At 45.8% G+C, this 71,723-nt stretch overlaps 1 protein-coding gene across 3 annotated transcripts; it reads right to left on the bottom strand.

The window, feature by feature from the left end:
* Positions 1-42,480: 42,480 nt before the first annotated feature.
* Positions 42,481-57,150, bottom strand: Irf4 (interferon regulatory factor 4). Of its 3 annotated transcripts, none has more exons than XM_055619080.1 (9): positions 57,110-57,150; positions 55,659-55,904; positions 54,486-54,672; positions 53,556-53,644; positions 52,732-52,876; positions 51,343-51,450; positions 48,780-49,133; positions 45,229-45,341; positions 42,481-43,293 (listed from the first exon to the last, which is right to left on the bottom strand). In XM_055619080.1, exons 2-9 carry the CDS (start codon positions 55,872-55,874, stop codon positions 43,153-43,155), a joined length of 1,353 nt encoding a protein of 450 aa, XP_055475055.1. In that variant the 5' UTR covers positions 55,875-55,904; positions 57,110-57,150; the 3' UTR covers positions 42,481-43,152. The 3 variants fall into 3 exon arrangements, with proteins under 3 accessions (XP_055475055.1, XP_055475056.1, XP_055475057.1); XM_055619081.1 differs by having other exon boundaries at positions 52,732-52,873; XM_055619082.1 differs by lacking the exon at positions 51,343-51,450.
* Between the last annotated feature and the right edge of the window lie 14,573 nt (positions 57,151-71,723).

The raw sequence follows: 71,723 nt of genomic DNA, 5'->3' as shown, positions 1-71,723 counted from the left end.
AAAACCAAGGGAGAACAGGCTCCCAAGGGATGGGTTACAGTAGTAAGAGGCTGTCAGCAAAGTCAAAGAGCACAGATACCAAAAGAGTGAGTCTTGAGAAATGGCTAAGCCTGGAATTTAGAAAAACCATAAATAAAGGAACCAGGATGTGGCTCAGTTGGTAGAGCTTGGCAGCACGCAGGAAGTCCTGGGTTCCATGTACAACTCTGAATAAACTAGGCATTGCAGTGCGTGCCTACAGTCCAGAACTCAGAGGTGGGGCAAGCATGATCAGAAATTTAAGGTCCTCTATTTTCAACATAGTGACTTCAAGGCCACTCTGGACTACGTAAGATCCTGTCTAACAAAACAAAAAGGTGAACCACAGAAACATACTGTGTGGACTCGTCTCTTAACTCGAATAGGTAATCTTAGGACAGCTGCTGTGTCCGTGAGGAGCAGAGAGTGCCCTTCCTCCACCACTCCCTCACTGCTCCCTTGGGCTCCCTACTCCCCCCCCCCCCAACACACATACATCCTGCCTTGGAGGCTTTTTCCTCAGTTCTCTCTTCCGGGTTATGTGATCATGTCTGATTGCCCCCTAGTTCTGTTCACTACATGATGCTCACGTCTGCTGGATCTCTGCAGACATGACAGGTACAGAGGTCCAGTGGCAGGGGATTGTTTTCTGTACTGCTGTGTTCTCTACACTTGAGCTGCCCCGAAGACCTCCATGTACTGCAGCCAAGGTTCCCTGCCTTCTCTGCATGCCCAACTCCCCAGCCAGGACAGAAGGTCCTCACACTACAGCCAGTATTGAGTAACCCTTTGGGGAATAGTTGTACAGTGTTATTGATGAAATCATGTTGGCAGGTGTGTCTGTTTTTTTGTAATTTTAGTGAAATAAATAAGTCAGATCCTTCCTTCCACCCCACCCCCAACCCTTAGCTCCACAAAGTAAGCCAATTTGTTCATTTATTTATTTATTTTGCCTGTCCTTAATCTTTTGGTAATGACCTCTGTCGTTTCCTAACAGCTTTAGGCCACTTTTTCTTTAATACTTCAGTTTGAGTCACTGTGGCCTTCCTACAGTTGGAGAGAAGGATTTAGCTCTCTCCTCTCCTTGTGCCTTCCCTTCGCTTCCGCCAGTGTGTTTTGCTGTGCTTAGGTTGCTATTCACTGAATACGTTATTAAGCCTGTGGCTGTGCTGCTCAGGCCTGGACTGTAAAAGAATGGTGCTTTTCTGGCGTGCCTTTTGTATTTTCTGTGTATCCTGTGTTGTTTCCACTTTCTCAGAAATTACCTCCATCCCAGATACTCAAATATCTTTGTGGAAGTTCTTGACAACTTGGCAAGCAGTTCCCCCCACGTATACTGAGCTGGGCAGGCCTCACAGCCAGGACCTCCTATCATCACCCTGAATTCACCCTCACTCTTCTGTGCTGGGTCAGCCACTTTATGTCATTTTGGTTTGTTTCCTCACTTGGTAGAATCTGGGCCTCTGGTAACTCCTGCAGAAGGAATACATTGGAAGTAAAATTTTTGAGGTATTCATATCTGAAGGAAATCTGTATCGGTCCTTTGCGTGGAAGTAGAATTCTAGACTGAAAATCATTTGCTCTCAGCAGTAAGAAGTCTCTCTGCCCAACTGTCCTCCAGGATGTGCTCCCTCTCCATACTTGCAGAATCTCTCCTTTGCCTTGTTTCTGAAATTTGTGATGCTGTTCTTGGTTGGTACCCCTTTGTTCCTACTAGGGAGTAGAATGTTGCAAATTCTGGGAAATTCTCTTGAATTGTTTCTCTAAGTCTTCAACAGCCTTGGATAGTTGGTTAATTGGTTAGTTGCTTTCTTTTATTCTTGGGATTTGGATCGCCTACCTGAATCCTTTCGTTTTAAAAATATTTTCCTTCTTGTTTTCTGTGTTTATTCTACTTTCTGAGAGTTTTTTTTTTTTTTAAACTTATACTCTTTGTCCTCCAGTCATCCTCTCAGGACCTACTTATTTATTTTTCTGGAAATTTTCATAATATTCTGTTGAAGAATGTTTTGTTTCTGTTTTCATCATCAGTACATGCTGTGGATACATGATGGTATTTACGAGTAGGGTTCTCTAAAGCTGATCGAGGTTGTACTACCATATAATAGGCAGGACCAGTCAACTGTCCTGTCATACTGTCAGTCATACTGGCATAAGCCTTCAGTAGGGAGTTCTGAGTTTTATCATATTTGGGCCATTTCTCTGGGGCTGCTTAGATTTTAAGGGAAAGATTAGAGTCCCATGTGAGGAAACTTCTGGAAGTTAAGTGGGGAGGAAATCTCTGAGGTCATTATTTACAGGCAGTAGCCTGCTCTGTGTGACGTTCATAAGCTCTCTGCATCTTCTTTCCAGAAAATAAGCAAACAAAACCATGACCTTGGGTACAGAAGGTCAAGATGTTTGCCCAGCTGTGTGGGCAAGAGGAAGACCCATGATACCAGGCAATTTAGTCAGTACCTTTGGACTTATCACTGGGTTTAGACCTTAGCTTTATCCTCCCTTCTGGATTCCATACCAGGAGTTTTGCAGTGGGAGTTCCAAGTTTGTATACCTTACCTGAAGTCCTGCCAGTGTGCAACCCGGCATCTAGATGCTGAATCAGCACAGTTATGTACAACATAACCAATGGAAGTGCCCTATCCCCACACCTGTCCTGTTATTTGCCTTTGGTAACACTGAGGCTCATGAAGCTCCACTCTGTATGTAGCTAAAAGTTCAGGTTAAATTTGATTATGACAACAGTGTCCCTGTGTACCCTGCTTGGCTTTGTCCAGAGATGTAAAAGAATATTAATAAAAGGAGGCCATGGGCCGTCTGGTTCTGTGAATTCATTCTCTATCCCTAGTCACCAACAGTATTACCAAATCAGGGTAAGCATGCAGGAAATATTTTTTATTTCTTTTAGGAAATATTCTTTTGAACATTAGTTAAAAACAAGGATTAGAACTCACCAATGACATAGTCTACTCAACAATACAGAAAACTTAAGGCAGAGAAACATCCTGGTGGCCACTCAGTGCAGTCAGCATTGCTGGAAATGAAAGCACATGGTGATGTTTCTTCAAGAAGGAGATACAGGGAAAATTAAAAAGGATGTGAAAGACAGGCCAGAAAGATACTACACAATAGTAGCTACTTCCAAGATCCATTACTTGGTGGCATTGTGCAGACACAGCTTGGATTTTAAATATTACAAACCAAGAAATGGTTCACTAATAATCAAGACATGTTAAATGCTACCTAAGGAGCTGGAGAGATGGCTCAGCAGTTGAGTGCACTGGCTGCTCTTCCAGAGGACCAGGGTTCAATTCCCAGCACCCACATTGCAACCCACAACTGACTATGACTCCAGTCCCAGGGGATCTGATACCCTTTTCTGGCCTCCATGAGCACTGCATGCATGTGGTACATAGACAAACATTCAGGCAAATGGTCATATACACATAAAAATAAATAAAATCTGTAAGCAGCGTTGATAGTAAGGAATTGTTACTGTTTTAGATGAGTGATGATGTGTGATGATGAGTTTTAAGTCATTGCTAAAAATAAGTAAGTTAATTAAAAAAAAAAAAAAAAAAAAAAAAAAAACAGAGTAGAGCCCAGAGATAGACCTTCACAAATACTGTCATGATCTCAGTCGATGGAGCAAAGGTGAATACGGTGAGGAAGCCTTTGAAACAATAAATACAGAGCTCTCAGTCCTCACAAAAGTGGATTCAAAATGGATTGTACATCTAAATTTAACATATAAACTAGAAAATTCCTGGAAAATAACAGAAAAATGAGATGACCTTGGGGTCATAAGTTTTTAGGGACAGTAGGTACTCAAAATTGCCCAAACTTAGCTGGGTGCAGTGGCTCATGCCTATAATCTCAATAGTTGGGAGAGGCAGAGGCCGATTGATCTCCATGAGTTTGAAGTCAGCCTGGTCTACAAAATGAGTCCAGGATAGCCAAGCCTACACAGACAAACCCTGACTCAATAAACCAAATGAAAAAGGCCCAACTTGCAAGCAACCTGCACTACCTCTTGTGGATAGCTGCATAAATAAATGCTTCATCCAGACAGTGGAAGAGCACTCATGAGTACATCAAGCTTTAAAGAGACAAGGCACAACCCCAAAATGGCTTATATTGACAAGCCAGTGTGAGCAGGCCCTGTAGGGTGTGAGTCTAACCACTGACATTTGAGAAAAGAAAGACTCTGAAGCTCTGGTGTTCTCCAGGATTAGAGGGGAGGGAGAAGTGAATTGAGAGAACACAGAGGTTTTTAAGGCAGTGGAGCTATCTCGTGAGCTCACACAGTGATGGATATCATCCTTGGACATTTCTCAAAAACCTGTGGGAAGCACAGTACCTAGTCAGTACCCTATGCTGCAGAGTGGATGATAATGAGGTGTCAGTAGAGGGTCATTGTAGCAAATGTGCCATATGGCAGATAATATTGCTTGGGAGGAGCTTAGGGTCTGAGAGGCCAGTGTGTGTGGGAACTGTGTATTTTCCACTCTTTTGATGGGCACTGAAAACAAAACAAAGTCCTGGAAGAGATATATAGTAAGGAGGCCTCTGTGTCCCTTGGCTCCACCCTGACAGATTCAACCGATCACACTCTGGAAGTATTCGCAAAGGAACCTCTAAGAGGTCTCAAAAGCAAACCTTGAATTTGATGTGGGCCCAGAGCCCCCTGCTAAGTGCACACTAAAGGGGAGGGTGTCAGTTCTCCGGGGTCCTCTTGCTGCTTCTGCTGCCCATCTCCCCACAGCTCTCCTGTGAACTTCATCCAAACCTGCTCTTCCTGATGCTATGATGGTCGCTTCTGGGCATGACATCTCAGACCGTTTTCTTGTCATCGTCTCCTAAGAAATACAGGTGGTAACTAATTATGTGGCTATCCCTATGTATGTCTTTATCGTTGAAATGTCTGGAGTTTGCTTCAAAAACGTAGGTGGGTGAAGACGGAGAGTAGACTGAAGATAAGGGAGGAGTGAGCAGAGCATGGAAGGTGAGGGTGAGGAGGGAGCAGAGCCAATCACCGCACAGTCTTGAGTCGCAGGTTACAATGCTTCACTCTGGGTAACTCAGATCACACTTTTAGACTCTTCTAAAGTATAATCAGTCAAACAAGGGCAGGTAACTAGTTTCAAGTCCTTTTTTAACTGGAAGAGATGGCTGGAGAGATGCTGGGTATTGGACGTCAGCAAGAGGCAAAGGTTTGTGGAGTTCTGTTTAGGTCTCAAGCAGGTGTGGGCCATCAGCTTCTGCCGGTTGATCTTTGTTGTCAGCTTGGCAGGATTTGGCATCACCTTGGAAATGCCTCTGGACATACCTGTGAGGATGTTTCTAGAAAGGTTTGATGGAGGAGGAAGGACCCACTGTGAATGTGGGTGGTCCCATCCTACAGTCTGAGATCCCAGACTGAATAAAGACCCACTTTAAAGGTGGGTGCTACCATCCTATAGGCTGAGATCCCAGAGTCAACAAAAGAAGAGAAAAGGAGAAAGCCGCTTCAACACCAGCCTTTGTCTGTCTCTCTGTTTCCTGACACAAGGTGGCCAGCCTCTTCATCTAACCACTGTTGTACCTTCCTGACATAATGGACTATGTCTCTTCTTAAACTGGAGCCGAAGTAAAACCTTCTTCCCTGAAGTCACTTCTTACCAGGTATTTGGTCACAGGAACAAGAAAAGTGACTAATGCAGGGCTGTTCTTAAAGGGCGAGTGTTCACTGATCACCTTATGAGAACTCGTGTCTGTGGTCTTGGGTTAGCAGATGAAACATTTGTTCCCTCCACATTAATGTCAGTAACCTGTATCAGAAAAGATAGATCTCCTCATAAGATATAGTTTTGAATAGAGAAAAGTTACCTCCCTTCAGTTATGACTGCTAGGAGTGTTAGTGTATTCATTCATTCATTCATTCATTCATTCATTCATTCAACAATCCTGAGGACAAACCCAGGCTCTCATATATCCTAAGCAAGTGCTCCATCACTGAGTTTCATCACCAAGCCAGGATTAGCATTTTAATGAATATTACCAGAGTCAGAGCAAAATTAGCAGTTCAGAAAGAACTGGATTGTCATTCTCTTTACTGAATAAAATCCCTTATTCTTGATACTCTGTGAGGGTTGACAGTCATAAACTCTGACTGTAGTACATAAAAAAACAAAACAAAACAAAAACTACACATAGGCACAGAAATGAATAGAGCACCCACACTGGCAGTAACCCAGATATGCAGAGCAGTTTCCTGCTTGCATGGCTTTAGCCTGCAACCACTACAAGGAACCCAGTTCTGAAGGTGCCAGGAGCACGGGGGCTGGCTGGGGGGAGGGAGGGATTGCTCTTTCTGTTCACAGGGCTTAGAAAACTGAATGCAGAAAACAGCCACTCCTGTAGTGAAGTGGGAAATGGTTTTCAGAAAAGAGAAAAGATCCCCCAAAGTGCACTGAAGTCTCAGGACACCTGAAAGGATGCCTCCGCGCTGCAGACTCAGAACAGATTAGCTGAAGACAAGTGCTGTAACTGAGATTAAAAAGAAGCACCCAAGAGAAGGCATGTTGGTCCCAGTCTATACAAGGAAGCCAAAAGAAAGGAGGAGCCAGGTCAGCCATCACTTGCCATTCAGAGTGTCGGAGGATGAACTCCGAAGTCACCTGACAGATGCACAACAAAGGAAAAACTTTGAGTGTGTTTTCTTTTTCTTTTTTTTTTTAAGATAAAAAAAAATAAAAATTTAATAAAAAAAAATCTCTGTAGGCTGAGCCAGGCATTCTATACTCAGATTAAATTGACATATGACATCAGTGCACACTGGTGAAATGAGGCATCATTTTGTTTCCCTTGATCTCATCAGAAACTGTTCCTATATCAAATTTATAGGGCTTATTTTAATTCTTTGTTTTCTTTTTATTATTAGTTACATTTTATTAACTCTGTATCCCAGCTATATCCCACTCCCCCATTCCCTCCCAATCCCACCCTCCCTCCCTCATCTCCTCCCTGCCCCTTTCCAAGTCCACTGCTTGGGGAGGACCTCCTCCCCTTTCATCTGACCCTGTTTTATCAGGTATCTTCAGAACTGGCTGTAAAGTCCTCCTCTGTGGCCTAGCAGGACTGCTCCTCCCTTAGGGGGTAGGGAAGTCAAAGAGCCTGCCATTGAGTTCCTGTCAGAAATAGTCCCTGTTCCCCTTACTATGGGAAACAAATTGGTTACTGAGCTACCATGGGCTACATCCAAGCAGAGGTTCTAGGTTATATCCATACATGGTCCTTGGTGGAGTATCAGTCTCAGAAAAGATCCTGTGCCCAGATATATTTGGTCCTTGTGGAGCTCCTATCCTCTCCAGGTCATACTAACTCCCCCTTCTTTCATATGATTCCCTGCACTCTGCCGAAGATTTGGTTATGAGTCTTAGCATCTGCTTTGATACACTGCTAGGTAGAGTCTTTCAGAGGCCCTCTGTGGTAGGCTCCTGTCCTGTTACTTGTTTTCTCCTATGTCCAATGCACATCCCTTTTGTCTTTCTAAGTGAGGATTGATCATCTTACCCTGGGTCCTCTTTCTTGTTTATCTTCTTTAGATGTGTAGATTTCATTATGTTTATCATATCTTATAGGTCTATATAAGTGAGTATATACCATGTGTGTCTTTCTCCTTCTGGGATACCTCACTCAGAATGATCTTTTCTAGATCCCACCATTTGCCTGTAAATTCATGATTTCCTCATTTTTGATTGCTGAGGGGCAGGGAGGAGATGAGGGAGGAAGGGTGGGATTGGGAGGGAATGAGGGAGTGGGATACAGTTGGAATACAGAGTTAATAAAATGTAACTGATAAAAAATTTTTTAAAAATCTTAAAAAAAGAAACTGAAGTCAACAATGCACCCTGACACTAAAATGATCCAGATGTTGTAGCTAGCAGGGAATTTTTATTTTTTTTTATTTTTGAGATTATAATTACATCATTTCCCTCTTCTATTTCCCCCTTCAGACCCTCCCATTTATCCCTCCTTGCTCTCTTTCTCTCTTTTAAATTTGTGGCCTCTTTTTTGATCAGTTGTTGTTACATGCATACACACACATATATATAAACACATAAATACAACCTGCTTAGTTAGCCTGTATAATGTTACTTGTGTGAATGGTTTTAGGGCTGGCCATATGGATAACCAACTGGTGTTTAGCAGAGGGTGTTAATTCACACTTTAACTGTCCACAGTGAAGTAAAGTAAAACATTCTAGCCGTCAGTGAGTAGAAAACCTCAGCAGAAGGATCATGTAAAGTTTGGAAGTGAAAAACAGTTTATGAAATAAAACAGTTTTGTGCGGAGTTAAGTAGCTGTGGAACCCCTATCCTCTGGGCAGAATGTGGCTGCTGTTCCTCCTGGAACTGTCAGTAAGTGGAATTACTCAAAGGAGGGCTGCACCCAACTGTGCCCATTCACTTTGCCAAGGGAGGGAGCTCAAGGGTACACTCCTCACTCAGGATATATAGAGAGCTCATTGGTTTTTCTTCCCTGGGAGAGCCATCCTGTATTCCTGTAAATAACCCTCGTCAAACTCACTGTTTCACTCTGCTAGACTTGAGTACAATTCTTTCTTTGGTCTGTGGTTAGTCATCTATCTGAGGTAAACAGATATTTATTCATCTTCCTAGGAAAAGTTCATCACAAAACTTGGCACTCGCATGTGAGACATGACCAAACCAACCCTGAGTCTGGGAGGGGCACGACATGCAGCAGAAGCTATCTGCAGCGGAGCCTCTGCAGGGGCCATCCCAATGTGGCCATTTCCAGTGTGCTGTGGAACAGGCAGGCTCTCTTGCTGCAGTGACAGTTGCACTGTGCCTGCTGTGGGTGAAAACACAAGCAGCCAAGCCCACCTTCGCTCCGTGTCTGACGCCGGAGTGTCTACGCTGGGAACCCTAGTGTGCCCGATTGCCTCTATGTGGGGTGGGGGAGCGAGACATCTTGGTGAATGGGTCAGACCACTCCAGTTACAAACAGGCTGGAGAATCTATCACAGTTCCTTAAAGTGACACTTGTAGGTTGTGAGCAGGCTGTGACGTCAGTCCTGTGACCCTTACCCTTACTATGGACAATAAAATGTGCAACTGAGGCTCATCTGCCTTCCCCAAAAGAACTTTCCTTCAAAAGGGGGGGGGGGGATTAGGATGAGAAAAATGACAGGCAGGTGCTACCTTGGGTTTTAGCTGCTGAACTGACAGGAAAAATGAAAAGCAAAAAGAATGAGCTGCGTGGTGGCCTGCCCCTTTCCCATGGCCGGGATAGGGAAAGCGTGTGAGGGAAACAGTGCTAATTAGATCAGTGCTAAATAGGCTCTCCTAGGAGCCAAACACTTGGAATTCCCCCAGAAGAACTGGCAGTGGAGAGGCAGAGTGGGACGGAAGTGACAGAAGACATCCCTGGTGTTTGAACTTCAGTACAGAGGAAGAGAAATCCATAGCACACCAGGCAGAGGTGGGGGGGGCTCAATAATGGCCCAGATAGCTGATAAAGGGGGGGATAGACCCCTCACTATGTAGACCAACGAGGCTGCCATGGAGCTCTAGAGATGCTGCTGCCGCCATCTCTAAAATTCTGGGATTAAAGTCCTTTGCCAGCAAACCTGGCATGGAATACTTTTAAGCAAGAAATGAGTGATATAGGACCAGGACCAGATGGGATCAGTATCAGTGTTGTAGGAGCAAGGAAACCAAGTCACGTAACTACCCATCCCTCATGACGACAAAGCCTACATGTTTGAGGCCATGAGAGGGAAATCCTTAGCAGATGTGCTGGCCCATCAGAGCTCTTTAGGCCACTTTGTTATTGCCAGCTGAGACCCCATGAATATCCAGGACATTTGTGAGAGGAGAGTTGACATGGCGCAAAAAGACCTTTGAAAGCAAAATTACTTAGGAGTAAGCTACCACACAGAGAAATAATTTTCTAAGAAAACAAAATTGCTTGATATGACCTTCACATATAATTTTAAAGTTTCTGGAATTTGCAATTAATATTCATATTAGTGGATTTTTTTAACAAAGTCTCCTCAGGTTTGGTGAGTTAAATTGGCTTAAAAAATCATCCTCATCCTTATCATCATCATCATCATCATTATAATCTAATTGAAAGGAAATGTGAGCAACAGTTAGCAAGCCACCTAGTAAGTCTTGAGAAAATAGAGGACTCTCCCTCCCACCATGGTGACAGCACTCTTGAGAGCAATAACAGAAAGGAAGCTGACACCTGCGTGCCTGGCGACTTCTGAACACACTTCTGATTAGCACAGGACCCCAAAGAGAAACCTCTCAAAACTTACAAAAATCAAGACCAGGCCTGGAAAGATGGCTCAGTAGTTAAGAGTGCTGGCTGCGCTTCCAGAAGATCTAGGTTCGAGCCTCAGCACCCATATGGTGGCTCACTACCATCTGTAACTCCAGTTCTAGGAATCTGATGCCACCTTCTCGCCTCCCTGGGCAACAGGCACAAAGATCGTATAGACACATATGCATATCATATGATGTGGGCATCAAACATAAAACTTTTTTTAAAAAATTAAAAGAATGCTTACAAAGAAAGTAAAGGGGAGGGAAATAAAGACAACAGTGAAAGCAAAAGATTAAGCAGTGATGGTCAAATTTTAAAAAATTATATATTATATATTATATGTTATATGTTATACATTATACGTTATACATTATACATTATTATATGTTATATGTTATATATTATATATATATATGAGATTAGGGATTAAATTTGGCAAGATTGGCCAAAGGGGAGAAAGAAGAGGTTGGGACCAAATGTCTGGAATGAGGAAAGAAATGACACAGGAAGCTCTTCTTAAACCTGACATTTCCAAGTAAAACAGACCTTCATCAGAGCAGGTTGCAAACCTGGACCAGACCAGCATGGCAGGAAGTACAGACACCACTTAGCCACTCTCTCTTCACCACCCATCTGCTAGCCCTCTTGCTTCCTAACAGAACAAGAAACTCAGCTGCTCTACCAGGGAGCCCCCCTCCCCCAACCCTCACCCCACTGCAGGTAGCCACCTAGAGTTTAGCAGGTTCTCACTGAAAGAGGGTTTCTTTTGAGTGAGAAGCTGCCATGTGAAATTTTTTTTTAAGTTTATTATCCTGTGTACCAAGTCACAACATGAAATTCTATTATGCTTGAGCTGATGGGTAAGCTATTATCAAGGTGACGTTTTGAATAACAAATGGCTCTTGAAAATGTAGGCTCCTCGCCCTAGCCTTAGAAAAACAGGGCAATGTATAAGAATACTGCCTATTCTCCCTCCTGGCATGCAGATGATGGCTTCCCCAGATGCAGGGAGCCAAACTTACATCCTCACTAACCCTCCTCATGGTGTAGCTACTCCATAGGCACAGGGTGATAAGGAAATTGGGCCAGGGATGTGGGGAGAAGCTGGTTATTTCTCCTGCTTTACTTTTCAGGGGAAGGGGAGCAATCCAGAAGTATGGGCTAAGAACATGGACACCAAGCTTTGGAGTCATCCAGTAGACACAATCAAGTCTTGCTTACTTGGCGAAGCCCTAGCTTCTGACGTGTGCACAGCAGAGAGCTTCAGTGGCTACACTTCCCAGCTTCTGTAGCATGTCACCTTAGGGTGTCCCTTGCTACCTGGCTGATATGAAACCCTTCCTATCTGTCATGCATTGTTCTGAGATGACACATATGAGCATTTACACTCATGTCTTTCCAGGTCTACAGAGCTGTCCTCATTTTACACATGGAGACTAAAGTACGCTGAGGTCAAATAACCTGCCCAAGGCCCTAAGGACAGTAGGGGACAAAGCCAGCATATTTGAGGAGGCTTGCTGTACTGCCCAGTCACCTTGTGGCCACCTGCTCTGCCTTGAAGTGGCCTTAGGCAGCAAAGCTTGCTGAACAGGAAGCTGTTTCTCAAGGTGCCGAAGGGCCAGCACGGAGCATGTTTCTTGGCCTTGACAGAGTCCTGGTCAGAGTGAGAGGCAGCCCCAGCTGGTGGGTGGATCTGCCTCCAGAGGTTTGGAGACAAATTACATCTGCTCTACTCATAAGGAGTTCAGAAAGCTCTGAAAAGACAGAGACATGCGGCCACCATGTTCCACACCACGCAGCCCTCCTAGGAAACAAAGGGATCTGTTCTTGGTCCACGGATCGGTTGCCATTGGCAAGCCCATTATTCCAAAAGAAGGAAGCAGTTTAACCAGTAAGTGAGGCTGTTGGAAACTCTGAAGCATTTTCCTCAGCTTGCTGAACTTACTATTGGGGTTTGAAGAAGTTGCAGAGACTACTAAGAGGTGTTGGGGGAAACCATGGAGAGTGACTGTGATTGGACTAGAGAGAAGGACTGGGACAGGATGACAGACAGCCCAGGCTGAAGGGGCAGATTGCAGAGGTAAGGGACAGTCTCATGTCAACTTGATGTAAGCTAAAGTCATCTGAGAGGAGCGAACCTCAATTAAGAAAATACCTCCAGAAGACCAGGCTGTAGGCAGACCTCGACGGTATTTTCTTAATTAGTGATCGTTAGGGAAGGGCCCAGTCCACTGTGGGAGGTGCCATCCCTGGACTGGTGCACCTAACTATGTTCTATTTGGACCCTGCTTGAGCTCCTTTCCTGACTCCCTTCGATGATAGACGATTAAACCCTCTCCTCTCCAATTAGCTTTGGTCATGTTATTTCATCAGAGCAATAGAAACCCTTTCTTAAGACAGCAGGAGACAGCATCAGTGCAGAGGCAGGGAACACACTGCATCACAGTCCACCATCCAGGAATGGGCTCAAACGGGCATGGAGCAGATTTTTAAGGGAAAATCTGGCACGCCAACCTCTTCACCAGAGGCCCCTTCGGTCTCAGCCATGCAGCCCCTGGTAGTCACAGGAGATCCTATGTGCAACTGAGGATGCCAGCGGGATGTCTTATGTAACAAGCGAATTACTCAGCTGTGCAAGTCCCACCTGATGCATGATACCATCACCGTTTACAGCCCAGAGCCGCTCCTGGCCAACAGGTCTGCACAGGTGTCCCTATATTTACCATAGCTGCTGGCTGGGACAGCACCTCACAGGTGTAGCACATGGCCCTTTCTCAAGAACCTCCAGGTACCAAATTTTATCAGAGTATTTTTAACATCTGCATTTTTGGAGCAGAGAAAACAGGCCAAGAGAGTTCAGTGAATCACCTGTAATCACCAGTCCATTTGAGAAGAGGATGAGGGAAAAACCGAGACTCACGGAATTCTACTGTTAACTTTCATGGCGTGTTCGAGGGTGTGTGTGCGTGGTTGTGCATGTACGTGCATGCAGGGCTACGTGTGCATGCGTGTGAGCTTGTGCGTGTCTACCTGCCAGAGTACAGACTAGAGCCTGGAGGACAGCCTTAGGTATGAGTCTTTGCCTTCTGCCTTATTTGAGACAGTTTGTTGTTGTTGTTCTCTGCTGTGTATACCATTCAAGCTTTGCCCACAGTTAACAGGAATTCTCCTGGTCCTGTCTCCCATTGTGTAGTAGAGGTACTGAGATTACAGATGCACCGTCTCACCCAGCTTTTACCTGGCTCTGGGGATCTGAACTCATGTCCTCTTGTGCAGCAAGCATTCTGCTCACTGAGTCATTATGTGCTATTTGCAAATGATTCTACCATTATTCTGATGGGTTCCACATCCCTAACTCTGCCTACCCCCAAGGAGAGCAGACCACAATTGCTTTATTTCAAGGGACCTCAGTGTCCTTTCATCTGAAGAAAATGTCATAAATACTTTGATTACTCCCCAAAAGTGTTTATTTATTAAATAAAAAGACAGTACTTTTGATAACTTGCCTCATAATAAAACTCTAGTAATTCTGAATAGTTTAAAAGCATGAAGACACTCACTTGAAAAAACAGACAAAATAAACATAAGCAAACAAAATAAAACCATGGAGTATTAAGTCACTAAACATAAAAAAAAAAGTCCTAAGGAAAAAAGAACATTTCGTCAAACTCTGTCAGCATCTCTGAGTATGAGACCTCAGGGAAAAGTGAAAAAGAATTGAAATTTCATATTCCCAAACTGGGGGTTCCCTGTACCTTCCTTGACTTCAGCAGAATTTCTGCTTCTCAGGCTGGTAGGCTGTGGGTGGCCTGGGCATAATGTCTGTGGTCCTCAAGTGCACTCGCCCCAACAGAAGGACAGCAGAAGGTGGCTGTCTTGTTTCTGTCTCACCTGGGAGTTTTACCACAGAAGCTGGTACTCTGGAGATGTGGTTGAAAATGGTTAGCAGAATAACACTGGCAGCTTAGATGTCCAAGCAGGCTTTCCTTCCTCAGCTCTGATCCTGGAGAAGCCACTCTCAGCAGCGACCCCTAGTTCTGTCTCCGGGCCTGGGGAAGATGGACCAGGTCATTACCAAAGCCCTTCATCTCTCTAGGAGTCACCTACGGTGAGTCACACTCAGATTCTGGACACCCTTTAGTCATTTTGTGAAGAGCTCTGTAAACTGTAGACTATCCCACAACCATTATCTCCCTCTCTATCAGGTCTCTCCCCACAACAACCCACAACAGAATTGTTTTGCTAACACTTTCACCCTCAGACGGCCATCAAGACACAGAACAGAGGTGACAGTGCATGCTTCCCACTTGACTCTGTTCCTTCCTCCATGCCCATCCCCTCCATCCACTCAGCTGCACCTGCAGCTCCAAGACGTAACAAGTGCATTGGGATTTGGGGACAATAAAATCAGGTGTCCTTCTTGTGGCTTCCCTGGAACTTGGCTCCCTGCAAGTGGCATAATTGCCTTCGTTAAGTGTCACACAGGTCTGAATACAAATTCCGTATCTTAGTAACACTAACTCCAGTTTGCATGATTCCACAACGCTTGTGGGAAAAAAATGTTAACGATAAAGCAAATCAAAAATGTGTGTGGCCATCCCCTGTGATGTTCACAATTTTGTTTGTCTGAGGTTGCTTCGGAATAAATTCTAGAAAGAATTCAGGGCCATTTAAACATGTTAAAAGTTAACGTGATGCTTAAGCATTTCGACCCCTAAAGAGCATTAGAGCACAGGTCTTGCCAGCACGAGGGGAGGTTTGGGAAAATGCCTAGAGATAAGCAGGTGATCACATGGTTTCCAGTGAGCTTGAAAAGCAGGCATCCCTTTGCCCATCAGCAACCCAGTGTCCTCTAGAGCTGTGGTTCTCAACCTTTGGGGGTTTACATACCAGATGTCCTACATATCAGATATTTACACTGTGATTCACAACAGTAGCAAAATTACAGCTATGAAGAGCCAAGGAAATTATTTCACGGTGGGGGTCACCATAACACGAGGAACCGTGTTAAAGGGTCACGGTATTGGGAAGGTTGAGAACCACTGCTCTAGAGGCAGCGACTGTGTGCGACATGAGATTAACCTCCTCTCTCCTAGTGACAAGTGTCTCCACTACAGAAGAGAATGCCATGTTTCAGAATGTCAAGCTCTTCAAACTAGGTCTCATTTCTCCCTTTGTCGTTTTCCTTTTCCTTCAAGACCTCCATTAGCCGAAGGTGCCTCTCAGTGCTCTCCAGTGTTTGCACCAGCTCCTCTCTCTCCTCAGCCTCTCCTGCCAGCCAGGATACATAGCACATGAGAGACTAGTATGGCCTATCATATGAGATCCTATCTCAAAGAAGGAGACGAATTACATAGCCCAAACTGCTACAACTGGATTTACAGTTAATATTCCTTTCACAGTGAAACTTCTAGGCCTAGATGTCTTCCTTCACAAATTTTAAATATTTAAAGAAAAAAAAAATCAATCATGTTGAAATATAAATCCCAAAGGTCTGTGTGCTAGAAGGCTGTTCCCCAAGGAGGTTGTGAACTCTTAAATGGTAGGGCTTATGGTTAGGTCATTAGGGATGTATCCTTGAAATAGACTATTGCATTCTTAGCCTGTCTCTGACTCTGTACCCACTTCCACCTTGTGTCAGGCTCTTATAGGTATTCACGACAGTGGGAACCAACTTATCACAGGATAAGCCCTGCAAAGGGAGCCACAGAAAACCTTTCTTCTCTATGAGTTGATGGTTTTTCTCCAGTATTTATTAATGTGATGCAACACTATCAGATCTCTTTCAGAACATAGCACACTTCATTCTCTCCAGTTCTAAGTTCTCTGGTTCTAAGATCAAAGACATTACAAGAAAGAAAAGAAAGCTACTGGCCCATGTGGTGTTCACAGTCTCACCTAATGAGAGGCAAGGGTTTGGGTCTCCAGTGGCCAGTGACCCCAAGTTTCCAATGCACCGCCATGTTCTGCTTGCTCGCTCTTGTTTTAAAATGGCCTTCTTGAGACGCCAAAGTAGTTGCTGCAAGTAGTGTCTACGCACAAAGCCAGGAGAAAGAAGGGCATAGCCGTGCGGTGTCTCTGCTCTTAGGAGGGTGGAGTCCCCTCCAGGACCCACTCCATCTGCCAGTAAGTGTCACATCTGTATTTGGTGAGAATTCAGTCACTGCAGGGGCCTTCCCTAAGTTGCATGGCTTCTTGGAAGGGAAACAGAATTGGGTCTTTCTAGTGGTAAAGAAGTGGCAGGTGGCACTTGGCCCATCACGAGCCCCCCAGGCTGTTAGCTAGCCTATGGTCCTGCTTACTCCCTCACAGTAACAGATGTTCTCTGTACGGCATCATCCCCCTAGGCAGGCAAACCTCACCACGTCCCCGAAAAAAAGCATCCTCCCCTGTGGAGGCATCCCAGCTCTTGCTGAATCTCTCAGTTCTCCTCTGTAAATTCACTCCTTGAGTCACCCAAACTCATCATTCTGACATCTCATCTCACTGACTTTCATCTGTCATCCCCAAACTGCAGTTGCCAAGGTCACCAGCTCGGGGTCCTGGCAGCATTCCATGAAGTATGGCCCTCACCGGCTTCCTGGTCACTTCTCTCAACCTGTGCTTCTCCTCGTCACTCCTGTACTGGCTTCTCCTCTTCTCCCAGGCCCTGTTCTTTACAGACCTCCAAACTCTATTGCCCTTGCCCATGGAAGGTTTGCGGATGACCTCAGGCAGCCATGCCGAGGCTCCAGGTGGTATTTACAGTGCTGCTCCTTTGGCAAGCCTCTGGCCATCTGGTGAACAGTCACACGTCTCCACGCTCAGGAACTTTCTTGATCCTCCCCTTTGTCTTGCACACACATCTAACCTTGTCACCGATACCACAATCCCCTCTCTTAAGTCAGGGTCAGCCGGAGCTTTCCCACGCCTCTCATCCCTTCCTCATTGGCACTTTGATAGCCTCTCACTGCTCCCTTTCCTACCATAGCCTCCTGAGCAGTCAGGGCACCCTCCACAGTGGAAGTTTGGCACTTCAGCCACCTTTGGCACCCTAGCAAAGCTGCTGTCCAGCCAGCGCTGGCCTTTGCCTCTCCCGCCTTCCTGGGCTACATCTGCAGCAGCTCTGTGATTTCCCGGCCCTCACTGGAACCACTTTGACCACACCCCTTCCTGTACTTCTGGATTGTTGCTCCCATTATGCACTTATGGACACTCAGGAAATAAGACTGGTTCCTTTTGGGCACGAGGACCCAATATGGGGATCCCAATTTCCTCGGCTATAAAATGAGGATTCAGTTCAATAGGTTCTAGGCTGAGTTGCAGCAGACAGTCTCTAGGAAAATGCTGTTCTGCCGGAACAAACCCTGGACTGCACAACTCTGACAGCTGCAAGACTGCTCATTACCATGAAGGTTCACATACAAGATCCCTCATAGACAGCTCTGTGCCCCAGAGGACTCTCTGGCTTGGAGATGATGTTCTGTCCTCACATGGTTCCCCCACACACACCTCAGTGTGTGCCTGTGTTCTTTTGTGTCGTGTGTGTGTGTGTGTGTGTCCAGTTTTAGATAAGACCCCTTCTTGGCCCGGGACTCAATGATTAGGCTAGACTGGCTGGCCATCTAAAATTCAGTGTCGGATAGCTAGACAGTGCATCAGCCCCCTGCCTGTCCCACCGCCCTTGGGTTTTCCCAGTGCCTCCAGCCTGCCTCAACCTGCCTTCTTCCACTGAGGTCTTCTTGATTTCTTGTAAAAGACAAGATTAGAGTAACCCTGCCTTTATTCCTACCTTGTTTCATAAACAAGACAGGGAAATGCCAACGACACGCAGGCCGTTCCTCAAACCACCTTGTTTTTGAGCTCGGCGATGGAAACACACCACTTCCTTCCACTGAGTCAGGCCGGCCGCGCCTCTTTTTCGCAGAGCTGCGGCAGCTGCCTGTGCCAGCTAAACAGGATCGAGTACTGCATCACTGTTTCCACCAAGAAAGTTGACTTTCCCGGTGGAACTCAGTCACTGAGGCTGCGGCTTGCGTTTCTGTTGTTGTTTAGTTTGGGTTTTTTTTTCAATTGCATAAGTCATTCACAAAGTAGGTTAAAGAGGTGAGGACAGTGTGCTGGCTGCTGTCCCCAACCTGAGGCAGCCCAGGACGGCTTATCACACCCACACTTAGGAGGCCACTGGGTCCAGCTACTTCAATCCGAGGTGGGGAGCTGAGAGCTCAAGGAAATGATGGATGGCAGAGCCAAGGAGCAGGGAAACTGCCTGAAGGATACACCCAGCATCTTGTCATCAGCAATCCCCTTGCCTACCATCCTCTGTATACTGAATTCTGTCTGCACTAGAACTGTTTGGGTGCTTTGGAGAGGATAGGCTCCCAAGCAAGGCTCCCCTCAGTGCCTTTCACCATCTCCCCACTCCATGTGAAGGGTGACATCTACTTGGGATTCCTCTTCAGAAGCTTCTCTGCCTTGAGCCCTACCTTCCTGCCAATACATGCTTTCCCAGCTCTCCCTCAGTCCCCTGTAAGGGATCCAGGCAAGCAAGGCAAGCCCCAATTGTGTTGGAGGGTTCTGGAAGCCCTACCCCAGAAACTCAGGAAGTCACAAGAATTAGAATCTGGGGCGGGAGGCTGAGACAGGTTCAAGATATTTCCATGAGAAAAGGCAGAAGCACTGAACCTGGCGATCTCTCAGACCCCACCAAAACCCAGCACATAAACTATATAGCTAAGCTGCATTGGAAAGAATGATACCACCCAGAGCTGTGATCCCTCCACCCAGCCACCCGTCCCTACCTTCAGCCACAGGCTCAATCTCTGTACTGGAATTTGCAGAAGGCCTAAAGAAATCCCTGAATCCCACTTGACCAGCCTTTTCAGCAACTGAATGCCCTGAAGACCACCCCCAGCTTGGGTGTGAATGCCACCAAGCACCCACTGCCTTGGTGTTCTAAAGTACTATGGACCTGGGGCCAGGGACCTGGAGAATTAAGGCAACTGTCACAGATCTCCCTATGGCTCCTCACCAGTCCCCCACGTTTGGGCTTCTGATCCCCACAACCCACTACCTTCCATGTTTTCTGACCTGAATCTAACAGTGCCATATTTTATTACTGGCTTGGTCCGTCTGTGTTTCCAGGGCCCTGTGGGTCTGGGACAGCTTCTGGAGTCTCTCCAGTCAGCAGAGGCCACCCCTGAGCATGAGGCAGAGCCCTTCTAGCCTTCCACGTGTGTGTGTGTGTGTGTGTGTGTGTGTGTGTGTGTGTGTGTTTCTGATCTTCTACTGTTAAAACAGCAGAGCCAAAGTGGCCAGAGAGCAAGCCAGCTCAGTTGTGGTGAGCCCATTTTCAGGGCTTTTAATGAACATTGCTACTTCAGTCTCTGAAAAATCAGAGGAAGAAGAAAACCAAACCAAAACACAATTGTAGTCATATGAAAAGGAAAATCGAGTAGCCCGAGTTGGGTTTCTGAGCCCGTGGATGGGTGGCTGCTTTTCCACTGTCTGCTACTCAGCAACCCTCGCCCTCTCTAGAACCATCTCTTGTTTCCTCCTCACGAGTTGTGGTTTACTCTTTGATTTCAAACTCATTCAACTTCCATTCAGCAAAATCTCAATGAGCACATTACCAAATCCATTAACCAACTGTTTCCTGGCAGTCTGCCTTGTTGTGGAACTCAGTCATTCTTAAATGATCATGTACTGCACCTCACCCAAGGCTAGAGCCATAGCAGAGGAATGAAGGGCCAAACCCTTGTGGACAATGAACCTCTCTCTTAGTCTCATGAAGAATTTCTGTGAGACACAAAAAATGACGTTTAGGAATTCCACAAACTTGGTGAGCAGTGTTGAAATAGCAGCTGTAATTGTTGTTGTTGTTGTTATTGTTATTATTATTATCAGTAGTAGTAGTAGTGTTGCTATTATTAATTGCTTGGAAAATGGAAGGCAAATAGTAAAAATACTGTTAAGGGCCCTGCAACACCTCTAAATGGAGCGTGTATATAAGGGAAAGTCCCAGCAAAGAGAGACAGAGCAATTGTATATTCCAATGGTCCGAGAGGCCGGCAGTGAGGAAAGGGTTCATTGGCTTACACATTCCAGTCATAGTACATCAGTGGAGGAAGTCAGAGCAGGAATCTGGAGGCAGGAGCTGAAGCTGAGTTCAGAGAAAGACTGCTTCCTGGCTGGTCCTCCATGGCTTGCTCAGCTTCCTTTTTATACAACCCATGACCACCAGTTCAGAGGTGGCATCACCCACCGTGGGCAGGTCCCTCCCACATCAATCAGCAATCAAGAAAGCTGTCTCCACAGACTTTGCGTACAGGCCAGTCTAAGGGAAGCATTGTCTCAGTTACAGTTCCTTCTTCCCAAATAACTGTAGCTTGTGTCAGGTTGACAAAAACTGGTGAACTGGATGTCGTTTGAGGGCATTCGTGATTGAAGGCATGGTTTCCAGGGTGGAGCCATTTGTAAACAGTAGAACTTTTAGGAATTGGGACCCAGTGTGAGGTTCCTACAACAGGGGCACGTGCCCCTGAAGGGATTGTGGTATCTCTGCAACTCCCTGACTTCCTGTGGGAGAGAGAAGCTTCTCCTCCTCATGCTCAAGTGCCTCCAACCTGACATGACTGTAGCAGGCGTTCTTTGCCAGCCCTGAGCCCATGCAGGTGCCACATCCCCACACCTCCAAGACTAAGCTAAATCAAACTTCCCTGGGTATTTTATTGCAGTTCTGAAAGCTGACTAATGCTTTGAGCTGCCTAACAGAGCTGACATAAAATGTCAGCGGCCAGAGAATTAGGAAACAAAGAGCAGCCCTTGGTAACACTGCCTCACTGCCACACAGTCATGGAAGATTTTATTTCACGAGCAAACAGCAAAACTGCGTTTGTACGGTGATTGCAGCCAACACATGAAAGCGCACAGGCGTTGGAAGGGAATAAAGTCGCCACCAAGGTGGGACGAGAAGGAGCCATACTGAAGGGGGGGGATTGCTGAGGAGCCCCTCCAAAGGCGTGGTGCCAAGGAGCATCCGAAGCAGGCAGGGAGGGAGATGAGCTTCTAGCTTTTCACGCTTTCCTTCCTCCATTGTACTTTGTGATGTCCCAGCACTATGGGGGCGGGGTGCCCACGTGAAACCAATTCATCCTCCTGGACGTTGGGGCTTAGTTGCAACTACACTGTGAAGTGCATTTGCTCCACCATGACTCCACCACCACCACCATCCCCACCCTGGCGTTTTCTTCATGGTCACTGAAGTCAAATATGTCACTCAAAGACAAATATGGTTGTCACAGAGGCTTAGAAGCCACGGAGGTTACTCTGCAGCTGAACGCTGTGAGAGAAATTAGGGAGGCCCGATCATGACACATGAAATCCATGACCCTGATTTGCTCGTAGTGGGAGCTACAACTGTGACTAAACGGTTCTTTGATCCGCGCTGGGTTCACCTGTGATGGTGGCCATTCATAGTTGTTTTTATTGTGAGTGTGTTTCTGGTGAGTTGTGAAAACAGTCAGGGTCACTGTGTTGCTTGGGAGACTAGACAAGGGCCACACCCAAACCCAGGATCATCTCAGAGTGGGGATTAGTTTTTAGCCCCACTCCCCTGGAGCCCAGGACTGTCCCCCTCACACTGGTGAAGTTGTGGCTCTGGCACAAGGGTAGGACACATGGTGTGTCCCTGAGCCTGGGTGCTGACAGCACAGAAAGTAACTCTGAGTTTTTGAAGCACATGCAGAGCAGGGGCACTATTTCTAAAGCCAGGCTAGCAAAGTGGGACTAGGAGGCTTGATGGCGGAAGCAGCATCCCACCCTGGGGGGATGGGACTCCACCGCTGTACCACCTCCCTCCGTGCTGTAGCCTCATGGTGGGAAGGAAGTGCCTCTCTGGACCTGGCACACCAGGAGAGAGCTGTGATAACCTGTCACAGTGAATCACTAAAGGGAAAATCAGAAACAGCTGTTCTTGCCAGCCCAGCACATGTCCTAGGCCTGGGCCATGCCCAGGAGTGGGGGCCAGGCGCATGTGGCACGTCTCCTCAGTTCTGAGCCGGCATCCTGGCTGCTGCCACACAAGCTGTAGCTCATCAGCCAGCCCATCCAGGGGGTCTGGTCCAGAACTTCCCTGTGGACCATGGGAGAGACCTTGTTTCTTGAGACTGGAGGCACAGGAGGGTTTCAGGAAGAGGCAGAATATGGGTGGAGAGGCTCTCGGTTGGTGCCAGGTGAACCAGGACAGCTGTCCTCCACACCCCTATGCGAGGGCCCTCTGGTGTCACACCATGATGTGGACAGAGTTCCTACTCAGAACTTCACGTGGCGCCCACCTGCCACATGAAGGGGGGTGCTGTAACATCCCTGACAGCTTGCAGACACCTCTGCCTGCCAAATCGCACCATCGAGTACTAAGCAGAGAGCATAACAGTGTTGGAGGGGGCGGCTTGAGGTGTGGGAGGGGTAGGCTGGGTCAGCTGAGTGGGTTTGGGGAAGAGGAAAGAGGCAGGGACAGAACTGTGAGCTGGTAGTAGGCTGGCTCCTCCAGCATACAATAAATGCATGTGCCCTTGGCAAGGGGAAGGAGACACTGGCCTACTGGGCACCCACTCTTAACATATTCGCACGAGGTGACACATGTCATTTCCTCTCACATTCTATCTGTCATAGGAGGTAACAGGGGAGCTATACTTTCCATGATGTCTATGACCAGCTGAGACTCTCCAGAAAGGGAAATGAAGCTATAGATAGCCTTTTGGGTGGCCCGCAGCTTCCTGGATTCTCTAGGCAGTGGTAGGCTGGGCTGGGATGCTGGAATCAGTGTAATGCTGGACGGGGTGGGATGGGATGGGATGTTGGAATCCAGTGTGATAGCAGACAGGATGAGGTGGGGTAGGGTAGGGTGGGATGGGATGGTATGGGATGTTGGAATTAAATAGGAAAGCATAGGAAGAGAAGGGATGAGCTAGGATGTACCTGGAAGGAATGGGAAAGAAAGGTGCAGTTGTGTGAGGATGGTGTTAGAACTCGAATCTGAAACGGCCTCCAAACCACACAGGCTAGTGTTTCATATGTTTGCTCCCCTGCTGGTAGTATTATTTGGGAAGGCTGTGGAAACTGCAGGAAGTGATATCTGGCTAGATCAAGTAGGTTGCTGAGCTTGGCTTCTCACGCCTAGATCCAGACCGTGGTTCTGTCCTTCTCTTTGTTTCCCGGTCTACTGTGAAGTGAGAGGCATTTACTTCATGCTTCCACCACCATCATTTCACTACACTTTCTCCACCTTGATGAACTCAGAACCAAAAAAAAGCCCCTTTTCTCCCGAGTTGTTCCTGTTAAGTATTGTGGTCACAGCCACACGTGGTGACTAATGCATCTGGGAGAAGATGGGATGAGATAAGAAAAGATGAGACAGGAAGGCAAGGTGCTGTGGTTTGGCTGTCTCCCAAAGGCCCACAGGTCCCAAGGCATGGGCACTGGGGTGTCATTGTTGGGGAATAATGGGACCTTAGCAGGTGAGACCTTGGAAAAGATTCAGAGTGGTAAAGGATTTGCCCGTGAGGACTGTAGGACCAGTCACTTTCCCTCTCTTTTTATTGGTTGATAAAGAGGATTTGATCTCCCATACCCTCATGGTGTACTGCCTTCCCCAGGACCAAAGCAATGCAATCAATCAATCATGAGCTAAAGCTTCCAAAACTGTGGGCTGAAATAAACATTTTTGCTTTAAAATGTAATTGTCTTAGTTATTCATTATAGTGAAAGAAACCTGAGGTGAGGTGGGATGGGATGGGTTGGAATACATGCTTCTCAGGCTCTGGTAGCCTCAAGATCCCAGCCTAGGAGTGACATGCCAGACCAGAACATTCCTCTCCAAGGCCATGGTGAGATGCCTGACGCTCAGCCTCCACTGCTAGAAGATGAATGATACCTGGCCGGAGTTTGGGGCAAAAACTGTTTGACAGGAAGATGTGCCAAGAAGCAGAAATCTCAGCAGACAGAGCAGAACCCCCAAGTAGGGAAGTGTAGTCCCAAATGTGCCCACATTACAGAGCCTGCTGTGGTTTGCATCCTAGGATTCTGTCTGTGAACCACAAGTCAGGGATGGAAACTGATATGCACATGAGATGATGTGAGAAAAAGTTTTCTGGTTGACTGGAAAGTGCTGGACAGACGTCAGCTGCATCGCTGCTGCCTCAGCCACAGGATCACAGGTCACAGAAGGATGGTTATCACAAAGCCACTGACCACTGCCATCTCTCCATGTGGCTGCAGTAAAAAAATCTTGCCCAACTGTTGTCAACAAACTGACTTCTGAGAACAGTTTCTGCAACACTCTTCTTGGGCTCCGCAGCTTCCAAGGCCCAGTCTGGCAGGAGTAACCTAGCTAGCTACACCTTGTCAGCCTATCAACAGGGCTCTCCTGGGAAATTTTCATTTCATCCTGTTTTCTAATATTTTCTAATATTTCTAATATTATAAGATTCTCTCTGGGGCCATTGCATGGGTGTGATGCAAATGCATAGAAAAAAATTTATTATCAGTGCAAAAGGATTGGTAAAATGTGTTTGGTGCTTTTGAGCAGGGACTGTGAACAGGGAAGTCATTTTTTTTCCTGCTCAATTCAGATAAACCTAAACAGAGGAAAAGGATAGCTATTAGGACAACGTAACTGCTTAGTGCATTTCTCTTAAGAAGGAGACTGAGATCCATGTGCTTTAAAATGGGTTTGCTGCTTGGCATGACATCTAGCATGGGTTTCCATACAATCCCAGGGAAGGGAGGATTAGCAGACAGGATTTCTGGCCATAAGTAGAGAATGAGTGGATTAGTGTTTCGGGTGGGGCTCAGAGAACTCGACCAGTGGTTCCAAAGGATCTGCTTTCTGCTGACAATTGTAAAGACTGTGAAATATAAGGTGTGTGGGCTCAGCACTGTACAGATAAGAAATGGCTAATAATGTCAGAATTGTTTTCACAAGAAGAAAATGAATAAAAGAAAATCCAGGAGACTGGACTCGGCCCAAGTCTATAATTTGCAGTCCCAATAAGTTGCTAGATGCTGACAGCCATAAAGAAGGGAAGCCAAGACATTGATCTCCCCCCCTCCCCAACTAAGGTAGTAAGTATGCAAACATGAGTGTGTCTAGGAAACTTCAATGGGCCTTATTTACTCCTGCACAGAGAACATGCACGACCCCTGTGCCATTTCACATGTGTGTTCACTTACTCTCTGTGTCCTCAGCTCTACCGAATGTACCCCCAGGGCAGGTGCCTGTTATTCAACACCCTCTTTCTGTAGAAGGACAAATGAGGACATGAAGAGCACACAGTTGGGCTGCCAGAGATGAACCCAGGCTCCTCTACCAATCCAGGGGACCTCTCTGTCCTCCATCTGTCAAGAGGGATGGCTGTAATAGAACCTTCCACACCAACCAGTTTCGATGAGTCTCTTAACAGCTTTCAGCTGATTTTCTTAGATCCGCTCTTTTAGCTCTGTGCGTGTTGAGAGAGAGAGAGAAAGAGAGAGACAGACAGACAGAGAGAACACTGACATGTCCTAAAAGAATATTGGGCCACCCAGCTTCTGGCAGGTCCACACAAGTTTCATGCACTTTTAGAACCATTTTGTTTCCCTGATACAGGGAAACCCATTTGCTCTGGCTCCCAGGACATGATTATAGGGTCCCTGAGAGCTGCTGAGGCCAGGTGCATCTTTTCACCATTATCCTGATGAGATGCCACCTTCAGTTTCGGCTAATAATGTACAGATTTTGAAGATGGTAAAAGAACTGAAGGCAGGTATTCCTGTCCTGGGCTTCAGAGGATGCAGACCTCCCCTTGCCCCGGGGTTGGTTAGAATCATATGTTTACAACTGTCTATTGGAGCAGCTGCTGTGGAGAACAGTAAGACATTCCTCTACTTTGAATGCAGACTTACTATGTGATATGGTCCTTCTGAGGATAAGGCCAAACAAGGTTCAGGCAGGAGCCTTCGATGGCCAGCCCGTTCTCCCCCACCCCTGCCATGTGCATAGCAGTATTATTTACAATAACTAAAGTTGGAGGCTTCCCACACATCCATCAGTAGCTAGATTGGCAAACAAAATGCAGTGTGCAAGTAGAATGCTATTCAGCCATAAAAGGAAGGAAACTCTTGCCTATGCTACAGCATAAATGAAATACAAGGTCCTTATGACCTAAGTAATAGAATGGTCACATGAAAAGGAAAGACAATCGTATGAGGTTCCTGGAGGAGTGAAATTTGTGGAAATGCAAGGCAGAATGGAGATTGCCAGGGGTCAGAGTCAGGGAATGAGGAATTGTATTTAACTAGGATATGGTTTTAGTTTGGGAAGAGGAAAAGGTTCTGATGGTAGATGGTGGTGATGACGTCACAGCCACATAGATGGATTTGATGCCACTAAATTGAGTAATTTAAAAAATGGCTAAGATGACACATTTTAATGAATATGCATACTTTAAAAAACTGGAGTGCGCATTTTCTTAGTCTTCTATTCATGACACACGGCTCAGAGCCCAGTGCCATCTCTTCTCTTTCTATAGAGGGTGCAATATAGTCTCTTGACCTTCACAGCAATTGCTGAGGAGCTCAGCCAAATACCATGTAGGGGAATGTCAGCAATTGGCAAGTGGTTCAGGTTTGATTGTGAAGCCCAGGATGGATGTTCCCCTGCACAACCACACAAAACATTTTTGGCATAGCTGGTGCCTCACGGTCAAAGCAGAGGCCAGGGCCAGGCTGAGATAGCAGCCAGAGGTCACTGGTTCTACAGTGTCCCCCCATCTATGAGTGGGGCTGAGCTGAGGCTGTCCCTCTAAGAGACTGTTCCCAAGTGCAGCTGCAGGTTCCGACAGAGGTTGCAGGTTGCTGCGCATGTGCAGAGGTGGCAGTATTGATCTGATCGTCTACATCCTAGCCCCGGGGCCCCAGATGCAGCTTCTGTCGCAATGTCAGCATCCACCCATCGGTGCATCGGGCTGATAGAGATTTGTATTTCTCCCCTCCTCACTCACCCTAATCAAAACCAAATGAGGCTGCTAGCATGGAAATAATAGCCTCTACTGCTTCAGTTCATGCCAGTAGCTATGGCCAAGGATCTGGGGAACCACAGAGCGTTTCTAATAACTGAAGAACTGTGTGTGACCTGGGCGTTTCCCCCTTACAAGCTGACAGTTGATCAGCAGAGAATGAAAACGCACATCATAGAAATGAGTCACAGCTCAGCCTTTTCACTCGGCCACTCTGCCTCTCTCTGACCCCAGGATCACAGCCTCTTCATGCGTGTCTTCACAGCTCTGCCCAGCCGCAGGGCTCCTCAGGCCAAGGTATGTGTTATTAACATAGTTCATAAAGAAGGCACAGAATAAACACACAAATGATCCCCGTGTGTCCTTGTTGGACTGAGGTGACCATTTCGAACGATGCAATTCTCGCTGTCATGATACACTGTTTATTCTCTGGGCACAATCTGAGGTGGACACAAATAATATGTCTGGGACCAGCTGACTTCTCCTGAAGTACACTGTTCATCTGCCCCTCCCTTTGAGAAGCAGAGTTGTGGACAACCCAAGCTGGGCTCTTTGTCCCTGTGCTCTTGGTTATTTTAGGCTCAGCTTAGTGACTCACCAGTGTAATGCACCCCCAGTCAGTTGGTGATCCCTGGGGTATCACAGCCTATAGCAGCACACAGCTCCAGGTGGGACAGAGGCCAGCTGCCCAGTCCTCACGTGGTTCTGTGGATGCTAGACACCTAGGCACTTGTCACAGAGCCATCCAGAAGTTGTCATGGAGGGTGAAGCAAAGAGTGACTGAAAGACTTCACCTGGTCTGTGGTGAACATGCCACAGGGGCTGTCCTGATGATGTCATACAGAATTCCCATGGATGCTTTGTGCACTCCGTACTTCAAAGGCATCTACACATAGAGTGCTCAGCATGCAGCAAGGGAAGAGAATGCTTGAGGTGAATATTTAGTGGAACTGGAACTGGCCATCTATGCAAGGTCTAGCCTTCGGGGTCACTTCTGCTATTATTCCTTATGCTGCTTGAGGATGTGTTGCAATTTAGATGGAGTCTTCCTCCCAGGTTTGTTTGTTGTTGTTGTTTCATTTTTCAGGCCCTGGGAGGAGATCCCAAACTATGGTGGATGTGGTCATGCCCACTGTCTCTCAGTCCTTTTCAAAGCTCTGTCTGCCTCTAAAAGCATGTAGGTTGAAGCACATGCTGAACACTTCTGGGGAGCCCTTTCCCCATGGTTCTGACTTATGGATGAGCTGGTAAGCATCCTCTTCCATGGCTTCTTGGACTATGAGCTCTCACTGTTTTTGATTGTCTAATTCTTCGAGATTTTTGTACATGTTTTGATTATATTCATCCCCTCTGCCAACTCTTCGCAGATCTCCACTCACCCAACTTTGTGTCTTTAAAAAAAAAAAAGAAAATCAAGGCCTATTTGTGTGACCAAGTGTCCCTGGATGTGTGATCTTTCTCTGGATTGTGGTCAACTCATTAGGGGCCACAGTCTTAGAGTAAACTGTTTCTAATTTTCTAATCAGCTAACAATTGCCAACGGGGGTGGGCTTTTATGCCCAGTTTCCATCTTCATGCTGAGATTTGGTCTGACTTTGTCTTACATGGGTCTTGTGCATACTGTTGTAACTGCTGTGGGATCATGTGCATTCATCTGCCCTGATGGGTCCAGAACACACTATTTGCCTGTACTTATCCTATGGCTCTTACAGTCTTTCCACCTCCTCGTCTGAGATGATCCCTGAGCCTTGGGAGGGAGAAATAAGGTATATATGTTCCCCATTCGGGCTGAGAATTTTACAGTCTCATTCACTGCACCCTGGCCAGATGTGGGTCTCTGTGTTAATCAATGCTACTGCAGATGGAAGCTTCTCAGATAAGACCTGAGCAATGCGCTAATCTATGGGTAGAATGATAAGTCATTAGGAGTTGGTTTCATATTATGATCATTTTCCCAAACAAGAGCAGAAAAAAAGAAGGTTCTCCCCTCGTGCCCATGACCTGTCTAGCCATAGGTTCTTGGTAGGATTAACATGCCAGATATGGGTTTCACCTTGTGGAGATGGACTTAAATCCAATTTAAAAGTGTTCGATTACTCCCTTGTCTCTGTCCCCTTATTGTACCACTGAGCATGTCTTGCTGGAATTATTGAAACTCACTAAAAAAATCATCATCTGAAACTATCTGTAGTGGAAATTCCTTCTGGCTCTGAGGTTGGGTCTACTCAGTGAATAGGACTGAGGCCAAAGCCATAATATAGGAGTCCAGAGGACACCAATGAGGAATGGGCCATCTCTAAAGCATTCTTATGGACATGCAGGTCATAGTCAAAGGGACTCCAGGACAGAAGTCCTGGGACAGCCATGCTATATGTCCTCAGGCTCTCTGTGCCAGCCCAGCATGTTTCTGAGATGTCAGTCATGGATAGTGATACCCTTTTGGGGAGCTGACTCATGTTCTGGGTTCGTGTGGCCCCAGGAGTTCAGAAGGCTGAAGTCAATATCTTATCTTCACAAAGTGTGGGGCTCTTGGGGGTGTCCCCAAAACTGAGGCAGCCCAAGGGTACATTAGCAGGTATTCAGCCTACTGAGAACAGTAAGACAGAATAGCAGGTATTCAGCCCACTGAGAACAGTAAGAGCAGAATAGGCATTATCAGGCCAGCGCAGAATGAAGCTACTGACTGACACACAGCACAGCTGGTCCCTTGTCCAGGCCCCCCATTTTGTCCCTAATATTGTCCTTGTATTTTTCTTCCCAGTGTTATTTCCTTCTTTAGTAATTCTCTGCCTTCCCATATGTTTGGTTTTGCTTGCTTGTTTGTTTGTTGGGTTTTCCTCTTGTTAGTTGTTTCACTGACTTTTTACTCTATTAGCTGATTTGTGGGCTTGCTTCTTCTAGTGAAGTGATGAAAAGGTAGGACCACTGTGCACTAGTTTCCATGTCTATAGTGTATAACCCTAAGGATGTCATTACATTGTAATTGTCATACATGTATTAATAAGTATATACATCTGTTAATACTCGCCTGTGCATTCAGTACAGCTCTTTGGTAATTGGCTATAGAATTGGTTTAAGAAGAGGTGTCTTGTTTCTATACTAGTCAAGTGAGGCTAGCAGCTGCCTCGATTACAATCAACAAGAAGTATAGACAGCAAGATTTTCGCTTCAGAACAGTTTCAGACTTTCAGAACAATTATGCATGGTACAGAGTGTTCACCCTCTCTATCTCCTGCAGGATCTGGCTGCTTAATTATCAAGCTGTGATAGTCGAGTCAACAGCTCGCGCATACAGAAGTGTCCGGTATACGTTTGTTTATTTCCAACTGAAGGAAGTTACTGAGCACTGGTGATCTCTGCCACGGTGAGTCCTGAATAACTGTATGTGAATGGCATGCTAAGAAAGCATGCTTCCCGAAGCTTCTACACGAACACCTCACAACATCGGAGAACCTCAGGGCACTGTGGAGGGCCAGTTGCCTGCAAGATGCTGCTGGACACCTGGCCTTGTGGGTTTATAGGGCTGGTTTCTTACCTGAGAAAACCTGGATGCAAAGATAGGTCATGGTCTTAAGTCTCCACAGGACTCAGAACTCAGAGCTGTGACTCCTGAGTATATCCCGAGTCCTAACCTTCACAGGCCAGCAGGACAGTGATGACCACTGGTCACATATGATTGCTGCAGACTTGATATGCATGACAGTGTGTAGCAGGTACAAAAAAAAATTAAGGTAACCTGAATTCTTAATAATTACAAAGTATTATAAAATGTGTTGTATCCATATATATGGATATATATTTACATATACAAATTTAATATATAATATTATATTAATATTAATAATACACATAATGTGTGGTATTAATATAATCTATAAATAGAATATATTATATTTATGTATATAAATATATACAACATATATTACACATGTGTAATTCATATGTTACACGTAAATTTATATGTTACATATAAATATGTTTTATATATATATATATATATTAATTTTAAGACCTGTTGGGAAATTTACCATCATAGAGGCAGTTCACCCAGACAGCTTGAATTGTGTTTGTTTATAGTGAAAATCCCAGAATGAGTTTTGTATTCAGAATGGGAAGAACATGGCAATGCCACTGAAAACCTGGCTTGATCAGTTCCATGGCCCAGGCAGGCCTCATGCCTGCCCTGTGCCTATGTTTTCTTTTCTTGAAAGATTGTCAGGAAGCACTCTAATGATTCCTCAGTTTAGGTAACTCGCAAGACATATGCCCAGTTTCTTTTTCTTCCACCAGTTGCACTGGTGGTTTGAGGTTTAGACACTTAACTGTCCAGTGGAGAAGATAATCATGTTCTCAGGGTATAGAGGAAATTGTTTGATGTGATTGCTCTTCCTCTAACCCCAATGGCATGAAGGCCATGCTGTTCAGGCATGGGAGGACCAAGAAATCATCACCACTCAGAGTCAAGCAACTTTGGTTCTTAGTGACTTCTAGAACGTTGCTGCTCTCCTGCTCCTCATTTCTTTATTGTGGTTTATTTCACCAGCCCGGGACCTTGATGCAATCACTTCCCCGTAACTTGTAGATAGCATCTGCTTCACTAAATATAGTACGCTGCCTCTGTCAGTGCACTTCACAGGCAAGCCCTATCTTGCATGGAAATTAAGCAAGAAATTGGAATTACTAATGCCAACAGAACAGCTGAGCTTAAGATGTCTAAACAAAGAGAACAGCATCACTGGAATAAAGATGTAGAACAAAGTGTACCCATTGCAATGTTTTCCATGCATTTCCAGTCACACGCCGTCCAAAGCAGGTGCCCTCGGTGACACAGTCCTTTGTACAGCATTTTTTGCTCCCTTGTCGGGCATACAGGGAATCTGGAAACTATCAAGTAATTGGGGAGTTTCCTTCCTGTTGGACTCAGCTACCCCTGGGGTGGGATGCCATTCTGCAAAGCTTAGAAACTATGTAAGAAAGAATGGTGGCCAGCTGCTCCCCACTCTTAGTCAATGTGCCTCCGTCCATCCACTCTCTTGGAATAAAGAGCTGAGGTCTGAGACCTTCCCCAGGTCTCCAAAGTTATGCCACTCAACTTTGTTCCTTGTTTCTATGTGACTTCTTTGATGTCAAGAGACTTTTTTCCTCAAGACTGAGTGACTCAAATAAGAAAAACCTCAAGCAGATGGTGTGCCCATCCAGCTTGGGACAGGCGATGGCCACAGTGTGATGGCAGCAGGAGGAAGCTAAAGGAGCGAGGACTTAGGCTGTCTTTCATGTGGATGTGATTGTGCTCACTTCCTCTGTGCCCCCCCCCCCCATTGGAGTAGATGAAGTGTCAGATTCGGTGAAGAGAGGCCTCAGTAGGCACGGGCGTTCCTGAGGTGAGTGTGCCGGCATCTCCTTGGTCACAGAATTACAAAAAAAAAGCAGGGAAGGAGGATGGAGAGCCAGTGAGGCCTCATATATAGGTGGCCACTTTTGCGTTCCAGACCTATGACAAATCCCTGCGACCGGACCTGCAGAGAAGGGAGCTGTTCTCCTCCCACCCCCAATGCAGTCCTTGTGATTTTCTTCCTCCCCACCTGGAGTCATTCAGAACCCAGCACTGGTCCATCTGCCTCCCGTCCAGGCTCACAAGGAAAGACTACTCTATGCTGTTAGCAGTGAGTGAAAGGCTCCAGGCCCTTCTCATTTCTGCCACCGTTGCTCTCACCCGAATGCTTGAAAAGTAGCTACAACTGGAACAAGGAGGAATGAGAGTGAAATTGCAAAGTGACCCCCACCCCAGGCAGCCCTGAGCTGATAAATGCTTACAACCAGTCATCAGGAGGAAGAGATGAAGCCCTGGATTGAGGTATCTACAGATTCCTGTGGGGTAAAGACATCCCTCACTGTCAGCTTCAAGGTGCCAACACACCACTCTTGTGAGGCAGGAGAAATACTGACGGAGCACAACCCCTCACCACCCAGACAGGATGCGTGAAAGTGGCTCAAATGAACAACATTCACAAAGATGGATTGGAGGGTACCATACCTTCCACTCCGTTCAGTGACACAGGCCAGGAGTTGGGCTTCTATAAAACCCAGGCTGACCATTAAGGAGATGGACATATTCACCCTGATTTGAACAGTACATAATACATGTAATGAAACATCACATACACCTTCCTAAATATATATATATAGTCAATTAAAAAAATTAAGGTCTGGAGAGATGGCTCAGGGGTTGAGAGCACTTCCAGAGGACCCAAGTTCAGATTCTCTTACCGAGGTTTGGAGGCTCACAGCTGTGTTAACACTTGACCCGGGATGGAATGCCCCCTTTCCTCAGTGAGCATACTACACTAATGCACGATACTCACACACAGACATACATGTGTACACATAAATAAAAACAAATCATTAAAAAGAGAATTAAGAAAAGAGATGATATCAGAACGTAGTTCAGAATGGACGTAATGGCTATTTGTTACCTTTTGTTCCTGACGTGATTTATTACAAGTTTGTATATTTTAAGTGTACGGCACTCTGTTAACTACCACTAAAGTGGAGACACTTGACTGCAGCATGGCGGCCTCTCATCAGCCACACTGTGACCAGCAGGAGGCAAGAGGCAGAAGGGTCTCTGTTGCTGTGGCCAGATTTCTGCTTTGAGTCCTTGGAGCCGTGGACTTGTCTCTGTAGCAGAGAAAACAGAGGCTTCCCGAGATCTCTGCTCTGCCACTGTCTCTCTCTCCTGGTATGGAGTCTCTGAGACACTATGGGCAAGATACAAATGTCCCCAAGGGAACAGATTCCAGAAGTTGCTTTCTGTTCTTCACAGCATGTTTGGAGAGCCTCCACGTGCTGACTTGTTCTCAAGCCTCCCCTGTCTTTGGTCCCAAATGTGGAACTCAGCTATGGCCCTCTAGCCTTGGCCTATTGCCGCACCAACACCCCCCCTGAGGTCAAGTATCTCCTTCCTCCTTATCCACTCATCTGTCTTCTCTGTGTATCCTTTCATCCTCTCCTACCCACCCTCACCAGGCAAGTCTCCATTAGACTTACAGCTCTGCTTGTGCACCCAGCCTTACAGAGGTGAAAGGATTCTGCCCTGGCTCATAGAGAATAAACAGTAGCTGACAGAGTGTTCCCCAAGCCACGCTACTGAAGGAAGCCTGTGAGGTTCTGACACCCGTTTCCCAGGATGCACCGACGGAACAGGGACACGAGACCCAGAGGTCCTGGCTGCACAAGCCTTAGGCCACAGGGAGTGTAGGGCTGGCTCAAGGAACCAGAACCCCCCAGTGGCCAAAGGATGAGAAATGCAACAGGGGTGGACACTGTCATGATGAGACCCCACGAACACAGCTGGCAAAGGAGTTGAAGTTTATTTCATTCTGTCGACCAGATCATGAACTTCTGCTGCTGTTGGGCTCTGATGGCAGAGCGGTTAGTCATCTGTGTGAACCAGCAGGAGCTTTTGCTGGGCTAACTCTCCCATGCCTGAAGCCTGATGGAACCTGGGAAACCCTTTTGCTATGCATTCAGGATATAAGTAAAAATAAATAAATAAATAAATAAATAAATAAATAAATAAATGAATGAATGAATGAATAAATAAATAAATAAATAAATAAATAAATAAATAAATAACCTCTTGTGTTTGTACAAGAGAGAAAGTGTGAAATTTGCACCTGGCTTATTTTAATCAATGCAGTGATTTCCTATTCCATCTGTTTTCTTGCAAATAGTGTGATTTTTCTCTACAGTCAAATAAAATTTCATTGTGTATATGTACCATGTCTTTAGCTATTAATATACAGATGGGAATCAAGATCACTTCATTTCTTTGCATTTGTGAATGGGATGGAAATAAACATGGACGGCCAAGTATATCTTGATAGTACTTCGGATGCTTTGGTATGTTCCGGGAATAAAAGCAATAAAAACACTGGGTCGTTGGTAATTCTGTTTTCAGTTTTTGGAGAAACTTCCATGCTGATTTCCAGAGAGTCTACATAGGTTCGTGCTTGCCCCAACCCTGACAAGAACTCTACCACCCACCCCCACTCCTCACCATACCCTGTCCTTGCCAGCGTCTGTTGGTGATTGTTTTCCGGGTCTCAGTGTTTCTCTATGAGCCAGGGCAGGAAGCCCACATCTGTAAGGCTGGATGCTGAACCTCAGCTGAAAGACTGGTGGAACCTTGCTTGGTGAGGATGGGCATGAGGGGATGAAAAGGCACACAGAGAAGGCAGAGGGGATTCCAAGAAAGGAGTGGATGTTTCCTCACAGGGGAGTGTTGGTGGCCTGTACTCAGTACAGTTTTAACTTGCATTTTCCTGATGGTTAAGAATGTTGAACACATTTTTTAAAAATGTATCGGTCATTTGTGTTTCTTCATTTGAAAATTGTCTATTCAGTCCTGTAGCCTATTTATTGACTAGAAATTTGGTTGTTGTGTGAGGTTAAGTTATATATATATATATGAAATCTTTAGATAGTCCAGATATTAACTGTTTGTTGGAAGTGCAGTTAGCAAAAAAATTTTCTCCTATTCTGTATAGTCTGAATCTCCACTCTGGTGACTATTTTCTTCCTGTGGAGAAGCTTTTTATTTCCTTTAATCCTATTTGTCAATCCTTGGGGTTATTTCCAGTGTCACATGTGTCCTTTCAAGAAACTGATTGTCTGTTCTTCTGTCTTGAGGTAGTTATCTCTAGCAGTTTCAATGTTTCAGGCCTTATATTAAGGTTTTTGATCCATTAATGAGACATTCTCTGACACGCGGCCATCTGGTTCTCCTAGTACTATTTAAAGGAGTTATCTTTTTTTGTAATTTATGTTTTTGGCTGTGGCTGTGGGAGTTTGTTTCTGGGTATGCTAACCTAGTCCACTAGTTCAGTCTGCTTTTGTGCCAGTACCATGCTGTCTTTGTCGTTGCAGTGCTGGAATACAATTTGAAGTCAGGTGTTGTGATACCTACAGCATTGTTCTTTCTGCTTAGGACTGCTTCGGCTGTTTTATGACTTTTGTGTTTCCATGTGAACTTTAGGATTTCCATCAAGAAAAATGTGAGAATTTTGTTGGGGATTGAATTGAACCTGGAGTCTAGTTATTTTTACAATATTAATGTTTGCCATTCCATAAGCATGGAAGACATTTACATCTTCGAATGCCATTTTTAATTTCTTTCTTCAATGTCTCAAAGGCCTCATTTTTGAGGCCATTCATCTTCTTTATTAGGTTCATGTCTAGGTATTTTTGAAACTCTTGTGAACTCATCTTATTTTTCTTAGATAGTTCCATGTTTCTATAGAAAAGCTATTGGTTTGTATGTTGTTTTTGTTCCTCTTACTTTGCAGAAGTATTTAATCATATCTAAAGAGGTTTTTGGTGGTGTCTTTAGTAGACATTTAGTATATTCATGCCATCTGCAAACAGGGATATCTTGACCTCTTCCTTATTTATCTGTATTGCCCCCTTATTTTGTTACCCTAGCTAAAATTTTAAGTAATCTATTGATCTTGTTCCAGATTTTAGAAGAAATGCTATGTTTTTCCTCATTTAGTACAACACTGGTTGTAAGTTTTTCCAAGGTCTTTATCATGTTTCTTCTATTTCTAGTTTCTTCAGGACGTCTATTGATGTTGCACATTTTCAAGTTCCTTTTCTGCATCTCTTGAGACAGTTTTTTTGATTTATGTTAAACGCTTATTATATATTACATTCATTGATTTGCACATGTTAAACCAATCTTGCATCCCTGAGATGAAACTAACTTGAGTATGACGTATTGCCTTTATTGCGTTCTGAATTTAGTTTTTAAGTATTTGTTGTGAATTCTCCTCCTCCCCTCCCTTCCTCCTCCTCCTCCTAGTTTTTTGAGACAGGGTTTCTCTGTGTAGCTTTGTCCTGGACTCGCCTTGTAGACCAGGCTGGCTTTGAACTCACAGAGATCCACCTGCCTCTGCCTCCCTGAGTGCTGAGATTGCAGGTGTGCAGCACTGTGCCCAGCTGTCTTTCATTTCCTTGATCTGAGGGTTTTCTTTTTCTGCTCTATAAGGATTATCACTCTTGTTTACCTTTTCAAAGACAAACTCTTTGATTGGTTGTACATAATTCTCTTTTAGTCTCCTTTTTAAAACTTTTGCCCTAATCTTTACTTTTCTTGCTATCTGCTGCATACGGATTTGGCTTTCCCCCTAGAACCTTGCAGTCTGTTTGATTACTTAGTTGAGGTCTACCTGATTTTTTTTAAAAAATGTAATCACACATAGCTATAAACTTTCCTCGCAGAATTGCCTTAGCTGTGTCCCAGAAGTTCTGGTAAATGGTGTTGTTATCTTAATTTGACCTGAGGAATTTTTAAATTTACTCCCTTGCTTCTTCAATGACTCATTGTTCATTCAGAAGTGAATTTCTCATTTTCCTAGTATTTGTGCAGTTTATGTTGCTTTTAACCTTTAGTTCTATTCCACTATGTTATAATGAAGTACAAGGGTTTTCAGAAGTTTTTTTGTTTGTTTGTTTGTATGTTAAGGATTATCTTGTGATTTGTAATGTGATTAGTTTTAAAGAAGGTCCTATGGGCAAGTAAGAATAATGTATACATAATATATATTTTATATCTTTTAGATAGATGAGTTTGTTGATACCTGTTCAATTGACATCTGATATGTGTGTGTGTTTGCTGTTGTTTTTGTTTTTTGTTTGTTTGCTTGCTTGTTTTTCGAGACAGGGTTTACTCTGTGTAGCCTTGGCTGTCTGTCCTGGACTTGCTTGTATCTGGTATATTTTAATTGTGGGATTTCTTTGCTTACTCTTAGTTTGAAAACTTCAAGTTTCATTTCTGTTCCCGTAATTAAAAACTACCCCCCACATACACACACACAAACCACTTAGGGGGGAAAGGAGTTTGTATTTCAGCTTACAATTCTGGGTTACAGTCCATTGTGGGAGAGTCAAGGCAAAAACATCAAGCAGCAAGTCAAATCAAAACTACAGTCAAGGGGAGAGAGAAATGAATGCACACATACTTGGTCGCTTGTGCTCAGCTCATTTCTCCACTCTTAAACAGTTCAGGACCTCCTGCCTAGGGAATGGTGCCACTCACAGTGGGCTGGGTCTTCCCACATCCATTAGCTTATATAAGATATTTCTCTCCATAGGCTTGCCCAGAAGCTGAGCCAGTATTGATAACCACTCATCCAGGCTCCCTTCCCAGCTGATCCTAGACTTTATTAAGTTATCAGTTAAAGTTAATCATCACAGAGACCTAACTAAAGATGAAAGGTTGGGCATGGTATCACAGTCGTTAATCCCCAGAGGCAGAGGCAGAGGCAGGGAGACCTCTGTGAATGTGAGGCTAACATAATCACATAGAAGTTCCAGGCCAGCAAGGCTTCATAGTGAGACCTTATCTTGGAAAACAAAACAAAACAAAACAAAAGATTAGAGTTGGAATTATTGAAATCTTCTGGTATTATTGTACCTGGACCTGTCTTTCATGCATTTTAGAGCTTCTTAAGGAAATTGGGAGCCCCAGTATTTTGTGTGTAAATAGTTATCCTATTTTCTTTCTTGGTTAGTCCCTTGTTTCTATGTATTAAAAAGCTGGGGGGGGGTTTGCATGTTGATTTTGTATAGTGTCATTTTGCTGAAAATCTGAGAGTATTCAGATAGTGTCTTCGTTATTTTCTCCTGAAGAATTGTTCACCTTAGTGCTATAAAACGACCTTATTTATCTCTCTTTATTTGAACTCTACTTTATCAAGAATGAAAGGCATTTCTAACAGTATGGTTTTAGCTCCTATTAGCTTATTAGAATGACTTCCACCCTTTGGCTCCTAGTTTGTGAATGTCTTAGTTAGGATTGCTGTGCTAAAACTTCAAAACCAAGGCAACCTGGGTGAGCTAGGCAGGGCAGTGCTGGAGAACTTGCCCTGGTGGCGAGGGCACAGGAGGACTGGCAGGCTGACCAACTCAGCTATGACCCAGGCCCAGATCCAGGGCTTTGAGTTAGCCCATCTCAACATCTACTCCATTGGTGAATTGCTGTAGTGCATGAAGGGGCTGGTCCTATAGATCCAAAGTTTCAGTATCTCCATGACACAAGACAACACAGTATATCTAAGAGGAGTCATGGTCAGAACATAGGCCTAGGAAGGAGGGGACAGGACAGAGGAAGCACAGGATGATTAAGTGCCTCCCTCAGACACAGCTGAGAAGACTCAGGCCTAAAGTGGCAAAGCTGTGGGGGTAGCTTGTTTTCCTCCCTTCCTCTTGTCTTCCCTCTCCCTCCTCCTTCCTCTCTCTGTCTCTGTCTGTCTCTTTGTCTCTGTCCCTGTGTCCCTGTCTCTCTCTCTCTCTGTGTGTGCCTCTGTCTCTCTCTGTTTCTCTCTCTCTCGCAGCTGAACACTTTAGAGATCTGATTTCAGGGACACACAGGCAGCCAGGAAGGAAGTAGGCTGCTGACGGCCTCACCAAGAACCCAGCAGATAGAGGAAGTATTTCAAGGGCTGTCAGGATGGCATTAAATATGTTCCACAATCAATCTTCCTAGAAATCCTTTATTTATAAAATATTTTAAAACACACAGTTTGCTTCGTGAAGCAAGTTTACAGCAAAAATCCATGCCATATGCAAACACTGCACACAGGATGGCAGGCACGCTTGCCTGCCAGGCTCAGACATGCTAGAACATCCAAAGTGTAAGCTCTAGGCAGGAGATCTCTGAATCCTTGTCCCCAGCAGTTCTCTCACTGTGGGGCGGGTGCACAGGGCATGGGAGCAGCGGGACGTCCCCATCTTTCTGTGTGAGGTGGGTCCACCTTGGAAGCATGTATCTTCTACTTTAACATACCCTGGAGGCACATTCTTTAAAGGGAACACAATGAAGGGAAAGACAACCTTCCTGGTATTCACGTGATGGTGAGCGGCAGTGAGGAAGAACTGAGTGAATCCCACTTTACAGTGAAGAAGTATCTCGCAAAAAGATGTGCGTGCTACAGAGACTCACACCAGCATAGAAATGTATGAAGCAGTCACGTGATTCAGGGAGATAAATAACAAAAATAAAGACCTTAACAATATTATGCCTTTCACCAGTAAAAACAAAATATTAAGAGTCACCAGCGGGAAGGACAGGACTGAGTGGAGAGGAATGAAAGGACATTTAAATCTTGTTGGGCTTTTTTTAAAGTCCAACTATCACTGATGGGAAAGCAAGTCTTTAAAGCAATATTGAAGACCCCTCCTGTGTAGGACATGACATTAGGACTCCCAGAATCCTCTGCTGCTGGAGCGAGCCCTCACCTCTTCTGCGGGGCAGGGCCTTACTCCTCGCACAGGCCTTAATCAGCCACCAAACTCGGCCTGCTGGCATTCCTTGTGTCTGGCATATGGCCACTCAGGCGGCACACTCAGACCACCCGCCTCTTGGCGCCAACCCCAGTGGTTTCTATCAGCTTCTCTGTGCAAGACAGCAGAGGGATTTGGGTTTTTTTTGTTTTAGACTAGATACTCATTACTGCTCAAGGACCAGAAACAAGCCAGCATCCTGCACCCAGGAAGCTTGTGTGTTTTCTCCCCATAATTCAGTGTTCCTCAACCTAGCTCTTCAACAGCATCTCCCAATGACGGCAAACTAAGATTCTAGTATGTGCGTCCCTTTTTGTTTCAACAAAGGATGAAGGGAGCCCTTCCTTTCTGTGTCAGGAGTGTTTATCTATCATTCTGGGCTTCGCTTTCCTACACACCCTTCAAGATTGAAGCCGTCAGCATGCATGGCTGTAAAGTGATATAGGAGTTGGTGTCCCAAACCATGGAACAATTTCCAGAAAATCCAGTTTCACTGTTAAAGGAGCATAGCATTAAGATTTTAAAAAAAGGAAATCACATAGCCTTTTGGATGAAGGATCTGCTGCTTAGGGGAGAAGAGTCACCCTCATACATAACTAGGCAAACTTTGGTGAAATGCCAGATATGGGTGTGGTTAAATAACCCTCAGGAGGACAGCTACAGCATGGGGCCTCCAAGAAAGACACACCCCAATTTCACCTTCAGTACCTCGGGATAATATACCCCAGAATGTTTTGCATCTATAAGATGTATAAGTGACTTCAGCTCAGGAGATTCAGCGGGCTCCCGGGACGCATAGCTAATGAGACATCAAAACTGCACCCAGGCACACTGCAGTGAAATACCACGTGCCACTCAAAAAATGAGGTACGTCTGTATAGTTAGCTTCATAAGAGTTATCACCTCTCTCTCTCTCTCACTCTCTCCCTTCCTCAAAAGACAACTTCGTATATATGTATAGAAAACTAAAATGGAGAACTGACTGAACTCTTGGAGCTAATTCTAGGAAGGGAGATTTAAATTTAAAGGGCTTTTCACTTTCCCCCTTCTCTAAATTGCTTACATTTTATGTAATGTGTATTACTTGTCACAGGTTCCTTTTTAAACATAAAAAAATAAATGCCACTCCACTGTTTCATTGCTTATGAAATGTGCACTGCTGAGTGAAGAAGAAATATTAAAAGTGGCATTTAAAAAAAAAAAAAAGAGTGCTGTGTGTTTGAGAGCAGTTGACTCTTTGTGAGCCTGGAAGAAACAGAAATTACGTTGTGGTAGAAGAAAATTCCTGGAGCATTAAAAAGCCACCTAAACAAAACAGTAACAAGAACACAAGGGGTCAGATTTATGAAGATAAATGGGATTCTTTGGGATTCTGCAAAAGGATGTATTTTTGGAAAAGGCTGTTAATTTTGAGGCTCTGTCAAACTATTATTGGCACAAGGAAGCATCTAATATACAAAATAAGCAGAAACAGCCCATTGAGCATATGCAGCTGTAAGCTGCATGGCTGGTGGCAGGACAGTTTCCAACCTGCGCGAAAGCTCCGCCCTCCAGTGTTGCCATGGAGACTACTGATGGCCAGCAAAACAAACAGGGAAATGGCAGAGTTTTAAAAATCTATCTCTAGTATTCTCTCTCTCTCTCTCTCGCTCTTCCTTCCTTCCTTTCTATACCAAAAAAAAAAAAAGAAGTCAGCAACAATTCTAAAGAATGAGATGCAAAACCAAAAAAGGAGACAAAAAAAAAAAAGAATTATTTCCATCCATTGTTATACAAAAGGACATGTAAAAATGTCCCATTTTATAGATTCTGAATGCTTTTTGACTCAAGTATGTGGCAACAGAGTCCACCATCTAGCTTTTAGAGAAGGCCAAGGAGAGAGAGCAAATAGGTCACAGGGTCCACTTGGATAGAGTGCATGATCCGGGCATTATAGGACATTATAGTCTCTTTCCTCTGTGGCATGACCCAGGAGAACTACAGTTCCTCCATCCAAGGATGAATTTCTTCATTGGTGGACAGAGTAGTCTCCAGTTTAGACTTTACTTTCCTGAGAAATAGACCAATAACACTTAAGTCTGCCTTCTCCTGTCAGGGATTCACACCGACACAGTTTTTCAGTCTTCAAGCAAACCCCATTGACACCAGCATTTAAGGACATGTAAACACGTCACTGATAATGGTTTCACAGTTAAAAGTCAGGGCACAGTCACCAAAGTACCGGCACCTGTTAAGACATGGATGGCAGTCACTGTTGTAGGACAAGCTCCTCTGATGAGCAGGTGCAGCTGTTTTCCCTCACAAATCCCTGTTGTCTTCATCAGTGCACCCATCTCTTAGCTCTTCCAAAGAAAAAGGGTGCCAATCAGCTGTCTTGTCAGGGTATTTACAATGAAACAAAATCCTTTCTGCTGCTGGCGTCTCACTCTTGAATGGAAGAATGGCGGAGGGACCGGTGGTAATCTGGAGTGCTAATGTGTTCAGGTAAGTCATAGCCCCTCAGGAAATGTCCACTGTTTTGTTGAGCAAAATAATACAGCTGTCTGGCTAGCAGAGGTTCCACCTTTAATAATACATTTAAAAAAAAACATAAAAAACATCACTAGAATATTCTCTTCAATACCACACAATCATGAAATGACCCTCAGACTCTAAGCAAAACCATAAGCCATATGTGATAACGTAGTAAAGCATTTCACATTCAGAGCCATTTGAAGAACCAGTTTTGTTTGCCCTTACAATACCTGGAATGGAATGCCCTGGAAATAGAATTCTTGGCTTTATGATGGAAGCTAAACATGGCATTTTCAAGCCAATTGTCTCTTGGAATTGATATTTAACTAAATAACTGGACATTCTCAGGTAAAAGGATCAAATCAAAAGGCTAAGTAAAATCCAGGGTAAGCTAGGCTCATGAGTTTGACACAAAGCGGGGCTCGCCCTGAGTGACCAGATGACTATGCAATAGACAAACTTCCAAACCACGAGTACAAGACAGAGTTGAACAAACACCAAACAGTCATATGGCAAATAGTAGTTCACTGGCTCTGGTGGATCTGGTTCATTTATGAGCATCGATCATACTCCCAATCAAGGCCAGCCTTCACCAAGTCAGGCTGAATGCGCTGTGTCAATCAATCATCTATAAACCAAACCTTGTTGTTATTTGATATATAATGACTCTTTAAGCACCCATATCATTAAGCCTTCAACCAGAAAACCAGGAGAGTTCATGGGTGTGCCCATGTATGTTTTCCAAATGATAGCATTTTTAGCCCTTTGACTATAGGATCATTGTCGGTTTTGTATGTGCATGCGTGCGTGCGTGCGTGCGTGCATGTGTGTATGTGTGTGTGTGTGTGTGTGTGTGTGTGTGTGTCCACTGTACCCAAAATCCTTAAAATCCGATCCATGCAGTAATTTTTTTCACTACTTTTAAAAATATTGCTTGTCGATGCTAGACTCCTCAATCTCATTTGATAATCAACCACCAGGTAGAACTGAGAAAATGCTCAAGACTGTAGTTTTGTTACTTCTTGGTTTTGCTTTTGCAACCAAGAAAGGAGGCTGGATGATTAACCTCAGTGCCTGCCAACCCTCATCGCTAGCTGGGTGTGGAAGCCAGGGCTTAACAACTGCTGGGCAAGTGCCTGACACTGAGTTATAGGCGCAATCTTCAGTTTTCACCACGAAATACTATCAGAGCTAAAATCCCATTTGCACTGAGATACTGTGGATATCCTGGGACGTAACATTTACTTGGTTCTGCATACTTTCTAAGATCTGTAATAAACTAAAATTTGCTAATTAAAAACATCAAGTATTAGGAACGACTTTTTAATTATTGAGCGCTGAATATTTATCTAAATAAACCCATTCCTTTTCTTTGCAAAAAGATGCTTACTGGCCACAGTTGCGCCCTTTTTAAACTGGATTAGCTGTGAGGATGGGCCGACCTACCTGGATTCATGGGAAGACTAGATCTCCTCCAAAGACCCCTTGTCCAGCTATTCAATAGTTTACCAAAGTCCAACAATAAAAAGAGGGCATGGGAACTATCTGAAATTATGAGGAACTATGAGACAGGATATATAGCAGGCAGCTTTCTGAGGGGGAATGCTCTACGCTACCAGAGTAGGCAGCTTCTTAAAAGCCACATGAGAAGCAGAGACGTCAGAGTGCCGTACTTGGTACCAACTATTTAAAATTCCTGTAAAAGGGAAGATCAAGGTCTGTCTGAAACAATGAGGAATACAGGGCAAGCAGAACCTTGGGTTCATGGCATCCCCCCTGTTGATTCTGCGGTGACAGACTTTGGCTGGAAGTAGATTGTGGGTCCCTGAGCTGTGTTGCTCACTGGGGCCTGCTTCCTCCTATGCTATTTTAAGGTCTACATTTATTTTCCCAGGTGATTTGACATTTACTCTTCATTTGCTACTTCTCTAAAAGGGACAGCTCCATGATGTGTGATTGAACGGTGATGTAAGCGGGTACTCACAAGAGCCGTGATGAGCTTCCTCTGCCTCTGAGGGTCTGGAAACTCCTCGCCGAAGCACAGAGTCACCTGGAATCTCGGTGCTGGTCGGCCATGGTGAGCAAACACTTGCAGCTCTGAGAACCCACAAGGAAAAAACAAAAAACAAAAAAACCCTGCTCAGACACCTGGTAAAATTGCTGAACAGAAAACAAGAGCCATGTGTAACTCTGCTTTGGGAGAGCCCGGACTCTGTTTCCCTAAGTCTAGCCCTTAGGGAAGACCCCAGACACAAAACCACAGGTTCGAGTTCACATGTGATTTCCTGGCTCGACGGTGGTTTTACTTCATTATTCTTGAGGAACGTGAGTGGAGTTGAAGAACTCAGCCTTGCAACACTGGACTCCCAGAAGTGAGAAAGGAGTGAGGGAGGACAGGAAAGAAGAAGAAAGGAAGCTATGATGAGGCAAACAAACAGCAAAGCAGACGCTTTAATTTAAAGGATTAAAATGTTCTGATGGTCCAGGGTTATTTTTTACATATCACTGGCTAACATGGAGGCCACATGGTGTTTGGGCACCAAGGGCATCTGTCTTCCACACCAGCTGTTGGCAGCTGGGTCCCTCTTGGTCCTAGGTCTAAACCTCCAAACATTAGACCTGAGTAGACTTCAGTCTCACTTTGGGGACAGAATGGTAAAGGGACTGATGAAGCCCTTCCCACAAGGATGTGCATGCTGAGATTATTCCTACCCAAAACATGAGACAGACGAGAAGATTGTTGAAAAGAAACCTGTCCATGGCTGGGGGCACTGCCACTGGCAGAACACTTGCCTTATGTCTGCAAAGCCCTGGCTTCCATCCCCAGCCCTGCTAAAAAGGACAACAAGAGAGCCACATGCAATCGCTGGGTTAACTCTTCCTGCTCGTGCTGAGTTCCCAGGTCTTGGCTGCATGAAAGAACTGACATAAAGGAGCGGCCTCTACCCTTATCAGATAGGAAGTCTCAACTGTGCCTAAGGGGACTGTCCCTAGTAGGGTGCAAATCCCGAATGAGTAGACATCAAAGATTTCCACTGCTCTCTGCACCTGAAGAGCTTCTAGAAGCTCGCAGAACTGACTTCCTGCATGTCTTTCTCCTTTCAGAATTCAAACCAAACCCAATGGTTTAGTCACACAGTGTAAAGTGCAGAGCAGTGTCACTGGGAAGGCACCTACACAGGCCAAGTCAGAGTAGAAAGTGAGCACAAATCTTTGAGACAGTCCACCTCAGCCTGCTGACCTGGAAATATTGGGTGGAGATTCCGAGGGACAGAGGCTACAGGGCCTCTCAGCAGCAGCATGAGCTTCCCTGAGCCTCTGTGGAGCTTGGGGACTCTGGACAGCAAAAACACTGTCCTGCCACTGAAGAAGAAAACAAGAGGGACCAGTTCTTGCTTATGGATGACTAATAAGTCCTAGGAAGCAAATTTCCAGCCCAAGGCATCCGTTCTGTCTTGGCACTTGCCTCCTGCATGGACCCCCACTGGCACACCAAGATGTAGTGCACCTCACAGCCCTGTCTCTGGCAATTGTCCTTGTTCAGCGAGTTAGTGGGAGCCTTTGGCGGGAGGGGGGGCACATGAGGATTTCCAGACCCCAGAGCAGATGTAGGATATGAAGACAGCCATCTGCAGAAGTTGTCCTTCTTTGCCTTGGACCACAAACACCAGAACTCACCCCAAAAGAGACAAAAGCTTAGCCTAGCCAAGGCTTAGATCATGCCCAGCCACAAGGGTCTTCATCAGGCTGTTGCCTTGGAGGCTGAGATGCATCTCTTTCCCGAGTCCCAGTTCCCAGGAGAGGATATTTGTTTTGGAAAGTGATTTGGGGGATCCTGAGCAAGTATTGGTTCCTGAAACTCAGAAGGCTCCACTGGTGCTACTAGTACCTGGCACAGTGCTGCTAGGTGTCTTCATTGCCAATGAGTGGAAGGAAGAAGCATGTTGAAGATTCAGCAGTGCTCTTTCTGTACACATACCCAAGGCAGAGTAAGTCAGGTTTGGACAGAGGGCTGTACTCCCATGTGGCAGCGGCACCAGTCAGAGCTGCTCCGACAAGCAAGGAGTCATCCCAAGTGCCCACCACTGAATACACAGACAAAGAGTATGCCACGTGACGTAGATAACATGACGAAATCTTACGAAGCCTTTAAAAAGAAGAAAGACCTGTCCTTTGTAACAACACAGATGAGCCCGGAGACCATCCCGTTAAATGAAGTTAACCATTCATTCAGACACAGACAAAGACTGCATGAGACTCCCGTGTGAACTCTAAAAGAGTTGAACTCATTAAAGTAACACTGAATGGTGTTCGGAAGTAAGGGGGTAGCTAGGAAGCCGGGGGTCAAAGAATTTAAACTCTCACTAAGACGAGAGGAGTTTGTTGAACACAAGCTCCACAATGGTTTATCGTCATAGCTGCGATCATGGAGCATGTGCTTGAGGGCAGATTTCAAGCACTGTTCTTACCAAACTAAAAAATATAGACATGCAAAAATGATACGTGTGCTGGTTCGTGAAAATTGGCCAGAACAGTGTCCATACATCGCGGTGTACACGGAAGAGAGGGGCAAAGCAAGTTCAGGTTCATGAAAAGGAAAGCACAAGAAAAGCCAGAGGTGTGGTCTGTTTGGAAAGGGCACAGGGAAGAGAGCAAGCTCAGAGTGTGACGGGAGGACTGGCAGCAGCCAGCAGAGCAGCCCACTTCCCCAAAGGCATCCTCTGCTAGACATCTCGGGGAAAGGCTCTGGATGGTACCTGGCATGGCTAATGACTTCATGTAAGCCAGCCCCGGCCTAATTTAACTACACAAAATCAGAATTCAGACCAGAAGTACAGGTTCAGGAAAACATGATTAAAAGCCTTCATATGCCAGAGATAAGGCCACGCTGTCTCAGACTTTCCCCCTCCCTGAAGCTGCTCCTTACCCTCTCAGCTCTGGTCCCACCTGCAGTGTGGAACTTTTATAAGGGTGACACATCTCATAACCAAGAATGTTAACAATGTGTTTCTACCCTTCTTGATTGTTCTAGGAACCCCCTAGTTGCTGAGGTGTCAGCAGATAAACCCTGGGGGAGGGGCATGTGCTGCTGAAAACCTGCATTTTAATTCATTAGTGCAATGTGGTGGCTATATTATGTAAAATCTCAAGGCAGGAGGATCTCTAGTTCTAGGCTAACCTGAGCTACATAGATTCTACACCCCTCCCCTCCAAACAAAAACCAAAAACCAAGACAACAGCTTCAATAAAAACCTAGACTGATAATGATTATGATGATTATAAATTAAGATATCAATCTGCACCACAGTCTATCCTGGCCAGTTCATATAGAGCCTCTTTCTGGCCCTCTGCTAGTAGGGGGAAGCATACAGTAGACAAAGCTAAGACATAAACCAGGCAGAAACTCTATTCCTGGGTGAGCTCATTGATCTCAGGAGAAAGACTCTGCCTGGGTTAGGCAGACACTATTATTTGAGATGTCCTTGGCCAGCACCCATCTCCATCTTCATTCTAACTGATTGTGAGGTGTCTTACCTGATAGAAACTGCTGTGTGTCAAAGAGCTTGCAGGTCTGGTCTCTTTCTAGTTTGTTGGGCCGATCACTGCATAGCGCCAGCGGCCCATCCCAGTAGATCCTGCTCTGGCAAAGTCTTTTGGCATAAAGCCCATCCGGGGCCATCCAGAGGACCAGTCCCCTCTCCAGGTGGCTCAGTAACTTCTCGATGTTCTTCCTCTGCCCATTGTCCTCTGGGTAGGGGAACAGGACCTGGTCCAGGTTGCTGACGTCATAGGTATGTCCATGGGAGATCCGGCAGCCTTCAGGGCTGGACGTGGTCAGCTCCTTCACTAGCATGTCCCGGTAATACAGGCAGATATGCAGCCGGCAGTCTGTGAACAAAACTGTGTAGTCAGTGCTGACGGACCTGGGACAGGTGCCAAGATGCTCAGAGGCCCAAAGACTTAGTGACTAGACTACAGCAGGGGGAACACTTGTGTCAAGATGCTCCATGAACAAGTGGGAAGTCCTAGGGCCAAGGGAGTCTGAGAGAGGTTAGCTGCCCTTATTCCCTACAAATTGCTGGACCGTGAGCACATTCAATACCAAGACAAGCTCACAGAAAGAAACTTATTTCTCTAGCGCGGCCATTTTCAAATACCAATGTGGCCATTTACTCATCTTGGGGAGAGTATTTATTTCTTGGATTTTCAGCCAAATTTTACTAGAAAGTACCTCTATTATGAAGGTTTTTGTTATTGTTGTTGTTGGTTTGTTTGTTTTTGTTTTTTGGATAATGATGTTAGCAGAAGTGACATTTTTGTCTAAAATATGAAGTAATACCACTGAATGGGAATTTATCTTCCAGCAACTGAATTCTGATTTTGGAGTTGCACTCTAAGACTAATTTCTATTAGAAAAAAAAAAAAAAAAGTACAGAGACGTCTCAGAAGAAAAGCAAATGTGTTGACAGCTCTGGAACTTCCCTGAAGTGTCACCATAATGTCATTTAAGTAAAAACAAAACAAAACAACAAAGCTCCCATAGATATACTGGAGGCAAACACTAAGATAACAGTTTCTGGGTTATGGAAAATGATGCTTTTACTTTCTTATTTTTAAGTCAGTTTTCTTTTGGTGGGCGAAGGAACTGATCAGAAAATGTTCTAAAAGCCAATAGCTAACATAAAACCTCCTAAAATCCCTATAAACCTTGTGTTCAACTCTGAAAAGAACCCAACAACTATGTTTTCAACAGCTTTAAGACAGGAACTTATTGACAAATGGTTATATTGCTTTCAGAAACCGCTTTAAAATACCACCCACAGGCTGAAAGGGCAAGCTGGGTATGCAAAGGGCTCCCCGGGCACAGACAAATACCCATGGTGGTGGTTGGAGCCCAGACAATGCCTGGAAAGAATAGCTTTCTGAAAAGCACGCTCAAGGTTCATCATTAATTATGCAAACCCCCGAGAAAGAAACCCACAAAAGCCTCAGTTCTTCAAGGGCAGGTTCTGACAGCCCACATCATGTCTTCCTTCCATTTCTGCTGCTATAAACAGCGAGTCAAGTGGTCACCAAACAGTGGGGGCATTGCCCATCTGAGGTGGCTGGTAGGGCAGGGCTCATTTCATTTAATGTCACCAGAATTAGGAGATGGCAGGGATATAAATAGACATTGATTTCCTATGCTTCAGGCACACACACACATCTTGAGAGTTCCAAGAGAGGGTCTGAAGTTTTCTAGAGTCAGTGATGAGCCCTGATGGTCAGAAGTGTGCCTCTGCTGCTTTTGAGTGGTCCACAAAGTCTCTCTAACCATCAGAACTGGAAGGAAATGGACATTAAAACTTCCTGCTCCCTCAAGAACAAGGGAGTCAAAATGTAGTTGGTGCTTTCAATTGCAGACTTTTAAGGCAGCCATGGGTGTGATGAGAATTCTAACGTGCAAGCTATTCATTTTTAGTATGCATTCAAATTTCATTTGAAAGCATCCAAAATGTATCTAATTACTAAACGGACACAGGATGCATGGTTCAAGTGGGGGGGGGGGGGGGCTTCCTTAAAACTGGCCGGCATCTCCAGGTGCAACCTTCGTTAGTAAGAGAACTTTAAAATCAGATCAAACCCATACATGCTCATCAATTCTATCAACGTTGCAAGAGTGACAGAGCTATATGATCCTTTGGAAGCATAAGAACTTCTTGGAGACCAGGGTCCAGAACCAGTGTTCCCTGGAAGCAGTTCAGGACCTGTTTGTGGTTAACCCTGAATGGACAAACAGCGTTTGGAACTGAAAAGCCATTGTGCCCATGAAGCCTTTCTGCACTGTGAGGATGTTGGCTGGAGGAGGAGCCTGGTTACACATTCCTGGAAAGCTGGGCAGGTAATGACCTAGAGGTTAAAGACTTCCTCCAGATAATGTTTGGCTAGCTGCTACAGATTCTAATAGATTTCTTTATCCACTGTGATGTCCACATAGTCTGGGCCATGCCTACTCCAGACCCCAGTGCCTGTAAGGTGAGAGCCTAAACCCTGACCTCACCTACCCAGAGGAGGGATGCCACCTCCCTCAGAGCCTTAAAGGAAGTGCCGCACTCACCTGACAGTGCCAAGGCTTCAGCAGACCTTATGCTTGGCTCAATGGGGATTCCAGGAGCCTGGGACTCAGGTGGGGCACAAGCATAAAAGGTTCCTGTCACCTGGCAACCTGCATTTGCAAATAAAAAACCAGACAACGTCTAAGCAGAGAGTCTGGGTGCAGGGAGGCTTTTGAGTTGGTAGAAGCTATGCCTTATCACCTTCCAACCCCAGCTTGACAGGCTATCAACAACCACTGACTGCAGTATGATTATAAGGCAAAGGCCAAAAACCAATGAGAGAAAATTCAGGGTAATGAAGGAAGGAGTCACAGCACAGCTCTGAAGGGAAACGTGGAGCTCTCTCCAGAACTCATCAACAGGGAAACTGAGGCCCAGAAGGAAGGGAATTTGCATCACTCCACTCAGCAAGTTCCCAGAAGGACCAGAGTTCAAATTTATATGATGCTGGTTTAAGAAAAAATAAATTAATTATTCAACCCTCACTTATTCTGCTTGCTGTTTGTAAGATTGGGGGAAACTGAACCATGTTCCCTTGCAGCAGAGAAGTTATGTCACACTAAACCAAGGTTGATCTAAGCATGGATGGAATGCGGGTGCTGAGGGGAGATGAAATTGTGACAAGGAAATTATTTCCAGAACAATATAAAAGGGCTCTTCATGTGGTGACCCGTGTCAAGACTTCTACTTAAATAATGAACTTGAAAGTCCTAAAAGCTTGTTTTATGCCCAGCCCAGGGGCATCCCATCTACTCAGGAGTTCAAGGCAGGAGGGTCAAACTGCAATTCAGCCTGGGTAATTTAGCAAGACTCTATCTTAAAATAAACAGTCAAAAAAAAAAAGGCCTTGGGGTGTAGCCCAGTGCACTTGCCTAAATAAATACGAAATGACCAAAGCTCCACTGAATGTAATGTGAAAATTTCTGTGTCTGGTTAATTGGTGTTTCTTCTGTGAGAACTCATTGAGGGCCCTGTAGTTCATTTGGAGCCTGACACTCTAAAGTATTTGTAGAGATATTTTGTGGATTACTTTTGCTTCCTTAGTACCAAGAACAGCGACAAATGACTCATCACTGTTCAAGGGGCATGACTAGCAATGATTTCTTTAAGTCCTTGCAGAGACGGGCTGGGCACAGATGTCCTATGGTTCCTTTGCAGAAGAGTAGAAAGAAACAGACTAGGGAAAGAGTATGGCTGTCCATCAGTGATATCCATCAGTAGGAAGATGGACAAAATCTAACCCTCTGTCCTACACCATCTGCATGGGATGTCTGTCTGGCATCTCCGTGGAAGGGGGAAGCCCTGTGGTGCTGCCCAGGAGGGCCACCCAGGGTTACCCACACCCTAAGCCCAGGTTGTTCTTCTGTCTGCTTCCCTGGCACACTCCTTACCATTTTCACAAGATGGGCCTTGCCAGTGGTGGCTTCGGGGGCCAAACGTCACAGGACATTGATATGGGATTTCTGGGTGTGACTGGTCAGGGGCATAATCCCGCCAGCTCCTGTCATGGGGTGGCATCATGTAGTTATGAACCTGCTGGCAGAGCACAGGGATTGCTAAGAGGAAAAGATCAGTGGGGGGTGGGGGAGACGGACCGGGGTCCTTTCATAGCATCCAAACTCCTCAGGGAACCTCTTCTTTTTTGGCCAGAAGCCGAGTCACTTTGCCCAATAAGTGGCAAGAACTGTCTATCACACTAGGTAGAAAAAAAGCCATAGAGGGTCTAAACTCACAATGGGGGCATTGTGTAAAGCCACGATTTTTGTAAAGTTGCATCATATGGTTGAGCCTGGCACCAAAAATACTGCAGTGAAATCTGCCCCTTTTAAGCCACCAAAGTGAATGAAACAGTACTGTGATTCACATAGGGGAAGACTAACGAAGTCAGCTGCCCTGTGGTTTCACATGATAGAGTACTACTTCCAAAATTTTTGACTTCCACAAAAGGTCTGGTTCCCAGAAGATCTGACCATCAGAAGAAGTGTTACCTCCCCAGGTGGGACACCTACCTCCCCAACTTAAGCCTGGCATCAGGGACAGTGACACCTTGTTGAAACTGAAACATCCTTCTATGCCCAGGAGTCTGTTCAGCATTTGTACTAGCCATAACAAATAGTAAGGTAGTAGTGAGGTTTTTATTTGTGGGGACCCCCTGTCTGGGGCCCGCCCAAAGTTGTAGACTAGCCTTCTACAAGATCAAGAGTCTGCTACATACCTGGGCTGGCAGAGAGCTGTAATGTGTTGTCATGGGGTAAGGGTGGCCCATGGCCATCTGTGTGTCTTCCAAAGTGAGCTGCTTTGCTCCTGAGAGTTTGAGGAAAAAAAAAAAAAAAAAAAAAGAAACATTGCAGAGTAAAACAAGGAACTGACTTAACTGGTCAGCTAATCTCATAAAAGTACCTGAGCACTTGATTTTTAGAATGCGTAGCCACATTAATTAACCTATCATGTGTTTGTTTCTTAAATAATTCTCCAGGGGTTTATTTGTCTATGTCATTAAGATGATTAGATAAGCTCTGACTGGTGTGTGAGGACCAGAGAAGGAGACGCCACACAGGGCTCTGCGATCCACCGAGTGGTTTCTGGTGGTGAGGTGGTGCCTCGCTGAAGTACCCAGCATGACTGGAACAAAATGCAGATTCCCGGGCTTCAGACACATTAGTTAGAATGTTGAAAAGAAGAAACTCAAGATCTTAATTTTCCTAAGTACCCCAGCAGGTCATGTCATACTAGGAACTCTGGTATTTTTTATCACAATAGATGTGTATATTTATGGGGTTTGTGGGGGAAAAAATGCTTAATTACTAAAGGACATTAGTCAAGCAAAGCTTTAATGGATCTTCCAGTTTTTGTTTGGAAATTTGGTCCATATCCTGATTGAAGGGACTAACTGGAAACAGTGCTTGCACGTGCATACCCACACACCCGTCGGGTTTAAAGACTGAGAGGCAAGCCTATACTAACGCCTATGGTTTTGACTTATAACCCAGAGAGCATGGGCAAAGAGAATGCTGGGCTTAACCATGGGGCAGAAGGTAGCCGTCTACCAGACAGCAGCAGCAGAAAGTGACCGACGGTAGGAATGAAGGCTCCGTGGATGTCACGTTGCCTTTCTCCCGTGGCCCATGTTGGGGAAATCCCCTACCTTTTTTGGCTCCCTCGGGAACAATCCTGTACACCTTGTAGGGGTCAGAGATATCCAGCTGGCTCCTCTCTACCAGTTCTTCAAAGTCATTGCTCTTGTTCAGAGCACATCGTAACCGTGTCTTCCAAGTAGGAGGGTCTGGCTTGTCGATACCTTCTCGGAACTTTCCTTTAAAGAGTGCCCAGGCCTGAGAATGAATGCAAGGAAAAGTCAAGCTCGGATCTTCAAAAGGAATCTGTGGACTGTATTTCAGAAAGGAAGGTTGGTGTTTCAGTTCTACTGTTGCCCAAAACGTGGGACACGGAGGTCGTGGGGGCCCTCTAAGGAAAGGACCTCTCACCCAGGACCCATTGGTGAGATAGGGAAGGCTGTACACACCCAGTGCCTCAATCAAGTGTGGACAAGACTAGGGACAGAGCTGTGGAAGGGACAGGCCCCAGAGAGGACATCTACAAAAGTCACAGAGGTACTTGGAACAAATTCCCGCAGGAAGTCCCCTTCCCATGCCCTGCTGGCAGGTGGAGGCTGGGGGCTTCACAGTTCAGTGAGCCTGCTCTCTGGAGACATCAGCCCTGAGGGACTCACACGGGCTGGGGGCCTCCCAGGGAAAGACTTGAAATAATCAAAGCCACCCAAAGAAACAGAAACAGAAATGGAAGCTTCCAGAACTGGAACCGGACAGCAGAGGAGCCCAAGCAAGCAAACAAAACCCAGAGAGAGAGAGAGAGAGAGAGAGAGAGAGAGAGAGAGAGAGAGAAACTCAGAAAAGTAGCAAAACGGAGACAGGGAAGCAGAGAGTGGTCCTAGCAGTCAGTGGTGGTAATGGCAGGAAGTAGCCTAATGGGCGATGCAACAGGAGCCCTAGCCTCAGGGCACCTCTGAGCCCCCAGGGATGCTCCTGAAGCTGAAAGTACTTTCCTTCTCACAAACTTAAGTGTTGGGACCTGGCTTCCTGTTTGTATAACTCCCGGAGAGCTTGCAACCTCTTTCCCTTCTCCCCGGACTTCTGCCAAGCTAGCCACTCCAGCCTCTGCCTGGTGGGGTTCACCAAACCTCCGGGGGAGGGGGGGAGAGCTTGCTCTGAAGCCACAGCGCATGCAGAGCTGTCAGGCTCTCCTCCCCCCGCCCCCCCACTCTCCCCAGCCCTGAGATCCCCGACTGACTGCTGCTGACCTTGAAGAGGGCGGCGTCCTCTTCACGGTTGTAGTCCTGCTTGCCCGCGTGCTTCCACGGGATGCGGAAGACGCTCTTCTCCTCGTTCTCCCACACGAGGCCGGGGTACTTGCCGCTGTCGATCTGGTCTATCAGCCACTGGCGGAGTTTCCCGTTGCCGCAGCTCACCGCGCTCATGCCGAACTCTGCGCCCCGGCCGCCCGCGTCCAGGTTCATGCTGCGTGCCGACCTCCCGCGTTCGCGCCGCTGCGGGGAGACAAACTTCCCTGCAGCCGCCTTCGCCTCGTTCGCGGGGCTCCCCGTCCCAAACTCTCGGCAGTGACCCCGAGGCCTCGGGGTATCTGAGGCTGCGAGGTGCCCGCGCGCAGCGCCAGTGTCTCCGGAGTCACCCAAGAGAGGGTCCTTGGGCGAAGTGGTGGGGAGCACCCCTGGGCGAGCGCCATCCTCGGGGGTCCATCCTCTCGCCCCATCTTGCCCTCAACGTCCAGGATTTCAACGCCCTCCATCGCGAGCTCCGGGACGCACAACTATCCGCAGACCCCAAGTCTGGCACCGTCGCGGGCGCCCCGTTGGCTTACTTGCCAGGCTCCAAGCTGCATTCACCCCCACTTTGCCCTCACTCTGTTTCTACCCTCGCCCCCTTCCTGGGTTCAGGCTACCCTGGAGGCCCCGGGCTAGAAGGACCTCGCACGTGGACTAGCCCTAGTCCAGGTCCCGTGGCCACGCCTTGCAGGTGTGCAGTACCTCGCTCTCCCCTCCCTTGCCTTTCCTCTTCGACATCCTCACTTTGCCCCCCGGAATAATGCCAGGCCTACCCAGACAGAGACCGTTCCCGTGGGCCCTGGGAGCAACAAGTGGAAGCCCGGGTGAGGGGCGAGCAGCGCGGCCAAGAAGCGGCAGATCGCAGCCTGCAGAGGGTCAGCGTGACCCCGGGCGGGAGGGAGGAGGTCAGGGGATGCTGCGCACAGCCACGCCAGCTCCCCTGCGCGGGAAGCGGAGGGAGGCGTGGGGGAAGGGGCTCCGAGCGCCGCAAGTTCGGAGCGCCTAGCTCTCGCCTAGGAATCCCGCGCTGCAGCCCCCGAGGAGTTTGGTCCCTTCTGAACCGGGGCCGGGAAAGGGGTTTCTCATCGGAGCAGACAAGGTCAGGGGTGGTCCCTCTAGGGACCAGCTGCCGCCCGTGCGTGTCCCACTGATGACACGACAGTCCCGTTAGCTCGTCCCGCCCAGCCCGTGGGGATGTCCTGGAACGGCCGCCCGAGCAGCTTCACACAGAACACGCAGTGCACGCGTCCTGGGCCAGCTCGGATGAGGGGAGCCGGGCGCGGGTGGGAGCTCTCTGGCCGAGCAGCCTCGGGGCTTCGGGCTCAGAGATGGAAGCCGGGCTTCTCGTTCCCGCCCCGTCCTCTACCACCAGCCTCGCACTCCTCCTTCTGCCCGACTCCAGGCCTTACCTCACCCGCACTCTGAGCTGAGGGCAGCAAAGGGTCCCAAGTTCAAGTGGTGAAACTCAAAAGTGAGGTGAGAAAGAGGAACTTTATAGACCGGAGGCGGAGCGCGGCAGTGGGCGTGGCGTGGCGGCTCCGCCTGCGAGGGCGTGGTTCTCCTAGGCTAGGACCGGCCCTCCATCCCTGCCCCGGGCCAGGCCAGGCTAAGGTATCCTGCTGGGACAGGAGCTTTGGATTGGAGCCCATAGGGTCAGGGGCTGTCTCCCTGCGGACGATCCTTGACTTTCTCCAGTCCCTCCAGTGGAAGGGTCTGTGTAGTCTGACGCACTCGGAAATCCTCAGCCCAGTGAGACAGTCACTATGGCTCATTCCTGTGGAGGACAAGGCACTCAAAGGGGATCTGGGCTCCATCCTAGAAGTTGCAAGGAGGCTAACTAGTAACCCCTCAAAACTACTGGCGTGGCCAGATTGGGAAGTGGTGGAGGCTCTGGAGCCCGGGAGACCTGGTCCTCACAGCACGTGAAAGAAGAGACAGACTGAGAAATGCTGAGCATCCTTGGCATGAGCAAAGGTTGTCTCTCTGCAGTGTTTAGAGAACATCACGCTTTTAAGAAGAAAATAGGAAGGCGAGTTTTTAAAGCGTAGTCCAAATACTGTGTTTGAAATGCTTATACACTTTGAGTGTGTGAAACCGATGAATTGAGATGACTCAGACAATGCACAGCCCCCAAAGTTTCAATTATGGCAACATAAAAGAGACGGGGGATCCCTAAGCGTTCAGGTAGTTAGCACTTCCGGATGTCAATTCACCTTAAAATGATAGTTTTAACCTCAGCCTCATAGAAGGCATTTACCGGTGGGGTACGAATGCCCCCAGTAGAAATGAAGGCTAAGGCGACTGAGGGTTTTACTTTATTTCCTGTGTTGTCTCTGACCCTCCGATTTAACTCCCTGAGCGTTCACCACTGACTTTCTCCAGCCCACCTTGGATGCCGGGAGCGCATATGTTTACTTCATATTGTCAGATAAACAGTCAGATCACCACTTTCTATATGATTTTAAATCACCGCCACCACAGGTCAACTTGGAACGTTTGTAAAGCTCTTTCATTTCACTTGTTTCTCGGCTTTTCTTTTCGTCTTCTACCATGGGTCTTAGACTTTAGGAAACAGCTGATTTCAGCCACTGCAAGGCAGGCACAGAGATGCCCACAGCTATGCTTTTTCCTAACACCAACAGGCTTTCTCAGAAATTAACAGGATGCCATGTCGGTATTTCACCCCAATAAGTTTTCCATTGTCAGAGCCCGAGTAGTAAACAACAGGGTTTCGTTCAAAGAAAATTTTGGTTACACCCGTTTTCCCCTCTTCTTCCTTCAATGGCTTCATTCATTCAAAAAATATTCTTTGAACAACACCTCTCTGTCAGGAACTGCCTTGGCCACTGCTGGAGACACATCTCTGAGCAAAGCAGAGATTGGTACTTCAGATAGCATAGCCACTGAGGAATTACTTTTCTTCAAAGTGTGCACAAATAGGAGACTGTTAAGAGCAAAAACAGCAAACCAGAGGTGTTTTTTTTTTTTTTTTTTTTTTTTTTTTTGAACTTTCATACACGTGTCCTCTGCCTTGGCTTAGGCGGTTTCAACATTTTCCTCACCCATCCACATCCTCTGTTTTCAGAAGTTTCAACAACAGTCATTACAAGAAACTTTTTGAGACTTCACATGGCTATCGCATTTAGAGAGACGATTACTAATCTTCAACGCCATCTTCTGGTTTGCTTGGTTGTCGTATGGATCCCCTAGAAGTGACATTTTAATGATGATGTGGACGCAAGCAATAGGCTTCCTATTTTATTAGCATCTACTAATTGCAAACAGCAATATATGTCATTATGGACATTTTCATACACAGATCACATTCACCTCCTTTATTGCAATTTCTTGCCACTCACCCCTCCAGCGTTCCCTCTTTTCCCACATCCCTAAACAGCACCCCTTTTACTTTCATACCCTTGCCCTAACATGTGAAAGCATGTGAGACACATATTTGAGAGACTGGCTCACTCCCCACAGCATGTCAAGTTCCAGTTCCAGTTCCAACCATTCCTTGCAAATGGCATGATTTTGTTTCTTGCTTCTGGTTGATTGAAATTTCTTTGGGTTATTTTGACTAAAGAGCCACTGAGGAGGGAATTAGGTCTGGATGGGATAAATTTATGATAGACTATTAGATGACTATACCTAAATTCAGTATTTAAGAATAGATGTTTTAAAATTATACATTCATGTGTAAGAAAAAAAGTAGTTAATAGATCCTATCTGTGTTAGACACACAAAGACATTATTTAGTCAGAAGTGTACCTTAGCAGCAAAATGCTTGCCTAGCTTGTGGAAGGCCCTGGGTTCAATCCCTAACAACCCAAAGCAAAGCAAGCCCCCCCTCCAAGAGACTGAGACCTTGTTTTGAATAAATGTATTTTTATCACAAATTCACTCCTTAAAAAGAGACTACAATTTGTTTTTAAAACAGTGGAATTCTATCCTTGGGGAAAAACTAATGTAATTGTTTTTAATCATTTGAAAAAATATATAACAGGAAAGTTAAAAAATACTCGTTTTGACACATTGCCTCTGATTAAAAAAAAAACAAAAAACAAAAAAAACAAAAAAAGACTCTGATGCTCCAACCCTAGGTATGTGGGATGGTGAGAATGACCCCTGACAACTCCATGGTGAATGGCAGGAAGGACGTGACTAGAGTTCACAGGAGTGAAGGCTCAGATGGCGATTTAACTTGCCCATGTTCAAGAGTGATGGTGACCCTGCCTCCACAGTGGCCCGACAATGACATCACACTTATATTCATCCACTTGCAACTATGATTGCTTGTATCCTATGTCAGCCCTTGGGAAGTGTCACAGACATAATGGCTTTTATCCTTTAACCATAGCTGCATGGTCCAGTTGTGAGGAGAGAGATCCAGAGGGGCCACTGGTCATCTCTGCAGCTTGCCCTAGAACTCAGCTTTTATGAATCAATCTTTCCTCTGAGTACATCTGTCTGCTGTCCTTCGGGTTAAAGTCAGGGGATGGGGAGATGGCTCAGTCAGCAAGATTGCTTACTCTGCAAGCATTAGGACTTGAGTTCAAATCCATAGCACTCATATAAGAAAGCTGGGCATTGTTTTGCATATGCATAATTTCAGTATTGAGAGGCTGAGATAGGTAGATCCCAATGGCTGAATTGAATGTTATTAGTAAAGTGATGTTTTCTTAGGCAATAAGGCATACAATTATATATATTTCTAAATATACCTTCTTAACTGAAGTTGCAGAATGCTCTGAGTGTTACAGTGGCCTCAAACAGTTCCAGTATCAAACATCCTCAGAACATCAGCCACTGAGAAGGAGAAGCTGTTGGGAATGCAGTTAATGCAGGAGTCAGTGCATCTAGCTATTTCTTAGGCAGAAAATAATCACTTTCAGGCTTATAGGAAATGAGACTTGTCATTTTAATTAATTATGTAATAAGGAGTCATAAAGTCTATGACTCTAGGACAACATTGTGCCTTCTCTTTCGTCATGTTTATAAACAACAGGCTGTTCCCTTTTTATCTCCTTTTATCATCAGTATTCTAAGAAGTTTCCTTGTGACACTCCTTTCTCTCTATTTGTTACAGTTGCTGCGTAATCAGTGACGGCTCCAAACGAGGAGCCACTTGATACTGCCAACTCCTGATCCCAAGCCAACAAAATGCAAATGCTGTGCAATCGCTGTGGACGATTTTCTGAAAACTGAAGCAATAGGTGAAAGGCAAATGGCATTGTCTCACTTTACCCATTTGTAACATTGTTTGACTCTGGATTATTCTAAACTGTATCTGCTATTCTTTCAGCAGAACACTGCAAAATGGAGCTTCTGCCATCACTTGTCACACAGGAACGATGCTGGGACGCTTGGGGTGGTAGAGCTTATTTTTCAGAGAAAGTTACATCGTGTCTGGTCAACCTGAGGCTTGAGGTTATGAGTTCTTTCTTGTTCGTTCATATGGGCTATTCAGGACCAGTTTAGTTTGGAACATCCTTGATCACTGGCAAATGGAAAGGATGCAGGAAGGCCTGTCCACTGACTTGTCATGCTGGCAATTAGTGTTACTTATACTGCCCTGACACACATCCCTTGTTTGGAGATGAGAGCCCCAGCAAAGGGGCTGTGGTTATATGGCTGTGGTTGGGTATGGCACAGAAAAGAATGACCAGAACTCCTGGGAGGATTCTACAGAGACAGACAAATCCTCAGGCAGAGCAGGCAGATGGGAAATGGGATGGTAAGGAAGAGGACATGAGGTCTGATGAGGTTGGATTGAAAGATCCAGGTGCAGAGATCAGGAAACTGTACCTATGAGAATCCACTTCCCAGACACTCACAGAGGAAGTGTGACTGTGAGTTGGAGGCTCACTTTATGGGTTGAGTGACTCATATCCTAAAGGTTTGGGCTGTTACTCCCCTGATACAAATCTGGGCATCATAGGATAACACCCTCCAAAGTCTGTGCCTTATTTTGCTTTGCTCTGTTTCTGCTTACACCTGCCAGGATAAGCACCTCCAGGGGTCCTGTCCACCTCTGTGCCTAGAGGAGGTTTGCCAGTTGTAGCACATCAAAATGTGTAATTCAGAATTAAATTTGGATTTCTGAAAAAGGTAATTATTCAGTATAAGTGTGCCCCATACAGAATTTGAAGCTACTTCGTCTGAGATTCAAATGTGTATCAGATGCTGTACTTTGAGTGTACCCTCTCACAGTTGTGGGTTGGCAATTTAATTCCCCAGGGAAACTTTATTTGGTGGAGGTGGGGCCTCTGAAAAGTAATTAGGTTAACCGGTGTCTTAAGTGTGCATGTTGGTTGTAAAGACATTATCAGAACAAGAAGAGAGGCCTGAGCTAGCTGCTTGTTTTATGTCACCACATGGTGCCATGTGTCATGCTAAGATTCAGCAAAACAGTTTCTCCAGATGAGAGTATCATGCTCCTAGCTTTCCCAGCCTCCCCAACTGTGAGCAATGAAAATCCCTTCTTTGTAAATCACCTCGTGTTCAGTTCTACAAACAGAAGACAAAGGAAGACTTCTGGTGGGAACGCAGAAGTGGAAGGTAAGTGAGGTAAATCCCCACCTTGGTTCATCAAGAACTTGCTGCTGGTTCATCACGAGCTTCCTCTTGTCTTTTTTTAGACTTTTTCATCATTCATCAAGGCCGTAGTTTGGATATGTTTTCAGATTTGGTGACCTCCATCTCCTCCCCCCGACTCAAGACTCATGTACTGGGAGTTTGGTCTTCAGTATCCTGAAGTTGAGGGTGGAGGGGTCTTAAAGAGGTAATGTCTAGCAGAAAGTAACTAGACCACTATGGGCGGTGCCCTTGGAAGGGATTGATGTAGCTCTCTGGTTAGTTGTCGTGAGAAGACTGTAATAAAAGAGCAAGAATGAGCCTGCTCTTTCTGGCTTTTAGAGTCACTGTGGGATCTGTCCATTTTTCATGTATCCCTGCTCCTGTGACACCATCTGCCATGAGGTCCTCACCAGGCAAGGAGTCACATCTGGGACTGATGTGACAAATTGGGACTGATGCTATAACTTCCAAATGGTACACTAAATATTATATATACAATATATTAATAAATATTAATATATAATATATTTATATAATATATTAATAAATATATTAACAAATATATAAATATTATATATAATATTTAGTGTATATATGACATTCAAATCACAGCACTAAATATGCATATGGATCTCAGACATAGTAGCTTCATAGAACATACTTAAATATTTGCGCACACACACACACACACACACACACACGCACACACACACTCCAAACTCAGGCATTTTAAGGAAGCCATGGAAAGTGGGCTAGTAGGTGACCTTTCTCTTTGCTCAACCATGGACAAGACAAAGCAAACCTTCAACCATAGTGAGCCTGAATTAATGGTCATCAACTTCTTCCCGGTCAAAAGGCTCAGTACTCCCTTTATAGTTGCCCATCAACACTGACAAACAATAGCTAAGGGTCTCCAAGTGGATGCCCTTGGCCCTCTGCTTTGAATGAACAAAAACCCCACCTTCAGATGACAAATGTATTGATAGTGTCTTCTTACCAGCCCCACCAGAGTTGCCTTTCAAATGCCTAGCTCAGCTTCCAGCCAAGTGCACTCTCTCTGCATCTTCTGGACCTCTAACCTGCAAAATCGATCTCTGAGAGATTGCCCGGTGATCATGGGCAGGACTGGTGAGCAGGGCTGCTGGTCATTGGAGCTGGCTTCATGAAGATGAATAGGAACATTCTGGATGCTGGTGTATCCCCTGCTTGTCGGTCACTTGCTGCTCTGTTTCCTGAGAATCACAGAGTGGAGCATCTCTAGCATCTCTGGGGATCTTTGCCATGTTGTGTCCTCCGAGCAAGACCACACAGTGATGCTTTCTTATCTGAACCAGTGTTCCTCACTCCCTCACCCAGCGTCCCCAGAACCAGCTCTGCGGGGTTCCTTCCAGGTAGGTACAGGCATCCCTCCACTTCTGATGGCACTGTGTTCAACCCATCATAGGCTGAAAATAATCAAAATTTAGAACACACCACTACACTTAAACTTTCAAACATCTTAGCTTCAGGGCAGTACAGAATTGCTTCCACCTGTGGCAGTGCTGAGCCTGGGAGCTGAGGCTCCTGTGGCTAACCCGAGGAAGGGTCAGAGTTCAGAACGCAAAGGATAATTTTACTGGATGTGTATCATTTTCATGTCATTATAAAATTAAAAAAAAAATTAGCTCAAAGCATCTATACTGTGATCGCCTTTGGAAGCAGCCCCATCCTCCCTACTATGCACAGCACAGCCCTGGCCAGGCCATCTCCTCACTTGACCCCAGCTGTCTCTTCACAGTCATGAGGATGTGGTGGAAGAGGTGCAGATAATGGGAACATGGAAGTATTGACAGGAAGTATTGCTCTCCTTTTCATGGTAAGGAGAGCTGAGGATCCCTAGGAATGGCAGTTCCCCCTGCTGCCAAAGAGAGAGCCCTTCTTTCCCAAGGGCCACTAGGAAGTACCTCCTGCATCTGGCAGGACAGTGCACAGCATCCCTTCCTCTCCCTATTCTCTGTGAAGAGTTCACCTGCTTGTTTCTCCTCCCTCTTTTCTTACCCCCTTCTCCTCCACTTCTCTTTTTCAACATCTTGACAGTTTGTTAATGAAGATTACGCTATGACAAGGGGGAAAAAAGAGAAACTTTCATAGCTGCATTAAAACTTTCGTTGATTCTATCTGATGACTGTGAGTACACAGAAACTTGAACTCTGTTGGTTCTGCTGAGGCAAAGAAACAAAAAATGTGGTTTCTGATCCAAAGCAATCTTAGCTCTCATGTCATTCAAATAGACAGTACTTATTCCCCTCATTAGGGGATCAATATTTTTCAATTTAAACTTATCTTTTACATGATTAAAAAAAAACCCATGAAAATTGTGTGGACTACAGGGGTGCTGTACAATGTTTTGATACATATGTGCCCTGTGTACTTTTATCCATGATGTGAGAGTCAGCAAATGACATATGGATTGTGTGAGATCAATGTACCTCCCTGAGATTTAGACAGACAAACCCTCACAGCAGTCACAGGCATGAGGTTATTCAGAAAGTCTAAAGAAACTATTATATGAGAAGCCACGTTTGAGCAGAACTCTGACAACTGTGCTCCTTCAGGCAGGCCAGGGTGGAGAAAAATTCCAGGTAGAAGCATCAATGGCAGCAGTAATAGGCCAGTTTCCCAGACTGGTTCCTGGGACCACTGTGGTTCTGGGCCCTGGAGTCTCCCCTCTAGCTGCTTGGGGTGGCTTCAGGAAGGCAATGTTAGGGTGGGGACTCTTGGAGTCCCTTAGTCCATGACACTTAGTCCATGTTGTACTGCTCCTGTGGAATACAAACATTTTAAATGATTTTCACAACAGACCAATCTGAACAAGAGAGGTGAAAGCTCCATTGTAATGTCACTGTTACATGACCTGGAACAAATTCTCTTTCAGCTACCCTCCATGTACATTTAAACATCTGAACAAGTTTTCTCTTCAATATTCTAAGGCTCTAATTTATGAACACAGCTGTTTTTTTTTTTTTCCATGTTTGAAGTAGAGAGGGCTGTAGGGGTTTAGATTTCGGTCCTCCATCCACCCTACAAGCCCAGTGGCAGCTGTGAAAAAGGATGTCTTTGGAAGCTGAGTGGTGGAATCATTTGAATTTTGAACTTGAGTGAAGGGCTGACTTTTCTTCTGCCTTTGTCTAAGGTCAGGTCCCCCAAGGTAGTGTGGTATGGCAGTGTCCACAGATTGGCATGGCAGATGGTAACCATGTAGTTTTTCTCAACTGGAAGTTAGGCCAGCTCCACAGACCGGCTCTGGCTTTGAATATGAAACCCTGCCTTTCTGATCTCACCATGGCATCTGTGGCATACACCCTCAGCTCAGCTAAGTCACATCCTGTAGACAAGGAACCTCATCTTCTATACTCCAAAGAGGACTCGTGGTACACCCAGCTACACTCTCCTCAATCATATTTTTCCTACGGCCTGGTGGGGAAGTAAAGTGGGGATTTTGGTCCTGTTTCAGAGAGGAGTACGTTGACAGCAGGGAGGTCACCTGGAGTTGCCCAGATGGCACTGGAACCATCTGAGATTGAGGACAACCTCGTCTCACACTTAGAGCATGTCCTGTGCTCCTAACCTTTGGCCTGCTCGTGTAACCTCTCTGGAATCACCACCCTGGGTGGTTTCCTTTGTCTCCCTTCATTTGTTCCTCTCCTCAGACTCTTCCTGGTCTTTGGGAGTCACAGCCAAGTATACATGGCCTGGCTTATGGAGAAGCATTATGTCCCCTTGGTTTTCATCTCTGACTTACATCTCAATTACCAATGCTTTTGCCCTGCCTGCAACCCACCATGGCTTCCCCCTTCCCCAGAGAAACTAGCATGTGGGATTGGGGCATCCTGTGTCTCTCTCCTTCTCAGAGGAGGGTTCAGCCTCTGTCTGTAGCTGGCTCCCATGGCACAAGAGTGAAAAGAATTATGGAGTCCACCAAGTGATGCTCGTTCCGTCTCCCTTAAAGCCGCTGCGCAGTCAGGCCAGGTACATATCAAGATTCATAATTTTTAATGTTGCTTAGGCGTTTCATCTCAAGCCTTTGGCATTCTAGGGAGTCAGAATGACAGTGTTAATAGTTCTGTGGGTATGAGCAGAGATCATGATGGGGACCTTCAGTTTTGAGTTTTGGACACTATACAAAACGTTTTGCCAATCTCTAAATATTTAATTATTTTATATAAAATGTGTTGTTTTATACCAGGAAGCAGCCACAAGGAGTATTGATGGCATAAATTTGTTAAGAAATGTCCTGATCCTCATAAAATGGAGTCCTCCTTGCTTTTGAACTTTATGCCCCTTCCCTCCCTCCATACCTTCAGGATCTCCTTGTATTGTTTCCCCATGTGCCTTTGGAAGGATCTTCTTGGGAGGGTCTCTTTGCCCAGCCTGTGGGAAGTCTTCAATGTGACTGAAGGAAACCTGGTCCCTCATCAGCTCTGAATAACTGGGGCTATGAAGAACTCCATCTGGAAATCACCTTCTGATCTAAACATTGTGCTTTTTTTCCCTTTGACTCTTTGCAAAGTCATGATCCAAAGGCAGTTTCTTCGAAATAAGGACATGTGCTTGGCTACTTGTGGTCACAGAATATACTGCTCTTACTTGATACCATCCACTAAGTGTAAAAGAAACCAGCGCAAACAGAAGTGAAGCCCCCAGAGGGCCTGCTGTGAGCATTCTAGCTGGCCTCTTCAGCAGATGCATTTTGCTAGACCCGGCATAATCATGGTGCACTGCAGTCCCTGGTGGTATGCTCAGCTGCAAAAGTTGATTCGTCTTTAGTCTTCATGCCCCTCCCCAAACTGTTAGGAGTCTCAGCTAGAGGAACACCCATATCCTCCCAGGAGCCTACCCTGTTGCAGGCCTCCAGCTTGACCAACAGATGTCTTCCCTTAGTTTCCCTTCTTGCTCCCAGCATTCTCACCTCCCACCTCGGTTCTCCCCACATCTGATCCCCACTCTTGTTTCCCTTCCCATTCCATCTCCTGCCCAGTTTCCTCTCTTCATCCACATCTACTGCCTATTCTATTTCCTCTTCCAAGTGACATTCCAGCACCCCCCCCCCCTTGGGGCCTTCTTGTTACTTAGTTTCTTTGGGTCTGTGACTTATAGGATGGTTATCCTGTACTATAGGTCTAATATCTGCTTATAAGCGAATACGTAGTATGTGCATCTTTCTGCTTCTGGGATACCTCACTCAGGATGATCTTTTCTAGTTCCATCCATTTGCCTGCAAGTTTCATGATTTCTTTGTTTTTAATAGCTGAGTAGTATTCCATTGTGTAAATGTATCACGATTTCTGTATCCATTCTTTGATTGAGGGACATCTATGTGCTTCCAGTTTCTGGCTATTATGAATAAAGCTGCTATGAACATAGCTGAGCAAATGTTTTTGTTGTATGGTGGAGCACCACCTCCTAGCTAGGCAGGACTAGTAGAAGGAGGGGAACAACAACTCACTGACAAAACCTTTGATCCAAAAATTATCCTGCCTACAAGAAGTGCAGGGATAAGGATGGAACAAAGATTGAGGGAAAGCCCAGCCAATACTTGGCCCAACCTGAGACCCACTCCCATGGTAGAGAGCCAGCCCCTGACACTATTAATGAAGCTGTGCTATGCTTGCAGACAAGAGCTTGACTGTCATCTGGGAGGCTCCAGCCAGAAGCAGATTGAAACAGATGCTGGGACTTCCAGAGCTCCAGGGGTTCTGTGAAAGGGTTGGGGGAAAGATGGAAGGACCTGGAGGGGACAGGAACCTCACAAGAAGACCAACAGAGACAACTAACCCAGTCCCATGAGGGCTTACAGAGACTGAGACATCAACTAAGGAACACGGTCTGGACCTAGGCTTCCTGCTCTCATGTGGCTGATGAAGAGCTTGGTCTTCATATGTGACTCCTGGTGAGTGGAGAGGGCGGTTTCTAACATGGACTCTATTGCCTGCTTTTGGCTCACCTCCCCCTGGCAGTGCTGCCTGGCCTGGCCTTGGGAGATGAGGATATGCTCAGTCTTGATGTGCTGGGGATGGGGAGGGTTGATACGGGGGAGGGTTGATACCTTTTAATGGTGGAAAAGGGAGAGGGGAAGGTGGAAGGAGGGGAAGGGGGAGAAGGGGAGAAGAGGAGGGAGAGGGCACCCTTGGGATGTAAAATAAGTAAACTGAAATTAGAAAAAAAGAAATTATATTACAATAGTATTAAAATGGATTTTTCTGGGTTAAATGTGAGCACGTTTAGAGGGAATGAGCTACATAGAACTTTGGAAGCTAAGCATGTTAAATTGTATTACTTTTTATTTGTATGAATCTTTTCTTTTTTCCTAGCCCCTCTTTTATTGAGCAGAACTCAGGTACCCTGGGGCCTTTGACATCAGAGAAAGCTTGAAAATGACAAGGAGAGCCACCTGCTGCCTTTTCCATCTGTCCAGTAGGGGAAGACATCCCAGCATGCCACAGTATAACCTGAGAGGGCGTGTGGATTCACTATGGTAGAGGGCCTTTTAAAAGATAAATAAGCTGGTGCCCCCACTCTCGGATTTGAGGATCAGCTGTATTTCCTACTTTCTTCCCTTCTCCCTTGCCGTGAGGCATCCATCCCAAGGGCCAGGGGCCATCTTTTTGTTGCTCCATGTCCCTGCTCTACAGAGGCCCCGTGCCTGGTGTGAGGCCTAGCTCACATACATTCAAGAGGGATTCTACCATACCCAGCTACCTTCTGCCAAGGTAGCGCTGGCAAAATCATACTCCTAAAATTGGTGACACCGCTGCCGTGACCCCAAACTTCCCCATCTTTGAGGTCTGCCTCCCCTTGTTATGGCACTCTGAAACAGTCACGCTAGCATGGCCAACACTGCATGGAACACTGCCATGTTCTGTAAAGGCTCTGTGATTTATTTCAGCTCTTTAGCTCCTGTGAGGTCCAGGATAAGGCAGTGAAGCATGGCCAAGACCCAGGGTTACCCAAAAGAGTATGCTGACAGTGACTCAGCTTGGTACTGAGTACAAATCACTCATCCCCAAAAGGTATCATTCTCTGGGAAAGTACCAAGTGGGGGAGGGGTGGAGATGATTGAGAGAACCAAAGAAAACATCAGTGAGAAGACTTCTGAGCCCTGCAGTCACAGAATTTCAATGTAATACACGAAGGAAAAGGACATTCTAGGTTGAGACAAGCATGGTTGAAAATCTTAAAGTTTGACAGGGGATGTTAGCAGAAGAGTAAACAGCCGGAGGTAGAGGAGGTGGGGACTGAGGAACCAGAAAAGGAAGACCATAGAGAATCTCCAAGCTGTTAAGGTACTTGTTTTGGACAGAGCATTAGTTCTTCAACATCACAGGGACTGGATGCACTCAGGGGCCAGCTCAGATACTGGGATGCAGCAAGTAGGCCTTGGAATATGAATCTCTATTAGATATTCGGGGGGACAGGAGTGTGGGGAAGTTCACTCGCAGTTGGAAGAGAAGGGGCAAGAGATGCTTATTAAAGGTTTGTAGTTATACGTGATACAGCTCAACTGGAGTTTTAGGAAGACAGAGGGACCACAGGGATGCTGAAGTATCTTGAGCTCAGTGGATATTGTGGTGAGCAGCTGGCTTCTCTATTTTCCTGCTTCTAACTGGTTAGGCCAGGGCCAGGGGAAGGTCAGGAGGAACTAGGATCCTTACGACTGTGGACACTGATCACTTCCCTCCCTTGCTGCAGGTCTATTCAGAGTGGCTTTGGAGTCATTCTGGGTATGAACAGCCAAGGCCACTTTTTTCGAAGCCTGTAACCGATTCCTGAGCACAGGAAGGAAAAGTTGCCTGCTTAGAAGGCACAAGAGCAGCAGCCTGAAGAAGAGGTAACTGATCCTTATTGAGTCTGAGGAAACTTTCCAGGAAGAAAGGGAGTGATTTGAACATTCTTGCCCTGAGTTGGCTTTGAGACACTGAGTTCTGGAAAAGAAACCCAGAGGAGGTGCTCAGCCTGGGGCCTGGTTCCATCACTGAGAAAGGTCTTGGGAGGCAGAACAATGCCATGTAAGAGCCTTAGCCACTTTGGATCTTGGGTCAGCCTTGGCCATCAACCTGCACAAAGACCAACCTGACATCTGGCCTGAGGCTATGGGACTTTCTTCACTGGAACCTCGGCAATTTCTCATATAGCTGAGCATTATAATTCCATTCTACAGAGTACAGTAAGGTAAAGGAGTTGGTAGAGCCTCTGGTGTCGGAAGAACCATCTAGGGAGCCTCTGCCAGTCATATGTCCAATTAAAAACACCCCATATGAACAACCAAGAAAAACGGATCCAACCCTCATTAGCAATCACGTCTTTGGAATGCTGCCTGCCCCCTGTCTTCCTTCAGCCCTGTACTCAAAGGCCACTTCCTAAAGAGTCTTTGGGAATTCCCAGTACTCACACACCAATGTATCCACAAAGCCCTAGTTGCTAGCCACACTCTGCCTCAGTCACTCTAAGCCTGCTGCACAGACTACCTTCCTTTGACTACCACACAGTGGGTCTTTGATTATTTTGTTCTCTGGTGTCATCTCGATCAGAATGCATCTGTCACCCAGATGGGCAGGAGATGTTTTCTGAATAAATGAACAAGTGACATGTCATTGAAAAGAGACAGCAAATTCACATGCATTAAAAGGAGAACAACCATGTGGCTAAAATGGGCATATTTCTTCCAGTATCTTTAAAGACATCCCAGCACTGACTGAGGTGACAGTAAAAAATACTTTAAAAGTTGAATCAAGGGGGAACAGCTAAATATGCATTGGTACATCTGTAGAGTTGGAAAGTGATATTTATGAAAATTTTCGTTAATTTGGGGAAAAAGCTTGTGATTTGGGGCTAAGGAAAGATAGCAGATGCAAAATTGCATGCATGATGTGATCTTAACTCTGAGAAAAAGATATGGCAGTTAGGGAAATCCCCAAATGTTACCAATGTATTGGGGGCCACACAGTATTCATATAAATGTTTTTTTTTCTATCTGCCACCCCCCCAAGTTTAACCCTCTTTGGGGATAAACACACAATATTCATAAACCCAAAAAGATATTTCTCAAGATCAGAAAAGTAGTTCTCAGCAAGCTTAACTAGCCATGTTGATTTACAGCAAGCCCGAGGGCAGCATCTCTCCACCTCTGCTCTAACAGCCTTCTTCTATGGCAGACCCTCCTTCTTCCTTTCTGTCGGAGAGTTGATTCCTGAAGCATGAATTTGGTGCTGGTTCCATCTTCATAGGAATACCTTTCTCTGGATTACTTGAAATCTGGCTTCGTTGAAGCTTGGCTGAACCCACTGTCCTGCTCCGTGCTGGGTTTTAGGGGGATCCGTGCTGGGTTTTAGGGGGAAATACATGGTAGAGCGTGGTTCCCGTACAGAACACACTATCAGATGAGTGGCTCTTCATCTCTGGCCTTTACCT

The sequence above is a fragment of the Psammomys obesus genome, unplaced genomic scaffold (genome assembly GCF_907164565.1).
Source record: "Psammomys obesus unplaced genomic scaffold, mPsaObe1.curated_primary_1811, whole genome shotgun sequence".
NCBI lineage: Eukaryota > Metazoa > Chordata > Mammalia > Rodentia > Muridae > Psammomys > Psammomys obesus.
Note: the sequence above shows the minus strand (reverse complement) of the source record. Positions and strands in the feature narration are given on the sequence as shown.

What these genes read in the sequence shown, in the direction of transcription:
- Irf4 (XM_055619080.1), bottom strand. Translation starts at nt 55,874, where the DNA reads ATGAACCTGGACGCGGGCGGCCGGGGCGCAGAGTTCGGCATGAGCGCG. An exon ending in ACAGCTCTCTGCCAGCCCAG is followed by an intron (nt 52,877 to 53,555) that starts GTATGTAGCAGA and finishes GTGCTCTGCCAG; the next exon opens with CAGGTTCATAACTACATGAT. An exon ending in GGAAGCTCATCACGGCTCTT is followed by an intron (nt 43,294 to 45,228) that starts GTGAGTACCCGC and finishes GTATTATTAAAG; the next exon opens with GTGGAACCTCTGCTAGCCAG.